The 71,432-nt window shown below is 40.0% G+C and overlaps 1 long non-coding RNA gene across 2 annotated transcripts; it reads left to right on the top strand.

The window, feature by feature from the left end:
• Positions 1–26,299: 26,299 nt before the first annotated feature.
• LOC105490790 (uncharacterized) lies at positions 26,300–61,538 on the top strand. 2 transcript variants are annotated; one of them, XR_011608336.1, is made up of 6 exons: positions 26,300–27,306; positions 31,959–32,066; positions 36,765–37,119; positions 38,423–38,490; positions 40,243–40,362; positions 60,026–61,538. It is a non-coding gene; the product is annotated as an uncharacterized lncRNA (long non-coding RNA). The 2 variants fall into 2 exon arrangements; XR_011608335.1 differs by lacking the exon at positions 26,300–27,306 and adding an exon at positions 28,619–28,764.
• The last annotated feature ends 9,894 nt before the right edge of the window (positions 61,539–71,432 follow it).

Genomic DNA, 71,432 nt, shown 5'->3' with positions numbered 1-71,432 from the left:
TCCAATTAGCATCCTGAGAGAAATTTAAGAAGGTAATTCTATAAAATAAGAGCAGACTACGACTAAACGGATTTTAAAAATTCTAAAATAATTCTGGAAAGATTTTAAAATGTGAAACTTCATATTTAAAACATTTTTAACTTACCATGATTCAGTGTTCTGATATTTGTTGTAATTAAAGCCTTTTTCTAAAGCAGTTTTAAATGTACATAAATACTGAGCAATAGTGTAGAGTATTTTTATATAAACTTTCATCCCAATAACAGAAAGCATATTTGAAAAAACCTCATATACCTGGAGATTAAAAACATGCTTCTATATAACACATACTCTGCAGCTCTTCTCCATCTTAGCTATAGGTGAAAGAAGTCTCTGGAGAACTAAGATAAAATGAAGATATAACTGCTCTCAATTTGTAAGATGCAGTAAAAGCAGTACTCAGGGATCAATCTGTAGCAGTAAATGCATATATTAAAAAGAAGATAAATCTAAAATCAATAATCAAATTTCTACTTTAGCAAATTAGAAAAGAAAACAAAAACAAATCCAAAGTAAGCTAAAGAAAAGAATTAATAAAATTAGAGCAGAAATCAATGAAACTGAAAGCATAAAATCATTAGAGAAAATCAATAAAATTAAAGCTGATTCTTTGAGAAGATAAATAAAATTGAGATGAGAAACTTCTAGCCAGGTTAACTGAGAGAAAAAGAGAAAAGATCCAAACTGCAAACATCAGAAATGAAAGAGGGGCCATCACTTTTTAAAAGGAGAATAAACAAGTGCTGTGAAAAATTCTTTCCCCACAAATGTAATAATATAGGTGAAATGGACCATTTCATTGACAGATACAATCATACAAGGAGAAATAGACAATCTGATTAGGCCTGTACATGTTTAAATAAATAAAATCAATAATTAATAAAATTGCAATCAGTAATTAATATCCTGGGCAGAAATAAAAGATTTTATTTTATCTCATTTATGCCTATCATGCTTTCCTTCCTTTTTCTTTTTTGTTTATTTTTCTTTTTCTTTTTTTTTGAGATAAGTTCTCACTCTATCACCCAGGCTGGAGTGCAGTGCTATGATCATAGCTCACTGCAGCCCTGAATTCCTGGGCTCAAGTGATCCTCCCACCTCAGCCTCCTGAGTAGCTGGGACCATAGACGTAAGCCACTTTGCCAGCTAATTTTTGTATTTTTTTGTAGAGAAAGGGTCTCACCAATTTACCCAGTCTGGTCTCGAACTTCTGAGCTCAAGCAATTGGCCTGCCTTGGCCTCCCAATCATACTTTCTTTATGTAGGTCCAAGTTCTGACCTGCATAATCTCCTTCTCTCTGAAGGACTTCTTTTAACGATTCTTACAAGGCAGCTCTACTAGCAATACATTTTCTCAGTTTTTGTTTGTCTGAGAAAGTCTTTATCCTTCACTCTTGAAGAATAATTTTAGTGAATGCAGAATTCTGAGCTAATGATTCTTTTAACACTTTAAATATTTTACTCCACTCTTTTCTTGCTTGCATGGTCTGAAGCGATGTCTGGTGTAATTCTTATCCTTGCTTCTTTATAGAAAAAGCGTTTTGTTTTTGTTTGCTTGTTTGTTTGTTTGTTTGTGGCTTCTGTCCAGATTTTCTGCAGTTTGTTTATAATGTACCTAAGAATAGACTTTTTGGTATATATCCTAATTAATACTCTTTGAGTTTCCTAGATCTGTGGTTTAGTGTCTATCATTAATTTTAGAAAATTCTCAGTTATTATTGCTTCAAATTTTTTTTCTGTTTCTTCCTCTCTTTCCTCTTCTTTGGAATTCCCATTATGTGTATATTATACATTTTTGTAACTGTTACACAGCTCTCGATTTTTCTGTTATATCTTTTCATTGCTTTTTTTCTTTTATATTTTAATTTTGGGCATTTTTATTGACATTTCTTTAAGCTCCCTGATTCTTTCCTCAGCTGTTTCCAATCTGTTGATGAGTCCATCAAAGGCACTCTTCATTTTTATTATTGTGTTTCTTATTTCTAGAGTTTTCTTTTATTTCTTTCTTACATCATCCATCTGTGTGCTTACATTATGCATCTCTTTTGGATTTGTACACTTTTTCAGTTAGATTTCTTAGCATATCAATCATAGTTATTAAACGTCTCCTCTGATAATTTTGACATCTCTGCCATATCTGAGTCTGGTTTTGCCTATTCTGTTTCTTAAAAGTGTCTTTTGTCTTTTAATATACCTTGTACATTTTTATTGTAAGTCAGTCATAATGAACTGGGTTTCATTTCCTGTTGTCCTTAGGTTTCCCGACAGACTTCTTAAACAATGTGTGATTCAATTCTTTTAGTTGTCTCCCTCTGTTTTCACACAAGAGTCCTATTTGGAGGCTCTTTTCTGGGGAAGAAGAAAGTGTTATACAGTCCTATAATTAGGCCTCAGTCTTTTAGCAAGTCTGTGTCCCTGGGCTGTGATCTTTACAAGAGCTCCTGTGTCCTCACCCCTTAGGTTAGACAGAAGGATTAAAGGGAGCTGGAGTTGGGTCTTCTTCTTTGCCCAAATAGGTTAGGCTTTGGTAAAATGGTTTATTCTGAAGGAAGCATTGTTAAGAAGAACTGGATATTCTGGCATATTTCAAAACGGCAATTTTACTTCCAGGATTCCTAAAAGTAAAATTTATGGAAGTGTGGGTGACCCTAGAAGACTGGGTCTCTGGAGAATTTTTCTTTCAGACTTGTCCCTGTTAGGTCTGCAACATTTCATGAAGGACAGGTCTGGCTTTCCTGACCTGCTGCTTATTCCCTTGGAGGTTTCTGCTCATGAGTTTTCACCATAGTGAGTTGTAACTCTCTATTCCCCCATCTGTCTCCCTCTCTACTTTTTGGGTTTCTAGTTTGTGCTGGGACCTCAGTTCTCTGATAAATCTAAGAATTGTTGATTTTGTCTGCTTTGTTTTTTGCTGTTGTGTGGATTGTGGAGACAACTTTGAAGCCCCTGTTACATGTCAGTATGGAGAGAGTTTCTGGGTGGACTTTTGGAATTTGTAATACAGTGCACTTCAGAAATAGAAAAAAATAAAATTTCATTGAAGAGATTGAAGACATTGTCAAATAAATCTCTCATGTTTTAGACAAAGAGATAAAGAAATGTGAAATAGAATAGAATCAGCCAATAAATGAGTCAATACTGATCTAGTTCAAGAAAGGAGAGAACTCGGGAAATGGAGGGAAAAAGCTAACAAAATAAGAACAGAGTTTTCTAGAGCTGCAGAAAGGCTTTGGTCCCTAAGCTGTGCTGATTTGACAATTAAAAAGGACTGACACAAAGAACAACTTATAAAGTTTTTAGCACACCAAGAATAAAGGACCTATCTTAGAAGTTTCCAGAAAGAGAAGGTTAAATTTCCATTACTTATAAAAGAAAACTCAGATTGATGTAGTTTCTGGTTTCTCATCAGCAACAGTGAAGGACTTTCTTCAGCAATCCTTTCTGGTAGAAGTCTGCAGAAACTCGTGTTGCAGTTCTGAGGGTAAACCACTGAGCCCAGGGTTCTAAAATCTCAATATGAATCAGTTGAGAGGGTAAAAAATGATTCATTTCATTTGGGATTATAAATGGACATGGCTATTGCAACAATATCAAAAAATAATTGTGGTCAGGCATAAAGCAATAAGAATCAGCAGCACCTGTAGGAAACTAAAGAATGTACAGGCTCCACTATAGAAAGTTAAGTTCTGGAAAACAACATGAAACCCAAATCAGAAGACCTAGATATATCTGTAGGTCACCAGCAGGACACCTCCTGTTTATACCACCCATGTGGTGGTGTAAAATAAAAAGAATCAACTGCAAAACAAACCAACTGAAACATCTGAAAATGAAGAGTAAGTATTCAAGATATCATGGATTTAATCAAAGAATGAAAGAAAATAAATTTTAGAATTCAACTGTATATCAGGCTTACAGAAAAACTGGGTCATACTAGGGTATAAAATAAAAAGGGCCCAAGGAAATATGTTGAAGTGAAACCCCTAAAATAAATAGTGCAAACTTACTGATAAAGTGAACAAATATATTGCTATCCTCAAAGAAGAAGAAAGAGAAGAAGAAAGAGAGAGAGGGAAACAGAGAGGAAAGGAAGGAAGGAAGGAAGGAGGGAAGGAAGGAGGAAGGAAGGAGAAAGAAAGAAAAAGAAAGAAAGAGAGAGAGAGAGAGAAAGAAAGGAAGGAAGGAAGGAAGGAAGGAAGGAAGGAAGGAAGGAAGAGAGGAAGGAAGGGAGGGAGGGAGGGAAAGAGGGAGGAAGGAAGGAAGGAGAAAGAGAGAGGAAGGAAGGAAGCAAGGAAGGAAGGAAGCAAGGAAGGAAAAAGGGAGGGAGGAAGACAAGGAGAAAGAAAGAAAGAAAGAAAGAAAGAAAGAAAGAAAGAAAGAAAGAAAGAAAGAAAGAAAGAAAGAAAGAAAGAAAGAAAGAAAGAAAGAAAGAAAGAAAGAAAGAAAGAAAGAAAGAAAGAAAGAAAGAAAGAAAGAAAAGAAGGAAGGAAGGAAGGAGAAAGAAAGAAAGAGAAAGAAAGAAAGAGGAAAGAAGGAAGGAAGCAAGCAAGGAAGGAAGGCAAGAGAGGAAGGAAGGAAGGTAGGAAGGAAGGAAAGAAGATAAAGAAAGAAAGAGGGAGGGAGGGAGGGATGAAGGAAGGAAAGAGGAAAGAAAGGAAGTTGAGAGAAAGAAAGAAAGAATGAAAAAAAGAAAGAAAGAAAGAAAAAAAGAAAGAGAGAGAGAGAAAGGAAGGAAGGAAGGAAGGAAGGAAGGGAAGGAGGGAGGGAGGGAGGGAGGAAAGGGAGGGAGAGAGGAAGGAAAAAGAAATTTACAACAAATTTCAGGCACGATAACATCTATACAAGGAAAATCAGAGTCTAAATATCAAACAAAGTTAACTGTCTGCATGGCCTTTGGGTAATTATGAAACTTTCTGATCTTGGTGCTTGAATGTTGTCTTTATAGTGTCACAGGTTCGATGGTTAACAAAACGGCACAATGCCTAAGTACCCAGTGTATGAGAGAGAATGGATTTGTGCTTGATGGTGCTTGTGCCTGGGGCAGGTGGGCCACCTGGGAGTGGGGAGAGGAGTTGAGTTTTACATCTGGGTTGACACAGGGTAAATTAGAGGCATTGGTGCGGGATCTAAAGGTAGGAAAGCTCATGAGGGGACTAGACCTCTGCGATGGTACTGAGGGGTTACCAAGGGACAGAGGCCCCCACAGACATAAATATATGCAGGTAAAATTTTTCTAGATAAATATGCTATTTGCTTTGCGAGGATTGTGGAACTCTGAAGTTTTCCCCTGTTTTCCTAGTTTTCTCTTCTGTGGCTATGTAACTTTATAAAAAAGGACTTTATCATTAAAAATGGAACAGATTATTCTAGACTTTAAAAAATAATTGACCAAAGGTAATTATTGTGTTTATAACAGCCACACCTGCTGTATCATGTGGTTGCCAAGAATGATCTTAAAAATATAAAAATGCGTCTGCTACCATGATTTGATAGAAGTGACTTGGAAGCCCGCAGGTTAGTGACCTCACTCCACTTCATGAGCCCTTCGATGAGAGACGGGTTGGCTGGAGGTGGGTTTATTCCCTGGGGGAACTGTCATGCTGAGATTATGACTAAACACCTTTTCTTGCCCCTTCTTGACCGCCAGATCTATCACAATAGTAGTTAGGCAAAGCACAAATCCTGTTTTTTTTCCCCACATTGAATATACATTGCCACATATATTTCAGATTAAAAATATCTTGGTCTTCAGAAAGATAAAGGAACATCGGCAAACAAATCGAATCTATAACTTTCTCTCGGTCTTAGGCAGAATTTTATAAGGAGGTTGATTAGACAGACAGACAAATAGATAGATAGATAGATAGATAGATAGATAGATAGATAGATAGATAGATAGATAGATAGGTTATATATGTATAGAGTGTGTGTGTGTGTGTGTGTGTGTGTGTGTGTGTGTGTGTGCTTTCACAGGAAAATAAAATAATACTTTCCCAGGGGAAAGGTGTTTTGAGACTTGCGGTCCAATTCTGTGTTTTCCTCATTACCTGTGCAAAACTGGGTGAGAGTCTTAAACAGTTTCCTCTTGGGGAAGAGATGAAGGGCTTGGGCAGCCTTCTAAGAAGACTCAGCAGTAACGTTCTGCAAGTCCCTAAGCCAGGTGACGATCTGGAGAAGGATGTGAGTTCCTCCTCCACCTCCCTCACATTGTCAGGTACAGGTTGCTGGGCTCCAGAAGGGTTCACCTGTGGGTACTGCCCCCCGTCCATCGCTTCCTCCTAAGGCCACCCTTGTAACCAGCAGGAGGCTGACGAGACAAAGCTCATGCCATCGTTGGGCCAGGCCAGAGTTACCGACTGCTCAGTTATTGACACCTCCTTATTTCTGTCCGTCCATGAGATGGATTGTTTTACATTTGGTGAAAAGTGTTCAGTGAAGAAAGTAAATCTAATTGCTTTAGTTTACATATGAGATAATGCACGTAAAAATGCCCTTAACTATGAAATTCTAGACAGATACAGGAAATTATGATTCTTCTGATTAAACACTAGCTTACTGCTGCTATAAGACACATATAGAGACAACTATAGACAGGAAGATAGTGCCTGTGTATATAGTCAGCACAACCCACTATGTAGGAGAATAAAAATATATTATACCATGTTATAATGAAATGCAAAAATACCTTAGCATTCAAGAATTGCATATTCATTTGATGACAGTTTCTTCTAGAAAACTGAAGTAGAATGGAATAATGTGACTTTTTATATGTTTTTCAGATTAAAAAGTTAAATGTTTACTCTCATTAACTGATTACTTGCTCTCCCACTCCTGCCTATCACTTTTTCTACCTAAAGAAGGGTTGGCTCTAGTAGCCAAGCAAATAAGCTAATGGCTCCCTCCGATGCCACACACTTCTGAAAGTAAGGCTCTTGGTATATGTTGATGAGGAGGTATGACTATTATACAACACGATTGAAAAGACTTCATTTCTGTTCACTCAAAGATGAAGTCTAGGCCTGGGCGCGGTGGCTCACGCCTCTAATCCCAGCACTTTGGGAGGCTGAGGCAGGTGAATCACCTGAGGTCAGGAGTTTGAGAGCAGCCTGGCCAACATGATGAAGACCCGTCTCTACTGAAACTACAAACAATTAGCTGGGCTTGGTGGTGGGCACCTGTAATTCCAGCTACTCAGGAGGCTGAGGCAGGAGAATTGATTGAACTCTGGAGGTGGGGGTTGCAGTGAGCCGAGATCGTGCTGGTGCACTCCAGCCTGGGTGACAGAGCAAGCTCCCATCTGAAAAAAAAAAAAAAAAAAAAAAAAAAAAGAAGTCTAATTTGTCTTCATATTAGTTTGACAAACTTCCTAACAAAAATGAAAACAAACTAGTAATATATTTAATAATTATGCTTTACGATTCAACAAAAAACAAATGTTGAGCTGTGCTTAGTTGTTTAATTTTATGCTTGGTGTAGTGCAGGTCTTGGGACAGGAGCCCGTCTCAGTATTAGAAGCAGCACATGTTGCTGAGGACATTCTGGCTGGGCAGTGCTGGCTCCAGCAGGGCTGGGTCCCGAGGAGCAGGGCATGTGGGGTGACACAAAAGCGGAAACCCCCATCAACCCTGCCACTTCCCATGCTGTGTGTGACGCTGGCAGATCACTTAGCCTTCTGGAGCCTCACATTCCGAATCTGTTTACTGTTCAAAGTAATTGAGATGATATATGCAAAGTTCTAGAGAGAGGTGTTCAAGAAATGTTTATTCTCTTTACCCTCATTACCCAAATAATTTTTTTTGCAGATAATTTAAAGAACAGAAATACACAGAAAGTGCTGAGAGTACACAAACTATTCCAAGCATCTTATTTCTAATATTTTCAAAACACCATTTACATTTGTTAATAATTTAAATATAGTCGCATATAAATACCCTACAGGGATTTTACTTGAAAAACATTATGAACTCTCTTTATATTTTTATATGTTGAAAATTGCAAAACAAAAAAAGCGCTTAAGCACACTTAATTTCAGAAGATTTCTTTAATCCATCTTTATTTTCCTAGATACACAATTGGTCTAAAATAAATATCATTATTATTATTTTTGAGATGGAGTCTCACTCTGTCACCCAGGCTGGAGTGCAGTGGCACGATCTCGGCTCACTGCAGCCTCCACCTCCCAGATCCAAGTGATTCTCCTGCCTCAGGCTCCCAAGTAGCTGGGATTATAGGCATGCGCCACCACACCTGGCTAATTTTTGTATTTTTAGTTGAAACGGGTTTTCACCATGTTGATCAGGCTGGTCACAAACTCCTGACCTCAGGTGATCCACCCTCCTCAACCTCCCAAAGTACTGGGATTACAGTTGTGAGCCACTGAGCCCAGCCAAGAATGACCTTTTTTAATGTTGAAATAGTAATAAAAGAACACGGAGAAGTAAATTTACAAGGCATGAAATGAACAGCGTTCAGTGCATGTCTGTATGTTGTGGCAGAGCTGTAGAAATAACAGGGTTGCGCTGGTCTTCCAGGTGGCGCCTATGGGCCTCCAGCTGCTTCCTTTGTGCCCTCACCTGGCCAATATCTCCTGCCGCAGTTGTGGTGTCAAGGTTCCTTTTGCTCCCTTTCCCCCACCGTCCCTTCCCATCATGCCTTTCTGTCCCTTCTTCTCCTATTTGCATGTAATGTTGCTGCTGCACTTGATTCCCATAACTGTAATGCTTATGAATCAGAAAGGAAGTAAATATTTGCATGCATATGGAAACTTTGCAGAAGAAATCTACACGGAAACCAGCTGACAGCACATTTGCTGACAGGGGACACTCTGGGCTCGGAGTGCTCCTGTGTTTAAAATGCATGAAGTGGGCACGTACAGTATTTCAAAAGAGATTACATTTTGTCATCCGTCATATGTTTAAGGTCACTGCAGACACAGACTGTTAAAAATAGATTTCAAGAACAATATCTTTCATCTCTTTAATAAGTCATTTGGATAAAAACCTACTTGCTGTGTGGCAGGGACATTTTGGCATTGCTATCTAAAGATGGAAGCCCAAGCCCCTCACCCTTTCCTAAGAAAACCTGTACACATACACAAGGGAGCTTTGACGGACCCACATTAACCTTGATGTTAGTGTCAAGTACTGGCACTCAAGAAAACTCCTTCATTCATTATCTCTGGATTACCATTTGAAAGATACGAATACCAAAGAACCCACTTCCTAAGAAACAAATCTTAAATGAGAGGTATGTCGAGGAATAACGGACCAAGTGCATAGATCCACAAACAAATGTTAGTTGCGCGTGACTCTAAAACTCCTGGAGAGATTAAACCAGAAGAAATAATATACGAATCGAGGTATGTCTCAAAGCAAGCAATATCCAAATTTCTGAAAGTGTGCGTTTGTTAAAATTGCAGTGATTTTGTTTGCTACGTACAGGCCCACCTTGCCTTATTACAGTCTGCTTTCTTGTGCTTCCCTGATAGCGGGTTTTTTACAATGTGAGGGTTTGTGGCAACCCGGAATGAAGCAAACCTATCAGCACCATTTGTCCAACAGCAGGTGCGCACTGCATGCCATCATGTCACGTTTTAGTTAATTCTCAAATATTTCAAACTCTTTCATTATTATATTTGCTACTGTGATCTGGGATCAGTGATCTCTGATGTTATTCTTATTGTTTGGAGGTGCCACGAATTGCACCCATATAAAACGGCACACTTAATCGATAAGTGTTGTATGTGTTCTGAGAGCTCCATCAACCAGCCGTTCCCCAGCTCTCTCCCTCTCCTGACGCTCCTCAAGCTTCCCTGTTTCCTGAGACACAATAATATTAAAATTAGGCCAATTAATAACCTATAGTCTCAAAGTGTTCAAGTGAAAGGAAGAATGCCCTGTCTCTCACTTCGAATCAAAAGCTAGAAATGATTAAGTTTAGTGAGGGAGGCATGTTGAAAGCTGAGAAAGGTCACAAGCTCGGCCTCTTGTGCCAAACATGTACCCAATTTGTGAATGTGCGGAAAACGTTACAAAAGGGAATTAAAAGTGCTACTCAAGTGAAAACACAAACGAAAAGAAAGTAAGATAGCTTTATTGCTGACAGGGAGAAAGTTTGAGTGGTCTGGATAGAAGATCGAGCTGGTCACTCATTCCCTTAAGCCAAAGCCTAATCCAGAGCAAGGCCTTCACTCTCTACAATTCTGTGAAGACTGACAGAAGCAGGGAAACTGCAGAAGAAAAGTTTAAAGCTAACAGAATGAATGAATGAGGAGTCATTTCTTATGGATGAGCAAAGAAAATGGCTTCTTGAGATAAAATCCATTCCTGGTGAAGATACCGTGAACATTGTTGAAATGACAATAAAGGAGTTTAGAATATTACATCAACAGTTGATAAAGCAGTGGCAGGAGATGAGAGGATTGATTCGAATTTTGAAAGAAGTTCGACTGTGGGTAAAATGCTATCCAACAGCACAGCATGCTATAGAGAAATCTTTTGTAAGAGGAAGAGTCAATCAATGTAGGAAACTTCATTGTCTTATTTTGAGAAATTGCCATGGCCACCCCAGCCTTCCCACCATCAAAAAGATTACAACTGGCTAAAGCCTTAGACAATTATTAGCATTTTTAACAATAAAGTATATTTAAATTAAGATATGTAAATCTTTTTAGACACAATTATATTGCATACTTAATAGACTACAGTATAGTGTAAACATAACATATATACTGTGGAAAACCAAAATATTTGTATGACTGGCTTTATTGAAATATTAACTTTATTGTAGTGTCTGGACCCAAACCTGCCATGTCTCTGAAGTATACCTGCATTAAAATTTTAAATGATCATTACCCTGTTTTTCACAACTCTTTATTTTATTTCACTTCAGTCACTCAAATCTTTTTAGTGCATAAATATTAATGTACACATTTATATAACATTGTAGCAGTAGTCCTCTCACCTCACATTGTGATCCAAAGTTGATTTTATTAAATATAAATGTGAAAATGACAGTTAAGTTATTTCTGCTTTCTGTAGAAATATTAGCATTTGTAAGCTACATTCACATCCCCAGAATGTCATCAACAGCTATAACATACTGGGCTGACTAAAATAGCAAATGTATCCTGTATTTTCCTTTGAAAATGGCTAGAGTAACCATGCTTGCTTTCTATATTACTTCCAGAGAAATAAATTTGCCGGCTCTTACGAAAGGAAGGTTCCAGTAAGTTTTTCCTGGTTAACAAATTCCCTTTGCAGCAGTCTGAGCAGGGCTTAGACTCGCATATATGTAAATATGTGAGTACACACATAAACACAACACAAATGAAACCATGCATGCTCACATATTTGTAGTCATAAAGTGACTGGTGTTGTTGAAAGGACACAAAGATAGATGTGTACCCGCCCCCCACCCGCTACACCCTTGTTCTGCTCTCTAATCTTTGCACATACCAGAGATTTTGTAAGTTCTGTGAGTACCTGGTTTTCTGCACGTACCAGAGATTTTGTTTTGCACATACCAGAGATTTTGTAAGTTCTGAGGCAAGGTCACAAGACGTGTTTAAGTAAGATAAACTCTTGCTGCCATAAATCTGCTCTCCCGCCTCAAAGTTTGAACCAAAATATCAGAAATGGCGGGAACCAATCATAGTTAGCCAAATCGCCTTGTTCAAACACTAGCCAATCATATATCTGATTTGTATAATAACTCTATGCCCACTTTTCTTAGACTATATAACACTGCTCGGAGCTCAGTGGGGGAGCTCTTCTGCCCGTCTCATTTCACGAGCGAGGGAAAGTTCCAGGTTCGAACCTGTAATAAAGATCCTTGCTGCTTAGCTTTGACTCTGGACTCTGGTGGTCTTCTTCGGGGAATAAACGGTCTGGGCATAACATTGTAACAACAAGGAGCTCGAGCAACTGGGGCCTGCTGGGTGGCTTAATCTCGGGTTCTCTCCATGTGGTCTCTGCACATGAGCTAGCTTGGGCTTCCTCACAACATGGAGGCCTCAGTAGAGTCAGACATCCTACATGGGGGTTCAGCATTCTAAAAATGAGAGTTCTGAAGGAGTTGGCTAGGAGTACTGTGCTCTCTTCTGCAGAGACACTACTGAGCCACACAGTTACGAAAGACCAGCAGGACTCAAGGGTAGAGAAAATATCACCCACCTCTCAACAGAAGGAATTTCAAAGCCACACACATAAGAACATATGGTAGGATATATGGTTGCAACCTTCTTTGGAAATAATTAATCTACTCTTTCAGAAAGAATCTTCTAGAAGAAATAATGAATTTCTCAGCAAACAATCAAACTACTTATCCATCTGATGTGCATTAAATTTTCATGTTTCCTCAGTAAAGTGCAATTGGTATGGTTTGGAAGAATGGTATTTTAAGTTAAAATACAACATAAGGGGATAAAGAAAGCAGTACATTTCAGGCTGGGAATGGTGGCTCATGCCTGTAATCCCAGCACTTTGGGAGGCCGAAGTGGGCAGATCACTTGAGGTCAGGAATTCGAGACCAGCCTGGCCAACATGGTGAAACCACCCCATCTCTACCAAAAATACAAAAATTAGCTGGGCGTGTTGGTGCATGCCTGTAGTCCCAGCTACTTGGGAGGCTGAGGCAGGAGAATGGCTTGAACCCGGGAGGTGGAGGTTGCAGTGAGCCGAGATCATACCATTGAACTGCAGCCTGGGTGACAGAGCAAGACTCCGGCTCAAAAAAAAAAAAAAAAAAAAAAGTAATACATATCAGAAATCTCCAAAGAATATAAAATTTCAAGTTATGGACTCCTAAAAAATTGTTGTAGACATCAATCGTCATCTAAAGCCTCACTAGTTCTGGAGAAGAACAGTCAGTGATTAATGGAAGACCATGTTTCTTGACCACTTCTTTTCTTTAATCAAAATTTTCAGTGAATGCTGCAAAGGATGCTGTTATTCTTTTAAGCACTAATGTGAATGAAACCACAGCCACAGCAATAATCTGAAACCCTGCCCAGCAGGTTGACAAGAATTGAATGCCGGGTTCTGGACAGAAATATGGTTATAATTAAGCATTCATCAGGCTGCATGCTGGCCCACTTCCATGTTTCTAAACATCACATAGCACTAGATACTGGCCATTTGCATTCCACTGTCCCTACAAACTGGATCTCTGACATTAGAATCATAAGGCTTCTTTTAAAGATTGCTTAAGGTGTTCTTCAGACCTGAATTTGGGCAATCAATTTGAAGGGCCAGAGAGGAATGGACTCAGCATGAGAATACAGCTTCTTCCTGCACTCATTGACCAATCAATGATCTTTGCACTTTGGCCCACTCCAAAACCGTTAAAAATCCTAACCCTAAATTCTTTGTGGAGATGGATTAGAGGTTTCCTCCTGTCTCCTCAGTTAGTGACTCTACAATTAAACCTCTTACTCTGGTACAAGCCCCTGTCTTGCTTGTGGACTTGGTGCACACATTGGGGGGTAAACCTCTTATGATTCCATCTCTCTCGGAGCTGCTGGTTCTTCATAAATTTGCATGGCACATACCACCTGGAATAAAGATCATATTTCTTGGCCTGCTGTGGTAAGCAGAATTCTAAGGTGCCTCCCAAAATTCCTCTCCCTGGTGTCCAAGTCCTGTATCATCTGGGGATGTGAAGAGGATGGGCTATCACTCCTCTGATTAGTTTTGATTAGAGGAAACATTTTATTTTAAAAAAGGGAGATTAACCTGGGTGGGTCTGACCTAATCAAGTTGTAACCACGGGTTTACCTCGCCCGCTGCCTAGACAGAACCAATTTCTCAAGATAGGGGAATTGCAATAGAGAAAGAATAGATCATGCAGAGCCAGCTGTGCCGGAGGCAGGATTTTTATTATCACTCAGATCAGTCTCCCTGAGAATTCAGGGATCAGAGTTTTTAAGGACAACTTAGTGGGTGGGGGGAAGCCAGTGAGCCTGGAGTGCTGACTGGTCAGAGACGGAATCATAGGCAGTTGGAGCTGTCTTCTTGTGCTGAGTCAGTTCCCAGGTGGGGGTCACAAGATCAGATGAGACAGTTTATCGAGCTGGCGATGCCAGCCGATCCATCAATGCAGGGTCTGCAAAATATCTCAAGCACTGATCTTAGGAGCAGTTTAGAGAGGGTCAGAATCTTGTAGCCTCCAACTGCATAACTCCTAAATCATGATTTCCAATCTTGTATGTAATTTCTTAGTTCTACAAAGGCAGTCTAGAATCCAGGCAAGAAGGTGGTTTGTTTTGGGAAAGGGCTGTTATAGTCTTTGTTCTGAAGTATAAACTATCAACTGGATGGGCATGGTGGTTCACCTCTGTAGTCCCAGCACTTTGGGAGGCCAAGGCAGGTAGACTATTTGAGGTCAGGAGTTCAAGACTAGCCTGGTCAACGTGGTGAAACCCTGTCTCTACTAAAAATACAAGAATTAACTGGGCATGGTGGTGGGTGCCAGTAGTCCTGGCTACTCAAGAGGCTGAGGCGGGAAAATTGCTTGAGCCCGGGAGGTGAAGGTTGCAGTGAGCCAAGATGGAGCCACTGCACTCCAGTCTGGGCGACAGAGCAAGACTCTGCCTGGAAAAACAAACAACAAACAAACAAACAACAAAAAACACTATAAACCAAGTTCCCCCAAAAGTTACTTCAGCCTACGCCCAGGAATGAACAAGGACAGCTTGGAGGTTAGAAGCAAGATGGGGTCAGTTAGGTTAGATCTCTCACTGTCTCACTCATCATTTTGCAAAGGCCATTTCAAAGTGACTACTAAAAGGAACTGGGATTGCAGGGTGCAGAGATTCAAACACAGTGCTGGGACCACTCTCTTCTGGATTTGACTCATGCGTGAGAGGGATAAACCTCTATATTTTACTTAGCCAATTGCTTTTTGGAATTTGTTGGCAAGCCAGATTTTACCTAAGGCAGACTAACCTGCTCCAACTCAATCAAAGAACCAGCTTTTACAATTGTGGTTTATTGTATAGGTTGTAATGTTTTGTCTTCTAGAATCTGCAGACAAAAACAACCCATACACTTCATTCCACAATTCACAGACCATGGTCTTTAGCAAAAAAGGTCAGAGGGAAAATTCATGGGCCTTATCAGAAAATTATTAGCCTGATAGATCAATGCTGTGTTTGAAGTATTCTAATGTAATTAACTGCCTCTGCAAAGTGAACAAAAGGAGGCCATTATGCAAATAAGAACCATTCATTTTAGAGGAAGGAGCTTTGGTTTCCTGGTACAGATTCAACAAAATGAGGAAGCTGCGAAAGCCTGGGATCGTGTAGTTAACCTTGGGTCACTATATCCTCCAGCCTTAGCACAGTTAATCCATGCATACTTGTAGTAAACAGCCTCTAAAGGTCACCAGATTCCGACGTCCAGTTACTATTTGCTACCAAGTTTACAATTCGGAATTTTTAGTAAATAAATATGTAGCCTGCATCACTAATGTGCCAAACTTTGGGATAGGTTTCTTTCTAATTAGATCTCTGAAGGATTTTCCTGACGGAGCTCCTCACGCTCCTGATTTCATCAACAGACGCGGTGCAGAAACCCCTCCATCATGATTGTTTTGCTCAAGAAATTCTTCATTTTGCAAAAGACAAAACGACAACAAATTCCGTTCCAAGACGCCAATTGGCTTTATTGAGATCCTCGAATCAGGCAGCACTTTATTCTCTAAATAGAATACGAGCTCCAATGAACTGAACACAGGCGATTGGCGTGGCTTTATAGTTAGAAAAAGTACTGAAGAGAAACAAAGAATAAAAAGTGTATTGGGTGCTTCCAAGTTACTTTCCTTTTAAGCCACTGTGTCAGAGGTGTTGGAACCAGAGCGACTCCATCTTGAGTGAGGACTAGGAAAATGAGGCTGGGACTTGCTGGGCTGCATTTACAGAAAGTCAGGCATCCTTAGCTTCTAGATGTTTATTAAGCAGACCCAGACTTGGGAGTGTCCAGATATCCCGGTATCTGGAGAACAAAAGCCTTCCTCATTTTACTTTAAAGATAATAATATCGATTCTTGAAAAATATAGTAATTAAGAAAATTAATTCTTTATCACAAACCCTTGTAGTAGAGCATATCTCCTCATGATCTTTTTTATCCTATATATACGAGTATTGTACCTAGGGTGAACGTGTTCCTCCTCCTACTTTTGGGACCGTCCTACTCTGTCTATGTAGTAGCTGTACTTTCACCACTTTACTTTCTTAATAAACTTGCTTTTACTTTGCATTGCAGACTCGCCCTGAATTCTTCCTTATGCGAGATTCAGGAATCCTCTCTTGGGGCCTGGATCAGGACCCTGTCATGTGACAACTGGGGCCAGAAAGAAGAAACAATAGAAAAACTGATGCGTTCACATGACGTGACTTCAGATTAAGGATTTAAACACAGGAAACTTCATTATACTGCCCGTCGATGACTAAACCTGTTCTGTTCGGGAAGTTAGGCTATTTCTCTCCTGGGTCCTCAGAGGGCAGATAACTGCTCAGTCTGGGTTTGGTGAAGCTGGGTGACCCCATTATGATTTGTCTAGTCAGTTGCGACTGCAGGAGTTTAGTCCAAAATAATGGCCTCTTGTAAATTTTGTTGAACAATGTATACGGAAAGCAATATCCATCTCTGAAGAATTCATAAAATACGTCAGCATAAAGTGTTGAGAAATCTGTTTAACTTTAAAAAAAAAAAAAACCACAAAGTCTCAAGATTTCACAATGCTTTTTGATTCTGGTATCTCTCCCTCTCCCACCTCCATCCCCTTCACTCAAGGTGCACCTATCAATAGCTTGAAAAACACAAGTGTGGGATACGCTGTTTTGGATCATAAAGTTCTACTCAAAGGGTGAATCCATTAGCCACACGTCACTAGAGCAACTGTCTGCAAAGGCAAATTTGTTTCCACTAATTGAGAAGCCAGTAAAGACATCAACTACAGTTGTAAAATTTTCTTCATGTACAGGAAGGGGGAAAAAACAGTAACCCCACTGTGGCGCTACCACTTTGCACTTGATATTTATGGGATGGTTTTCTTCACAAGGAAAAAATAAAAAGTACAAGTGGGAGCATGGGCAACTGTTAATTACAATGAGATAACGATCATTGGATAAGGAAAGAATTGGATTATGAGTCAGAAAACTGTGGGACCTGCATGTAACACAATGTTTATCGTGGCACTTTGACTCTCACACTAAATGATCTACAGGCAAAATTCAGTTGCAGACCTGCGATCAGAGGCTCCATGCCCCTGTGATTTGTGCTCTCTAGATGGTGACAGATGCTGAGAAGCGACCCCAGGAATCCCGACTCAGAGTGGTGGCCTCCTCTAGTGTGGTGAGACCCATGACTGACTTATTTTAACCAACACAGCGGCGACGATGGCAGGTTCTTGTCTTGATAAAACAGCTGCTTCTGTGGCAGGGATGCAGTCCAGCTGCCACAATATCATGGTGTCTGTGATATGAGAGAGCGAAATAGACACCCCTATATAGACTAACATGGACCCTAAGGTAAAGGGAACGGAGTCACTTACGTCTCAGAGGTTTAGAGCCTGGCTGGTGTGGCAAATTTCCAAACTTACACAGGTACAAGACAAACCACACTTACTAAGCTCCCTCACAATGAGTGCTATCAGACGCCTCAAAGCTCTGATTTACAACCCAGACCACAACCCTTCTGGTGGCTTTACAAACATTCTTTTCTGATAAACAATGGCAGACTTGAAGGCAGTTTCAGCAGCTTGTAGAGGCTGTGCACAAACTGTTTTTGTTCCCTGCAGCATCTTTTGACATAAAGGGCTAATCCCACCTCATTTTAATGCTGAAACCCTGCCCCCAAATGAACACAGGATGTTTGTTCCATACACGTTCACCCATTGCACATGTGTTCCGCTCTCCTCTTAAATATGTAGAGCGTTTCCCCCAAACTTGCTGACCATGTGTGAGTCTATTGTGCAACAAGACCCCCTGAGGCATAAAACCAACCCCTTCCTTCCTTCCTCAAAGACAGAGCACCTTTGCCTGGTTCTACGTACTTGCTGCTGGAGTCTCCCGTGGTTGAGGTTGGGTCATCTAAATTACTTCAAAGAGCATTACTTCTGACATAAAAATGGTCTCTTAGTTTCTTAATCTTTGTGTTTCTCAGGTACACTGTTGTGAAGAGACCTCAGAATAAGTGTCAAGAACAGTTAGTAAACATTTAGTGAAAATCCATAAGGAATTTGTAAATGCTCTCTCTGTAAATCCATACAGACTCATTTTTTCCCCCCAGTTTCCAGTAAGAGTACAAAGTTATGATTTTTACACAAAGACTTGTTTTTTATCCCCTATTATTGTGCCCTATAACATCCTGTTATGCCTATAATATCCTATAATGTTATTGCCTATAACATCCTGGCAAATAATAACAATAAGAAATGAGAACGATAACAGTAATTCTACTTTTGAAACACCTTTTGTCTGTAAATACATATACACTTTCTGTAAGTGTCAAGGGATATATTTAATCATGACATTCATCCCCAAGAACGTCGTGTTTTGTCTCAAAATTCAAATAGACACAGGGCCCTTTGTTTGGACTTAGGTGGTTGCACAACACTTCCCAAGTTAGCATGTTCTGTGAACTCAACTTGGATTTTCACGACTTTATTTTCTGTACATTAAATATGTCTTAACATGATCTTAATGAAAGATGTAATAATTGTCTGGCAGATGGAAGAGGCAGCAAGAAAATTGTAGTTTAGTAAAATACAGTTTCACATTACTATATCAATATTAGGTTTTACACTAAAAGGAAAGCTAAATTTAGGAGCTTTATTACATACTAGCATTGACATGAGTCATTTCCTCTCCATTAAAGCAACCAAAACCCCAACTTCCTATCTTAGGCTATAATCTGCACCAGCCAGCAGATTTCAGATCACAATTCTGTATGTTCGAGTTCCTCAAAAAAAAAAAAAAAAAAAAAAAATCTCAGTTTAAGTTTGTACTTTCAGTGGAATTTTAAATAATTCCAAGAATGAGAATAGCTAACATCAAGCATCAGATATTAGTCAGAACGGTTTCACTTTGAGCAATAAAATCAGATCTCAGTTGAAATTTGCAGATACTGTGAAAGGAAAAGTGAAGGACTTGCATCTTCACAAAATAAAATGACTTGTATTGAACTGAGCACACCCACTAAGACAGACACTCACAGACATACACAGTGATACAACACAGAGACACAGATGACACACACACAGACACACTTGCAGACACACATGGAGATAGAGGCACAGGCGCACACACACACAGACACACACCAACACAGACACATGCAGATTCACAGAGACACAGACACACACACACACAAGACACACACCAACACAGACACAAGTAGACACACAAAGACACAGGCACACGCACACAGACACACAAAAACACAGACACAAGCTGATATACAGAGACACAGACACACACACACAGACACACACCAACACAGACATAAACAGATAAACAGAGACACAGACACACACACACAGACACACACCAACACAGACACATGCAGATTCACAGAGACACAGACACACACACACAAGACACACACTAACACAGACACAAGCAGATACACAAAGACAGACACACGTGCACACACACATTCACCAACATGCACACACCCAATGATAAATGCTTCTCCACTTCTGTGTTTTGGTGACACTAATAATCTTGTACTTTCTTCAACACAGTAGCCCATTTTATGTTCAAAAGCAAAAGAAAAATATGTCATCTAGTTTATTGTTTTTAAAATTCTAGGATATTTTTGTTTCAGCCTCAATAAAATTACTTGTTCTACCATTCTTCTAAGTCCTTCTAAGTTTTGAGTATCTTCTAATTTCTTCATTCCTCTAATGAAGGGTCCGGTCATGTGTAGATATCACCCCGGTGGGGATCCCCTCACATTGCACCTGACCTTGGCTGTGCTGCTGTCTGCCTGTGGATGAAGTGGATTGACAATGGTGGCATTCAGGTGATGAGAAAAATGCCCCTGGGGCCGCGCTCCTGGCGAATGGCTTTGGAAATCAACAAAACATGGCCACACTTTTGTCTGTGGACCAGTCTTCACGGCATATCAGTGACAGTGGTGTGCTAAATTTTGAGGCCAGATGGACAGAGGTGAGTTAAATGTTTTCAATTGATCAATAAAGACACATACCTTTATTGGGTACTTATCACAAGCTCTAGGAATGGAAAAATACAAAGATGCGTAGTCTGTATTACTCCTTTAAGGAGTTTAATAATTAATTGAACATAAAATTCTTATATACGTGTATAAATACATATATTTTAATACCTACACAATGAAAACATCATGTAAAAAAATGAGAGGTGAGTAACAAGGACTCGAGGACCAGAAGGTCACAAAAAAAGAATGCATTACTGAAGAAATAAAAAACTAAATAAGTGACTGCAACTTTTTCTCACAAAGCTAGTCAATAATTTCAATGTGTTAAATGTGACCTGTGGACAGCATTTAGACAGGTTTAGAAATATTGTATGTTGTTGAATCTGTCTGAAAGGATTCAATGACCTTGTGAAGGAAAAAATGACCCTTATTTTGTCTAGTGAAACATGTAGCATTTACAAGCAGAACCTACTCCAACTAAAATAGGAATAAAATTAAATTATTTAAGCATCCGGCATACTAAAAAAACTAACATCATCATTTTACTCATGAGGTAGAATCAACCTAAGTTATTTATCTCTGTATCAAATCCTTAAATACTTTGTTAAACTTGGGACATTTTAAAGTTGAGTAAAATCATCCACATTTATCTGGGTGTGTTTCTGCTGTGTGCACATATAATTTAATACAATACAATATTTATTGGATTTTGACATTAATTTTCATCTTAAATGAAAGCTGCTGATACTTCTTAAATTAGGTTGACAACAGAGCAGTCTCCTTTATGGTACAGTTCAGATGCTCCTCTGTGAGCCTGTCTTCTGTCCTGGAATATATATTCATTCACTAAAAGTGAGCACCTACCGGTCCACCAACTGTGTTAAATCAATTTTTAAAAATTCCTGCCCTCATGGAGCATACTTTTTACATCATGAATTATAAATATGACATGTAAGTAAATTATATGGTATGCCAGAAAATGATAAGTGCTAAGAAAAAAATAGGGTAAAAGATATCTTAAATGTTGGGTTTTGGAATTTTGAGGGGTTGGGTTGGAATTTTGAGAAGAAAAAAAAAGCTGCTTAGTGTAGACCTCCAGTTGAGGAGATAACTTTGGTAAAATCTCCTAATTAAGAAGGCCCTAGACCCTGGACTTCTCAGCCTCCATATTATAAAAAAAAAATTCCTTTTCTTTATAACTTCCTCAATTTCAGGTATTCTGTCATAAACAACAGGAAATGGACTAAGACACTGGAGCCCAGGTAACATGACGCAGGGGGAGATGGTGATGTCTTGAGTGAGAGCAAAGACCTTCAGATGAGATCTGGTGCGTTCAGGGTGGTATGGTCACAGACAGAGCAGAGACCTTCAGGTTGTAAGTGCTCTCATTCTACATCTTGAAGGAAAAGACAACAGAGTCCTTCAATAATTTGGATTACAAGAGGTGAGAAAAACAAGATAAAGATAAAAACAAGGTTTTAACCTTCCTACAGGACGAATTGAACAGAATTTTGATCAATGGAGAGTGTGTGATGAGTACCACAGTGGGATCAGATAGAAGGGAGAGGACAACACCTCCATTTTAGGTGTAATAAGCTGGGTGTTTATCAGAAAACCAGGCAGGAAAACCGACTAGAGTTGATGAGCAAGTCCAGCCCCAGGAAAGAAATCTGAGCTGGGGATGAAATCTGAGCACCATTTGCGTGTGGATGTTCTTAAAGAATGCATGAGGCTAGATGTGATCTTGAGGAGTGAGAGTGTAGATGGGAAAGGGCTGAAGAAGGCTTACACGTTGAGGCACCAGCAAGCAAGAGGCTGGGAACAAGAGCAGGAACAAGAAGAGAAGCCCAAAGAGATGGGATCAATGAGTTCAGGGTAAAAGGGTCAGACCTGGGCAGTGTCCTAGAAACTAAATGAGAGCAGTGCTTCAGGTAAGAATGCATAGCAACTCTTCTATATGAGGAGTGAGAATTAGGCATGAAACTTCACAGGCAGGTCATCGCTGGTGCACTGGACAAGAGCAGTTTGGGTGGAGTATGGAGGTAGGGTGAGATGAAAGCCTCATTGGAGAAGGTTCAACAAGAATAGTGAGAGGAACTTCACATAAAAGGTATGGGTGATTACGTGAATGAATTATATTGCAAAAGGGAGCATAATCTCTGGGCAGTAGCTGGTAGAAAAAGTAAATCAGAGGAGCTATGTTTGCCAAGATGGTAAGATAGCATGTTTGCATGCTGGAGGGAATGACAGGGGAGAGAGAGAAAATGAAACAATGTGGGAATAAAAAAGAAGGGTTCCAGGAGCTGTGTCTTTGAAAAGGTAAGAGAAGATGACCTCTATGAACAAGTGATTGGTTTTGAACAGGAGGAGAGAGAATGTACCTACAGGAATAGATGGGAACTTAGAAGGGATGGTTACTGGTGGTGCTAGGTGGGAAACTACGAAGACACAGAAGTTCTCTTCTGATTTCTTCAATTTCCTCAGTAAACAGAAGGCACAGTCATCATCTGAAAGTGAGGATGAGGCCGTGGGAGGTAGTGAAGATTCCTGTAGAGGAGAGCTATTAAGTGAGAGTCTAGAGAACAGATAAGGGAAGTAGAGTATAGAATGATAATGTTATCACAATGATTGCCAGGTCACCATTGGGACGCTGTTGTGTTGTGATTGTCAGTATTTGAAATGACACCACTCAGGTTGGTTGTGGGATTTCCTGTCAGTGTCAAAGGCACAACTGCCGTTGCTTCACATAAAGATTGTGGCTTAACCAGGTATCCCAAAACGAGACAGGAACAAAGGAACGGAGGGTTTAGCCAGCCAGAGATCACTGGGTATTGTGTAAATTCTTTTACTATGGAAGATAGTTGCTGAAACAAATGGAAAAAGACAATGTGGGGGACACAGATATCATGAAGGTAGAAGAAAACTTAACAAACCCATCTTCTTCTAGGCTGTCGAATTCACACACACCTACTCAGTCTGTAAGCATGAATGAAGGAGATTATATGGTGACCTGAAGAAGGGAACACTGGAAATAGAATATTAAACATCACTGCTCTTCCCACTGCAGGGGATTTGTCAGGGCCATCCTTCTTAGGCCTGTGACTGCAGAAACCATTGCTGATGAAACACCCTTATGCTACTATTTTAGAACAAACCATCCTCTGGTTTTACTTCTCTCAGGGGAAGACCGAACACCCGTGTTAATTATTATGCAGAGCAGTTTGGCTCTGGTTTCTCTAAAGAAGTCTAAATCACCTATGTCAGGAAACCCTGCCTGCCATTATGAGACCAACCGATTAAGGCATTTTCTTTAGGCCTATAAATGCAAACTCAAAGAGTAGTTTTTAAAATAACCATTTCCTTTTCTTATTATAGTATCGCTTAGGATTATCTACTCTATTGTAATTAATTGATCGATTGTCGGCCTCTCTCATTAGAAATCAAGGTCTTTGAAATCAGGTACTGTGGTTTATTCACTATTGTTTGCCTAATATGAAACTATTTGGACTCTATCAAACATCGTTCATAAAAAGTAATGCCAGGTGGGTTACAGATCTAAATGTGAAAGGAATACAAAACACTTTCAAAGAAAAATACAAGGGTATCTCCGTGCCCTTGGGATGAGTAAAGAATTCTTTAAAGGGACTCCGAAAGCACTGAGTATGAGAGAAAAATTCACAAATTGGACTTTATTGCAATTAAGAACTTTCATCAAAATATACCATCAAGAGACTGAAAAAGCAAGCTACAGACTAGGTAGAGATATTTGTAATCCATACGGCACAAAAGAATTACATCCAGAATATGTAAAGCAGTTCTTAAAACTATTTATTTATTTATTTTTGAAACAAAGTCTCACTCTATCGCCCATGCCAGAGTGCAGTGGTATGTGATCATGGCCCACTGCGGCCTTGAACTTTCAGGCTTAGGTGATCCTCTTGCCTCAGACTCCTGAGCAGCTGGGACTGCAGGTAGATGCCACCACATCTGGTTAATTTAAACTTTTGTTGTTGCTGTTTTGATGGGGTCGGTCTCACTCTGTTGCCCAGGCTGGTCTCCACCTTCTGGCCTCAAGCGATCCACCCACCTCAGCTCCCGAAGCACTATGATGACAGGTGTAAGCCACTGTCTCCAGCCAAAGCTCTAAAAATTATTAAACATGACAGTCAATCCTATAGAAATAAAACCTAGAGAATTGAACAGGTGCTTTACAAAAAAGGCTACATGAGTCACCAATAAGCATATAAAAAATGTCCCACATCACTAGTCATGGGGAAATGCAGTTTACAATCAAATGAGACCTCATTGCTCCCCAACCAGAACTGCTGAGTCAACACTGATGAGCAATGGCAGCCCGTCGCAATGATGGGGGCTGCCTGAATGCTCAACCCTTGTTGGTGGAAACCTTGGCATGTGCAGCCCATGTGTGGTGGTTTCTCCTAAAATGGGACATACACATTCAGTATCACCCACAGTTCCACTCCTAGGAATCTATCCAACCAAAATGAGGACAAATGTTCATAAAAAGATGTGTACAAGAATGTTTATGGTGACACTCTTCATAACAACTCCAAAGGCAAAACAACCAATGCATATGAAGAGCAGAACGAGGACACTGTGGTACATTCAAAAAACAAGATTGTTTCTTTGCGATTTTCAAATGCAAACCTCATCTCAAGTGTGAAAGACAGAAGAGTGGATGCTTTTGGGGAGGATAGTGACTTCTGGGGCATGGGAGTATCTGAGCTGCTAGCGATGTTTTATTTCCTGGTCATGGCAGTGGTGACACAGAGCTGACTGCTTTGTGAAAATTATTCACTTTTTGCATTTCAATTGTGCATATTCTTATGATGAGTGTGCTTTTCAGTGTGTAAGCTACACCAATAAAATTCCCTCAAATTATGTGTTCAATGGTAATGAAAATTCTGCAATTATTTTTTAAATAAAGAAATGACAATACTATGAGCAATCAGTTGAGTTGGATGTTGTCATGAACAAGAAATACGAGAAGCTTCACCCCGAACAAGAGTTTCCAACATTCTCTATTGCTCTGGAGCCACAGAGTGGGAGTTTCAGTGCGGATTAAATCCCACAGTCTGAATTTTTTTTTTTTTTTTTTTGCATTGTCATAGCTTTGTTATTTAATGAGGTATTGTGAGAATTCCTGCTATTCCTTCCATGGTTGTTATAAATGTTGACATTAAAAGACCTTATTGCAATAGTAAAATGAGCTCTACAACCAATGGCTGCCTGTGAGAGATAATGGGGCCATGACCTTATAGGATTTACCAGTCACTGCACACCTAAGTCATTAATTTGCTAAGCACTTTGTGCAATCCCAAATATGAAAAGTACTATATGAGCCAAAATTCTATCCTCTCCTATATGATGATTAATTGGCTCATAAAAGTACTATACAAGCCAAAATTCTATTCTCTCCTATATGATGATTAATCATGTTTGATTAATATGATGTAAAATATCATTAAATAATTTAAATGCAGGTGTGTGGATTAAAGTTACTCTAGAGCTTCCATGACATCAACAGTGACAAATTATGTGCAAGTTTAAGTTTGCACAAGTGATTAATCTGCTATTCTGCAGTTAAAATTAATTATTATTAATTATTATGCTCATATTTACATGACTGGTTCAAAATATGGCCAACCATTAATGCACTGCGTTTGCACAAAGTTATTTTTAAACATAATCTTACATTCTTAATGTACAGCAAGTACAAAGAGTGAGAGAGAATTGGCTCAAAATTGTAATTTTAGCTGTTTTAGCTTCAGGTTTAGTTGGCTAATTTTTACAAACCAGCTGAGGTTATTAAAATATTTTATTTGTTCTGTCTGCACAGAGGCTAAATAGGATTGTATTATTCTTATAGTTAAGTGGACTAGTATATATGTTTCCAAATTTTATCTGTAATTATTGGCACAACTTTCTTTTGAACAATATATTCGGATGTTCCCATCCTGTTTCAGGAGTACACTTACCCAGGAAGTGAATGAAGAGGAGGCTTTTAGATGTCACAGAAGCAGAGTAGGAAGATTCTAGAATGAGAGAGCTGACAGCCACCTTAGAAATGAGGTGTTGCCTCTGTTGCCCTGCTGGGAGGGTTCACTTGAACCACTTCAGACCGATGGATATTTATCTTACTCTCCAGAGACAGAGATTTTATAGCTTGTGTACAATATGTGATGGTTAGCCACTCTTTGTTGTTTGAGAGTATGAGTGCATAATAAAAATAACTTTTAGATAATAGCTATAGCACCCACAACTTCCATTTATTAGGTACCTATTTGGTTCTAGACCTTGTTTTTGGCTCTTTACATTTATTGTCTTGTTGAGATTTTAAAAAATTTTCTTTATTACAGTTGACAATACAGAAGCTTGTTTGTCTAAGGCCGTTATTGACATAGGTCTGACTCCTGGTGAAGGACTTTTGGAAAATCAAATCTACACAGGGAAGAGCTAAGTGATGGGTATAAGACACAATCTATTCATGTAAATGCCCCCTCACTTTTCTTTCTGGGGGTCAAACTATCATATGTTTGTTGCTTACCTTGACAGGCCTAGTGACCAGGGTATACATTAAATGTCTTTTAGCCATTTTTGTTAAAGGTGATGCTTCAACTGCTTCCCATTCATACTTGTTAGTACTTATCCCTGCAGTGATACTCAGATATGAATGGAAGGTGAAGAGGAATGAAATGGAATATATAGTGTGATGGTTAATAAGGAGTGTCAACTTGATTGGATTGAAGGATGCAAAGTATTAATCCTGGGTGTGTCTGTGAGGATTTTGCCAAAGAATATTAACATTTGAGTCAGTGGGCTGGGGAAGGCAGGTCCACCCTTAGTGTGGTAGGCACAATCTAATCAGCTTCCAGTGAATGTAAAGCAGGCAGAAAAATGTGAAAAGGCGAGACTGGCCCAGCCTCCAGCCTACATCTTTCTCCCATGCTGGATGCTTCCTTCCCTCTAACATCGGACTCCAAGTTCTTCAGTTTTGGAACTCAGACTGGCTCTCCTTGCTCCTCAGCTTGCAGACAGCCTATTGTGAGATCTTGTGATCATGTAAGTTAATACTTAATAAACTCCCCTTTATATAAAATAGAATATATATATATATATATATGTATGCTATTAGTTCTGTCCCTCTAGAGAACCCTGACTAATGCATACAGTGTGACATTTATTAAAACTGAGGTCCAGAGAGGCAGATAAAACCGAGATTCAGAGAGCCTACAGGCATGTAGGGGAATAACTAATAAATGAGAAAAATTACATTTTCCCTCTTTATTCTCTTTGTGTTTCAGCTTGGTTAATTTTCATTGACTTATCACACAATTTCACCAATTTTTTCCCTTGGCTGTATTGAGTTTATGATGGGTTTGTTAAATGCATTCTTCATCTATTATACCATTGGATTTTTATCTGTATATTTATTGTTCTATTTGACTCTTTCTTAGAAATTTTCATCTCTCTACTGAAATTCCTCATCTTTTCACATGTTGTCCACCTTTTCTATTACAGCCTTTAACAAATCTCTGTCTCACAGTTACATTTGGGCCACCTATGAGTCTGGTTCTATTGATCATTTTGTCTCTTGAACATGCTTTGTTTTCCCTCACTTGCTTTTTTTGCTCATCACTTTTAATTAATGTCAGATACTATGTGTAGAAGAGTAATATGAAGATGATTATTATTTATTCTTTGACAAGGGTGTCAGGGAGGAAATACACTTTCTGCTCAACCCTCATAAATTCATAGCTGGGACCCTTGTAATAAAACAAAGTTTAACAAAATAAAGATAAGCAGGTTTATTAATGTATACAGCACACATGACACTGGAGAAACCCCAGTGAAAGGTAACTTAAGGCAATGGCTTAGAAGTCTGACTCATATAACATCTTCAACCAAGAATAATAAATTTCTAGATAAATGAAAGGACAAAGAAAAACAGCCTTAGGCTTCCAAAGGCAGAAAATTGTGGGAAGGTGAATAGATGGGAAGAAACCCTTGGGGTAAGGTTTATCTGCAGATTCTCTGGTGCCATCTCTGGTTAATAATAGTTGTCTCCAGTAAAGGGGAATTTACATCCTGTCTTTAGGTAGAAAGCAAAGGACAGAGAGAGCTTTTCCTTCGTCTGCTGCTTCTTAATTGCCTTTAGCTCAAAAATACGTTTTATGTCAAAAGGCATATTTTGGAATGACATACTCTGGTTTCCTTCATGGGCACAGCCTTTCAGCTAGGCTGTTAATGTGGGAGTTGCATCAATCTAGTCTGCAGTTGAGCTGTGTTTGGGTCTTTTGTTGTTTCTATGGTTACCCTCCTTTTAGCACTGGCTTTGATTTCTACCGGAATCATCTTGGGTTTACGGTGAGACTAGAGTGATGGGGTGTTTGTTTCCAGGTCCTGCTGCACCCTCAGCTTCCAGCCTTCCATGGGTGAACCTTCTTTGCCACTCTGGGCCTCCCCCTCCTGGCCCACAGCTCTACTTCTTGCTCCAAGTTTGCTGGTCAAGACGTGGGGGTGAGCAGAGAAGGGACCTCTCCATGGTTCTGCTTCAGCCTCAGTCCTAGGCAGGCCCTAAGTGTGCCTGGGTCTCAGTGATTCTACCCAAGTCCTCTGACCTCTTCATGGCAGCCAAACACCACTTTGCATCTTTGGTGCCCCTCGTCCAAGAGGGAAGTTCCCGTGCCTCTCGGTGCAACGTCTTGGTAAAGCGGATTTGCCTGGGATGGCTTCCTCCCTCTCCCCTGGGGCTAGTGTCTTGTTTCTGTATCCTTCCTCCACCCTCTCTGGGTCTACACCTGTGCCATGGGGTGCCAGGTCTTGCCTCCCATCCCCCAGCAGCTTTAGGCACTGCACCTTGTGCCTTCCCCACAAGCACACCTCTGTCCCTCTGTCTTGCCAGCAACCCCAAAGGAGGGCCATGGAGAAGCACCTGCACGGGGTTTGGAACTCCTCTTGTGTCTGTGGCTCTGAGGAGTTCTGTGCTCTCACACGGACCCACATTGAAGCGTTAACACTGTGTTGAGGATTTTACTGTTCTGCTTATCTCCTTCTATGTCCCAGCCTTCCCCTCCTGTGCCCAGGCACCGTGCTGCATCCCTGTTCTCTATGGGCTGCCCATCCTTCCTTAGATTTCAGGTTTCTTGATTTTCTTGCCATCTCAGCTCTCAGATGGGCTCAAGAAAAATCATGATTTTATAGGTTACTTGTTATTTTTTTCTTATTTTAAGGTGGGAGCAATGTTTTTGCATCTTTGTATATCCTAGATAGAAGTGGAATTTATGATAAACAGCATTTTGACTTGGACTTCTCATCCAAAAGAATCTGCTATTTCCTCTCTTCCTTGCCTAGTTCCTAAAGGTGTTCTAACTGAACACAGTCAACTGCTAGAAAAGTTTCCACCTTATCCACCCTGTGCAGTCTGGAGCAGGTCTTTCTACCCTAGGACTAGAAATCTGTAGTGTGACCCTTGAATTCCTGATCACTCATCATCCTGCAGCCTTCATCTCTTTTAAGTTTTTTTTTAGCACACACATACAGTTTTACATAAATCTATAAATGTGATCAAAATATGTAATGAATTTTTTCTAAAAGCTATAATAATTTACATTTCAATGGCCAATGTATGAGAATATCCACTTCCTGTATCTTGGCTAGAAATAGCAGTTACTTTTTTTCCTGTGTATAAAATGATAGCCTATTGTTACCATAATCTGCTTGTCTTTATTGTAAGCTTGAACATAATGTCATAAATGTGCTCCTCTTTAGCTATGCACTTCTGTGAATTGCCTTTTCACACTGTTTGCCCATTTTTCTACTGGACTATTTGTCCCCTTCAAGTGAATCTGTCAGATCGTCTTATGATTATATATTAACAATTTCCCCTCAAATAATTGTTGCTCTATTTACTTTTTTTGTGATACATTTTATCACACAATGATTTTATTTTTGTGAGCTGGGGAATGCGCATCATTTTTTTTATACAGCTTCTGAGATTCCAACCTTAGTTAAATGGTATTCTTAAGTCTGTAGCTTAAACGTGTCATTACCTAGAGTTGCACAAAGTGCACAAAAATACAGGCAGCTTTAAAGATCCAGTGCACAAAAGTCAATGGAATGAAGGTAACTCACAGGTGGAGTACGGGACCCTTGCCATCCTGCAGAGTTGTGGTTGGGCTGAGTGTACATGGATTCCCTTGTCACCTACATATGTACAGGGAATGGGTGCAGCAAATGCCTATTGTCAGAATCCAGGGAGCTCCAACATAGATCTAATGAAGCAGTTTCTTAATCAACTGCCAAAAGCAGAGAGGAGAGCTTTCAGGGCTATCTGAATTTGTCTCTCCTCACTTAGACTTTATTCCAAAACTGTGTTATTTTATTTTATTTTCTTGAGATGGAGTCTCTGTCTCCTAGGCTGGAGTGCAGTGGCGTGATCTCAGCTCACTGCAACCTCTGCTTCCTGGGCTCAAGAGATTCTCCTGCCTCAGCAGTCAGCAGGAGATTACAGGCGCTGGCCGCCACGCCCAGCTAATTTTTGTATTTTTAGTAGAGATGGGGTTCCACCACACTGGCCAGGCTGGTCTCAGGCGATCCCCCCGCCTCGGCCTCCCAAAGTGTTGGGATTTCAGGCGTGAGCAACCGCGCCTGGCCTATTTTATTTTATTAATTCAAGTGTTTAATCACTTGGAATTTATTTTTATAGGAAGTGAAATAGTGTTCAAATTGTATATTTTTCCAGATGTGCAGCTATTTTTGCCAATTCTACTTATTAAAAGGTCTATCCATTTCTCACTAAATAGAAATGCTATCTTTGTTATATATTCATGTCTCATATCATCTATTTAAATATCTCCCAGCTAACACCACATTGATTTTATTGTAATGGCTCTATAGTTTTTCTTATATCTGGTAAGTCAAATCTCTTCCTTCCTAGGCTTCTATTTAAAAATTTCCTGGTTATTCTTTGACATTTATTTTCTCATATAAATTTTATGGTCATATAATTCAAGTGAAACTTAATACAATAATTATCATGGTATATTACATTTGAAAAGTTTCACACTTTTATATCAAAGACTTCTCATTCTAGAATATTCTCTGTCTTTCCATTTACTCATATAATATGTTATATTCTTCAATAAGATATTCTATCATTTTTAATAAGGGTTCTGTTTCTTTCTTCTGAATTTCATTCCTTAAAATCTTATGCTTGTCTCACTATTATGGGAATTTTTTCTTATTTTTCTTTGTTTATATTATTATTCTAGAAAAAACCCTAATGCCTTTTATATATTTATCTTATATCTGTCTGCCTTACCTAGCTCTTCTGTTAATTCTAATTGTTTATATCATTTTATGGGTTTTTCTAGTTATAAAATAATGTCATAAAAAGAGACAATTTTATCTTTTGCAAACATTGTCCCACTTATGAAACTCTGTGTCTAATTACAATAAATAGATCTTTGAAGAAAATAATGTTATAATGGTAATAGTAGTAATCCATGTCTAATTTATGATTTTAATCAAACTAGAGTTCGCACTTCATCATTTAGAAGAATAATTCCACTTGTTTTATAGAGATAGTCATTATTTTGCCCAAGCAATTCAAATCTACTTCTTCTATGTACACTTAAAATTTTACATAAGAATGGCTAACAAGGATTTTATTAAATATCTTTTTAACACTTTGTGTTAATTTTCTTTTTTAGGCTTGGATAATGGATCCAACGTGACCAAGGAGTGACTCATCCTTCTGCCTACTCCATGCCCACACCCATCCAGCTGAATGCGGCTGGGGGAAAATAAATAGACCTTAGGTAGCTCTGAAAGCTGTCCACCAATCAAAGTATACTTCCATAGCCTTTTCCTCTCCCACTCCTCTTTCCAGAAACTTCCTACGCTTTTCCCCATTCCTACCCTTGGTCGATGATGTCACCTTCTGTTCCACAGTCTGAAGAAACTGCAGGCTGATCACCTGTGTTCGTCTCCACCCTCTGCGGCCACTGTCAGCAAGGCTGCCTCCCCTGCGACCTGTGCGTCCCCCTCCTCCCACTTGCTCAGGGACTGTGCTCCCAGCATGCCTTTCTCTTGCCCTGAGTAATCAATCTTCCCCACGAATATACAAATGTGCTGCTGTTTCTCCAAGGGCTGAAAAATAAAACCCCCTCTTTATCTTACTTTTCTGCCCCATTTTTCTGCCTTTCTTACAGAAGAAACCCTCCAAGCTGTCAGCGTTTACTTTCTCCATTTCCTGCCTTCCCATTCTCTCTCTCTCTTCTTCTTCTTTTTTTTTTTTTGAGACAGAGTCTCCCTCTGTTGCCCAGGCTGGAGTGCAGTGGTCTGATCTCAACTCACTGCAACCTCCACCTCCGGGTTCAAGCAATTATCCTGCCTCAACTTCCCGAGTAGCTGGGGTTACAGGCATGTACCACCACGCCCGGCTAATTTTTTGTATTTTTAGCAAAAACAGGGTTTCACCATATTGACCAGGCTGGTCTGGAACTCCTGACCTCAAGTGATCCACCTGGCTCAGCCTCCCAAAGTGCTGGGATGAGAAGTGTGCTCCACCATGACCAGCCCCATTCTCTATTGAGCTCCCTCTGATTAGGATTCTGGCCTCTAGAGTTGCACTAAAACAATTCTTAATTTTGGAATTCCTCCTTGGGCATCTTCCTTTTCTATTCAAACTCCCTTAGAAATCTCATGTAATTTTACAGTTTTAAGTAATAACTCTATATTAGAGACTCCCAAATGTTTATTTCCAGACAAGACCTCTCCCCATCAACTCAAGTCCCATACATCTAATGCTCTATGTGATGCCATTTGGATGTCTAGTAGGTATGAGAATCTTGATGTCTTCAAATCAGTTTCTGATCTCTCCCCATCCTTACCCATACTTGTTCATCCGTCAGTCTTCCAGTCTCTCTTTATCATTCTTCCTTATGTAGACTTCTTCTCAAGCCCAAGTTCTTGAAGTCATTCTTACCATTTTTTCTCTCCCCACATCACAAATTCATCCATTAAGATATCCTCTTGATTTTGTCTTAAAAAGATACCACATCATTTCTCACTATCTTTACCGTCACCACCCTAATCCAAGGTGCCAGGAACCTTGTCTGGATAATTGCAAAATTATCCTGATTTTTTCCCCCTCCAATACAGCAGCAAGAGTAATTCTGTTGAAAGGGAGGCCAGGGAATGGCTGCTATGGCTTCCTAAAAGGCAGGCTTACTACTGCCCAGGTGTACCGCATGATCTGGTTCCCCAGCCTCTCTGGTGAGCTCTCTTGTGCTTTCTCCTGGGTTTGTTTTGATCCAGCACACGGTCTTTCTCCCCTAGAGTCTGCTGTGTCTTCTCCCTCTGCCCCCAGCCATGCATTTCCACATAGCCAATGCTCTTTCATCTGTTTCAAGTTTTCAGTCATCACCTGAGTGATCTCAATTTCCCAACACACTCTCTGCCTACATTTTTGTTATTATTATTATTTTATTTCTAGAGACAGTTTCTCACTCTGTAGCCCAGGCTGGAGTGCAGTGGAGCGATCTCGACTCACTGCAACCTCTGCTTCCTGAGTTCAAGTAATTCTCCTACCTCAGCCTTCTGAGAAGCTGGGATTACAGGTGCCCGCCACCACTCCTGGCTAATTTTTTGTATTTTCAGTAGAGACGGGGTTTCACCATGTTGGCCAGGCTGATCTCAAACTCCTGACCTCAGGTCATCTGCCCACCTTGGCCTCCCAAAGTGCTGGGATTACAGGCATGAGCCACCATGCTCGGCCTCTGCCTATGTTCTTTATTTCAGCTTTCATCCATTTCACTTATCACCACTTAACGTATTAGGTATGTGTTTTCTTCTTAGTTTGTTTCTGGTCTCTGGCTTCACACTAGAGTGGAAGCACCATGAAGGGTGGTGGAGACTTTTCTTTTTACTCTACTTCTGCATTTCTGATACAGAGAAAAGTACACAGAACATTTTAGGTGCTCAGCAACACCAACACAAACTAATAAAATCAGATAAATAAAGGAAAATACTGCTGAAATAAAATTCCTCTTACTTAATAATTTTTTCATCTGTATTCATAAACCAGATCTAGGTACAATTTTTCTTTATTGTTCCATCTTTATCAGATTTTTTAAAGAGCTATATTGCCTTTGTCAAATGAATTGGGGAGGCCTTTCATCTTTTTTTTCTAAGGCCTGGAATAATTTAACTTTGAAAAGCTCTCTTTCTTAAAGGTTATATAAAATTCATGTTACATAAACCTCAGCTGGGAACCCATCTGTTCTCAGTGCCTTTTTCAATGGTAGATTTTTAAGTGTCTTTTTCTAAACTCTCTTATGGTAACTGATGTATTTAAGTTTCCCCTTTCTTCTTGGGTGAATTTTGGCAACACATAGTTTGCTGGGAAATCATCCATTTCCTCTAAACTTTCAAATGTCTTGTCAGAAAGTTTCATATATATTTTTATGACTGCTTTAATCACTTCTGTATGTATGGTTCTTCCTTGTTTCTCTCTCATAATTTGGTTTATTTTTGCCTTCTCTCTTTTTCCTTTAAAGAAGTTCATGAGGCATTAATATAATTAAATTAACTTTTATTAGGATGGCCATTATGAACAAATAAGTATAACTGGGATGTTTTGGGTACATACCCGAAAGAAGTGAAAGCAGCGTCTTCAAGGGAAATTTGTACCTGGTGTTGACGGCAGCAATATTCACATTAGCTAAAATGTGGAGTATCTGTCAACCAATGAATGGATAAGGAAAATGCAGTCAATATATACAATGGAATATTATTCAGCCTGAAAAAGGAAGGAAATTCTGACACAAGCTACAATATGGATGAGCCTTGAGGAGGTTATGCTGAGTGAAATAAGCATAAAGTATAAGTATAAACACTATATGACTTCACTTACATGAGGTTCCTAGAGTACTCAGATTTATAGAGACAGAAAGAAGAATGGTGTTTCCCAGGGCCTGAGAGTGGAGGGGATGGGGAGTTGTGTGATGAGGTTTAGAGGTTCGGTTTTACAAGATGAATCTCTGAGAGAAATGGTGGTGATGGCTTCAGAATAGTGTGAATGTACTTAGCGCGACTTGCAGGCTGATGGTGCACTTGAAAATGGTTAGGATGTTTTATGTCATTTGTACTGTCCACAATAAAATATTGAAAAAAATCATCACTTTGATATAAGAATTATAGTTGAATTTTTAAATTTTTGGTACCTTTTTGTTTTTAATTTTAGTTTTTAATATCAATTTACATTTCTTATTCACTTTTTGTTGGAATTTTTTAGATTCTTACGATGAGGACAAACTCCCTTTGATTTTTTAGTTTTGTTGAAAATAAAGACGATATTTTATGTGACTTTTTCCCCCTCTCGGGGGACTGCTTTCACTTTGTTCTACAGTTTTAGATAGAAAGAGTATTCTTCATTACTAAAAGTTGTAATTTTTCTTTTGATTATATCTTCGAATTGAGTCATTTATTTGGGAATATGCTTCTTAGTTCCCAAGAGATTTTACTTTTCAGTCCCTTTATATTATTTTATCAGTTTATGTTCACAGAATAAGCTCAACAAAATTTTTATCCACACCTAGACACTGCTGTGGGCCCGGCGCCCCACACCCTGACCCCATCTGTATATTCCCCTAGAGGTCTGAGCAGAGGGGGCCTGAAGCAGCAAGCCACTCCCCCCATCACACGCCCTGTGAGGGGGCACAAGGGAACCTCTTCCGTTTCACTCTCACTACGTAGACACACATACAAGGTAACTACCAAAGATAATACATAGAATAATTCGCTTCACTGTAGTAATCACTTGTTTTCATGTATATATACACACATATACACATATATACACATATACACATATATACACATATATACACATATACACATATATACACATATATACACATATACACATATATACACATATATACACATATATACATATATACACATATATACATATATATACACATATATGTGTGTGTGTGTGTATATATACGAAAACATTATGTTGTGTACCTTAAATATATACACTGAAAGTACATAGTCTTGGCTGCCGGGGTCTCCAGGGTTGGTGGTATCTAGATTATTGTCCAGCCTATGGAGGGGAGAGTTCATGCCCTTTCTCTGCAAGTCTTTTCAGAGAAACTAAAACCTCACCAAATCTCATTCAGGGGCCAGGCCACGTCTGCCATTTGACACAGGAGACGATCCTGATTGTGTCCCATGGATAAAGCTTTGTGGGTGCTGTTTAAAGCTATGGGTCTCTTTTGTCTTCAGCAGAAACGGTTTTTCATTGTTTTCATATACTTCTAAGATGTTAAAAATACTTGAATATTTACACTAATTTTCAAACTTCTTTATGTTTTATATTAACACTCTCCACAAAAATAACACATGTACGTAATATATAAACATTATATATCTTAGATGAAACCATTTAGATAGAACAAAAAATGTGTTCTAGACTAAATTTGTCCTCTGAACAAATTTTCCACCAGCTCTAGTCATTGCTGCATTTGGGATTCTCGTCATCCAAGGACTGGGTTTTACTACATGAAGATGTTCCTGTTGATATAAACTACTCAATGCAAACGTTTACCTGCGTGTCAGCACGCAGCCTCCCCAACTCGAACAACTCTTCACGGCCACGCGGTTACAACACACACTTTGGCCGAGGACCCACTTATTTTCTGAGGTTGTTTCACCATGATCCTGGGGCAGCGAGTTCGCGTGAGGTGAGAGGCGCCCTCTGCGGTACCAGATGCGCAGCGGCTCAGAAGGACTGTGCAGGGGAGCGCTGGGTGATTGATCACAGCCAGTTTTCTTTATCAATGCTGGGAACGCGGGGGTGAGGTGAGTCAGTCCCAGCTTGTACTCTGGTTTCTGAGCTGTGGAATCCAACAGGAAGATCCCTTTCCCACCAGCTAAGCATAGACCTGAGATTTCCCCCTGCTTGACTTCCAGTGGGGACTTTGCTGTGCTGAGCCAGCTGCCTCAGGCTGTGTGGTCCTTGTTATTTATTTATTTATTTATTTATTTGTCATCAGCTTGGTACTTTTCGATGAAATGGTTTTGCTCGTTGTTGAAAACTTAAATGCAAAAACCAAATCCATTTTCCAATCGTGGGAAATCTTCATCATCTGATGCCATTATTTCTCAAGTGTGCTAGGCAGCTGTGTTCTTGTTAGCTTTTACTTTTCTATGAGCATCATACTTAAACCGCGCACATTTACCTGCCTATGTTTCCATGTTGAATTTGTATATTTTGGATTCCAGGGTGACAAATGAATCACTTATTCCCAGAAATGAAGCAAGCCTTTTTTTTTTTTTTTTTTTTTTTCTTTTTTTTTTGAGACAGAGTCTCCCTCTGTCGCCCAGGCTGGAGTGAGTGGCGCGATCTCGGCTCACTGCAAGCTCCGCCTCCCGGGTTCAGCCATTCTCCTGCCTCAGCCTCCCGAGTAGATGGGACTACGGGCGCCCACCACCGCGCCCGGCTAGTTTTTTTTTTTTGTATTTATAGTAGAGACGGGGTTTCACCGTGTTAGCCAGGATGGTCTTGATCTCCTGACCTCGTGATCCGCCCGCCTCGGCCTCCCAAAGTGCTGGGATTACAGGCGTGAACCACCTCGCCCGGCCGAAGCAGGCTTTTTGACTTCCCTGTAAGAACAGCATGGCGCACGGGCGTCGCATGTGAAGGCCCCGCATAGCCCTGCTTTGTTGATCTATTTCTTTTCAGCTTCAGCAGGGCTCCGTGAAGTGACAACCACGTCCCTCAAATTCTCTCCTGACTGTGTTTTTATTTTCATATGTCATACTTCTTACCTAGGCCTTCATATCGCAGTCATCTAAACTGAGAACAGATCAAGGCAGTGGCTCACCAAAGGTAAAAACTAACTAGGCAAAGCCAAGAAAGAGAAGCAATTTGAAAACTCAGAGAATTCAAATTGTTACTCCTTCTTCACTTTGTCCACCTTTGCTTTTCTTGACCATTCTTTGGTTTGTGCCTTAATATCTCATGCTTCCCGGTTGTAAGATGTAATTAAACAAAATTTTAAAAATATAGTGTGCTGAGACATTCCCTTTAAAGTGATTAAATCTGAGCAACATTAACTAAATGCTTTAATAGTTATAATTTTATAAATTTACTTTGTCTTAGAAAATCCATGTGGCTTCCTGCTGGACAGAGCGTGGCCCCTGGAATAGCAAGAGGAGGACCCATGTTGTGTAATTATGAACAGGGCAGAGCCCCTTCCCTATTTCCTCTGTGAACCAGTCTAAACATATTTTTATAAATATTTTAAAAATATTTTAATAATTTAATTTTTAGTTTTTACTTTTTTGATACAGGGTCTCACTCTGACGCCCAGGTAGGAGTGCAGTGGTGTGGCCTCAGCTCACTGGAACTTCTGCTTCCTGAGTTCAAAAGATTCTCCTGCCTCAGCCTCTCGAGTAGCTGGGACTACAGGCATGAGCCACCACACCTGGCTACTTTTTGTATTTTTAGCAGAGAGAGGGTTTCACCATGTTGGCTGGGCTGGTTTTGAACCCCTCACCTCAAGTGATCCCTCTGCCTCGGACTCTCTAAGTGCTGGGATTACATGCATGAGCCCCCATGCCCGGCCAAAAAGGACTGCTGCTGAAAATACAGGATTATAGTTGCCAAACGGTTGAAAGAGGGTTCAATGAACCAAAAATTTAGTCGGAAAGGTCGGAAACCTCAGAATGCACAGATTTGCGGTCCCTCAGGTCAAGAGCAAGTGGAGCCTGGGCACAGAGGCTCATGCCTGTAATCCCAGCACTCAGGGAGGCTGAGGCAGGTGGATCACGAGGTCAGGAGTTCAAGAGCAGCCTGGCCTACATGGTGAAGCCCCGTCGCTAGTAAAAATACAAAAATTAGCCGGGTGTGGTGGCGCACACCTGCAGTTCCAGCTACTCAGCTTCTGAGGCAGGAGAATTGCTTGAACTTATGAGGCAGAGATTGCAGTGAGCCGAGATTGCGCCACTGCACTCCATCTTGGGCGACAGAGCGAGACTCTGTCTCAAACAAACAAACAAACAAACAAAACCAAAAAGCAAGTGGATGCCCCCTTGAGTGTATCCCCATTTCTTCGTGAGGGCAAGGGGCCCAGGGCGGCCTCCCCCGCGGGGCTAGAGATACATCTGCTGGGCCTTTCCACCCACTCCAGAGAACGTCCTGGCTACCTGGCAGCTTCACTTCCCTCCTTAAAGCCTCCACAGTCCACCCTACTCGTTTTAAAGGCCTTACCCTGTGAAGAAAGGTCTTTTGGGTCCCGAAGGAGCACTGCTTTCTTTTTTGTCTGAGAAACATCTGTCATGTGGGAAGCCTCAGGTGGCACCTCAGGCCTGGAAGGAGGCAGCCTCCCCAGTAGCCAGGGGCACAGGACCATTTTAGGAGGATTTCTCTGCAGCAAAAGGGGAATGTAAGGAAGCTTATTTTCGGTTGAAGTTTGATTTGGTTTTACCATCTGAATGTTATTATTTGGAAATGTCATTTAATGGCAGGAGCCTATTTTCTGAATACACTGGTCAGCTCGGACTTCACTCGCTTGCAACTGATTTGCATTTCTATCCTCCTGGACCACAGTCTACAGATGGATTAACCGAGAATAGCCAGTTTGGGATGATTTTAGGGCTTCTTGGGTGCCAGCCCACTGGTGCTAGGACTTTTCCCAAAAAAAGAGATAACAAAGAGGGCTGGATGATATGGTTCTTATCTGAGAAAAAGGATATCCATCTTTAAATGAAATATGGCACAAGACAAGTTCTATGGAGAAACTCAAACGTGGCTTAAAATTATCTGCTGGGAAGACCATGAGCTCATGAGATGACAGGAAGGATTGAGGGTAAAAAATAACTCATTTTTAAAGTCCTTATGTAGGTCATAGCATACTTTGATGTGGGAGGGACAGAAATGAAATAGTGCAGATAAACCTTATGTGAGTTCACCCTTGGCAGGAACAGGATCATGTTCTAACGATGAGAAGCCACGCTATTACCAGCGGGTTGGAAGATGAATAAAGGCACCGTCGAGGCCTCTGATGGACTAAACCTGCATGTTCAGCACCCGAATACAAAGTAAGAAAAAGGAAGCATATTCTACTAAGTTCTTGTATGTTTCCCTTTGTTTTATTTTACATACAATTCTCCTATAAAACATCAGTGTAATTTATTTTTGTGTTAATTTAATAATAACATTTTTAAACCTAATATTTTAATTGCAAAAGACAGATGTAGAAATACTGATAAACATAATAATACTTTTAAAAATCCTATTTGCCATCTTTCCATCCAAAAACATTTACCTTGACCACTTATTAGTACATCTCCCCAGACAACTTTCTATATATTATGCACATACATAAAATGGTAGCAAATCCTTGAATAACAGCTTTTTTATTGTATACCATAAATATATGTATATTGCCTGTGTGATTCTATGTTTGGGCTCTCTATTCTATTCCATTGATCTATTCATTTATTCTTTCACCAATACCACAGTCTTCATTACTGTAGCTTTATAATAAGTCTTGAAGTCAAACAGCAAGTGCTTTTGACTTTGTTCTTCTTCAACACTCTTTTGGCGATGCTGGGTGTTTTATCCTTCCATATAACCTTTAGAATGAATTTGTTGATATCTAAAAATTAACTTGCTGGCATTTTGACTGGGAACATATTGAATCTATAGATCAAGTTGAGAACAGCTGACATCTTAACAACATTGAGTCTTCTTATCCACACATGTGGAATATTTCTCCAATTATTTACATCTTCTTTGATGTCTTTTATCTGAGTTTTCTACTTATAGCTCTTGTACATATTTTCATTAGATTTATACTTGTCATTTTTGGGTGCTAATATAAGTGATGTTGTGTTTCTAATTTTAAATTTTAATTGTTCATTACTGTTATATGGCAAGCAATTGACTTTTGTATATTTCCTTTGTACCTTACAACCTTGGTACAATCACTGATTCATTTCAGTTTTCTGTAGTTGCTGATTTTTTTTTTTTTAAACAGGGATAACCATGTCATCTATGAACAAAGAGAGGCTTATTTGTTCCTTTCCAATCTGTATAACTTTTTATTTTTATTTTTTGTTAGTTTTATTAGCTAGAACTTTCATTTTGATGTTAAATAGAAATTTCGAGAGCCGATGATACCCTTGCCTTGTTTCTGATCTTAGCAGGAAAGCATTCAATTCTTCATTATTTATTAAGAGGAGAGCTGTAGGTTTTAGTAGATGTTCTATGTCAGCTTGAGGAAGTTCTTCTTTACAGCTAGTTTGCTGAGGTGTTTTATCATGAATGGGTATTGGAATTTTTCAAATTCTTTTTCACTTGATTATATGATTTTTCTTTTTTAGACTGTTGAAGTGGTAGATTATGTTAATTGCTTTTTGAATGTTGAGCCAACCTTTCATACCTGAGAAAAATATTATTTGTTTATTTGAAATGATAATAGCTGAGAATTTTTCTTTGTCTTTTTTTTTCTTTTTTCTTTTTTTTTTTTTTTTTTTTTGAGACCGAGTCTCGCTCTGTCACCCAGGCTGGAGTGCAGTGGCCGGAACTCAGCTCACTGCAAGCTCCGCCTCCTGGTTTCAAGCGATTTTCCTGCCTTAGCCTCCCGAGCAGCTGGGGCTACAGGCACCTGCCACCATGCCCGGCTACTTTTTTGTATTTTTTAGTAGAGACGGGGTTTCACCGTGTTAGCCAGGATGGTCTCCATCTCCTAACCTCGTGATCGCCCGTCTTGGCCTCCCAAAGTGCTGGGATTACAGGCTTAAGCCACCGCACCCAGCCAAGAATTTTTCAAAATTAATGACTGACACTGGCAGGGCACAGTGGCTCATGTCTGTAGTCCCAGCGCTTTGGGAGGTTGAGGTGGGATGCTTCAGGCCAAGAGTTCAAGACCAGCCTGGGCAACATAGCAAGACCTCATCTCAATAAGAAATAAAACAAAAAGGCTGGGCATGGTGGCTCATGCCTGTAATCCCAGCACTTTGGGAGGCCGAGGAGCGGATCATGAGGTCATGAGATCGAGATCATCCTGGCCAACATGGTGAAACCCTGTCTCTACTAAAAGTACAAAAATTAGCTGGGCATGATGGTGCGCACCTGTAGTCCCAGCTACTCGGGAGGCTGAGGCAGGAGAATCACTTGAACCCGGGAGATGAAGGTAGCAGTGAGCTGAGATCATGCTGCTGCACTCCAACCTGGGTGACAGAGTGAGACTCCGTCTCAAAATAGCTAAATAAATAAAATAAAAGGAATAAAGCAAAAAATTAGCCAGGTGCCAGAGGGCACTCCTGGCCTTTAATTTTAATTACTATGGAAACAGAGGTGGGTGAACAAAGATTGAGGTAAATAGTGAGCCATGTTGGCACGACTGTGCTCCAGCCTGCACGACAGAGCGAAACCCTGTCTTTAAAAACAAACAAACAAACAAACAAAAAATGATTGACTCTAAACCACAAACTCAAACAGTCCTGGCTCCAATGTGTCAGCTTCTTCTCCTGGGTTTCTGCCACGAGTGAACTGTTACTCTCTCTGAGTATCTACCCCTCTTTCCAGTTTGGGGCGCAGCAGTCCGCGCTGTGACTGCAATTCTCTGATGGATAGAAGCAGAGTTGTTGATTTTCAGTTTGATCCGTTTTTTCTTGGTCTGAAGGTGGAAGTGAGATCTTTTAAGGTCTTTACATGTCAGACCATGTTGTTATTTTTCAAAAAATAAATCCAAAATTAATAATTTTTTTTTTTTTTTTGAGATGGAGTCTCGCTCTGTTGACCAGGCTGGAGTGCAGCGGCACGATCTCAGCTCACTACAACCTCTACCTACTGGGTTCAAGCAATTCTCCTGCCTCAGTTTCTGTAGTAGCTAAGACTAAAGGCACATGCCGGCATGCCCAGCTAATTTTTTGTATTTTAGTAGAGATGCGGTTTCACTGTGTTGCCCAGGCCAGTCTTGAACTCCTGAGCTCAGGCAATCCGCCCACCTCAGCCTCCCAAAGTGCTGGGATCACAGGCGTGAACCACCACGCCCAGTCAAATATTTTTAAGTATGTCAAATATGAATTATACATAGACTTAATATTCAGTGTAGTAGCATCATTTTTAATTCTATTTGCTGCTAAAGTCAACTGCAATAAAACCGTATAAGCAAAGTCCTTGAGGTTTTTGGCTCACTAAAGTGAAGACTGAAGACCCATATCACTATGTATGACAAAAGACCAAAATAAAACAAAAAGCTTATTAGGTATAATCACCAAGTTTTGTTTTTTTGAGCTTTCCTAGAAAAAATGTCTTTTTTTTTTTGAGGTTTTTGAATAATTGCTGAACAAAGAACTATAAAGGAGTGATGCTTTTTGTTTTGCCTTTTATTTCACTCGTTTCATGAAGTTGAAGAGCTTTAGCCTATGAATAATGAAAATGCACCTGAATTCTTATTATGACATCAATTGTCTCCTACTCTGCTCCTATACAGTGTAGATGAATACTGTGCAAAGAGCTACTTCCTTATCCTATACAATTATAAATTTTAAATTGCTACGGTATAGAAATTCTGTTACATTGTACTCTTAGCATTTGCTAATTTTTTTTTCTTTTCTTCAGAGCTTTTCTCCCATGATGGAAAAACTAATTTATTTTACTTAATTCTTAACACATACACACACACATATATACACACATATATATGTGCATCTGTGTGTATATGTGTGTGTCTGTGTGTGTGTCTGTGTGTGTGTCTGTATGTGTGTATATGTATACTATATATGTGCATATATATATGTGTGTGCATCTATATGCATGTGTATGTCTGTATGTTTTAAGAATTAAATAAGCTAGTTTTTTCCATTGTGTGTGTGTATGTGTGTGTGTAAAACACATCATTTGATCTAGAAAATTGTTTGGCTAAAATCTTCTATGTGAAATAGTGACTTTCATACTTGCAAGAAACAGTCATACTTTCTGCTACTGCTGTTTTGGGGAGCTTAGGAAAAATGACATATTTATGGGTCAAAGATTTAAAAACGCAAGTCTTCCCAATGTACAGCCTACAGACTTTTCCATTAACAATGAAAGTAAGGACTGCTACCATTTATTAAATTTCTGCCATATGTGGGGACGATACACACATGACATTCTTATTCCCACAACGTTCACCTTGTGGCAGGAATCTATATGCTTCTTAAATAAAGAAGAAAGCATCCTGAGAGAAAACTCCCCAAGTCAGTAAATAACAAAGCTGGAACTAAGACCTTGGACTGTTTTGGTTTTTTTAATAAAACGTTTTCAAAGTGGAGGTGAGATTTGCATATCATAAAATTAATCATTGTAAAGTGTACAATTCCGTGCATATAGTATGTCCACAACTTTGTGCAATAACCACTTTCAATGAAGTTCCAAAACATTTAATTACTCCAAAAGGTAACACATATCCATGAAGCAGTCACTCCCCATTCTCGTCTTCGTTCAACCCCTGGCAACCACAAATCTGCTGTGTATCTGTGTGGATTTACCTGCCGCGACATTTCATATAAATAGATTCATACGATCCATGACCTTCATGCCTGACTGACCCTTTTCTGACCAATCACAAATTCCATGTTGTTTATTTGGTAATATTCTGCCCTGGGCATTTTCTTGCTCACAAACTTTAAAAACAAAATGTTGGGCTGGGTGCACAGGTTCACGCCTATAATCCCAGCACTTTAGGAGGCCGAGATGGGCGGATCATTTGAGGTCAGGAGTGCAAGACCAACTGGACAACATGGTGAAACCCCGTCTCTAGTGAAAAATACAAAAATTAGCCAGGCATGGTGGCATGTACCTGTAATCCCAGCTACTCAGGAGGCTGAGGCAGGAGAATCGCTTGAACCCAGGAGGTGGAGGTTGCAGTGAACCAAGATTGTGCCACTGCACTCCAGCCTGGGTGACAGAGCAAGACTCCGTCTCAAAAAACAAAACAAGCAAACAAAAATGTTGCTTTTAAAAATAATGAATAGCTTTCAAATGATACTTATAAAATGCATGTTAAGCAATAAGAATAATGGTACAAGAAATACCTGTGTACCTGAGTCAGTTTAAGAACATGCCAGTGTGCATATGTGCCCAGACATACGTCACTGTTGAAGGCCCTGCAGGCACCTCCTCTAACCTGCCCCACCCCGCCCGTGCGACCATTCTCCTGAATGCTTATCTATAATTCCCTCCCTTTCTTCAGGTTTCTGTGCATATTTCTGTGTTTTTTATTGAGTTCTGCATATTTTGAAATTTATATAAATGGAATCCTACCGGGTGAGATGCATCTGCATTGTTGTGTGTCTCTCTGATTCTCTTCTTTTCACTGATGACTAATATTCTATGAAATGATTGCACTAAAGGCCGGGCATGGTAATCCCGGCACTTTGGGAGGCCGAGATGGGCAGATCACCTGAGGTCAGGAGTTTGAGACCAGCCTGGCCAACATGGTGAAAACCTGTCTCTACTAAAACTACAAAAATTAGCTGGACGTGGTGGCACATGCCTGTAGTCCCAGCTACTCAGAGGCTGAGACATGAGAATCGCTTGAACCCAGGAGGCGGAGGTTGCAGTGAGCAGAGGTCGCACCACTGTACTCCAACCTGGGCTCAAAAGGGAAAAAAAAAAAAAAGGATTCTACTGAGCTGTCTCAATCCATTTTTGTGTTGACAGGCATTTGAGTTATTTCCAGCTATGTCCTTATTATGAACGTTGGTATGAATATGCATATGTACATATATATGTATATTCTGGGAGATGAGGTGGAAGGTAGAGTTTTTTTCTGGAGTTTATACATAAAAATGAAATTTCTGGGTGACAGAGAATGCACAATTTCAGCTTTACTGGATAATGCTGATTTTCCAAAATAGTCGTAGAAATTTATACTCTTACCAGTTTTAGAAAAATGTTCCAATCACTACATATCCTCATCAGTACTAGATATTTTCAGACTTAAAAAAATGGTTGCCAATCCACTGGATTAGAACATGCATCTCATCTAGTTTTTAATTTGCTTTTCCCAGGTTACTACTGGTGGTAGGATTTTTTTTCATGTGTTCATTGGTTATTTGCATTTCCTCTTCTGTGAAATTACTCTTTATTGCTATTTTTCTATTGGGTACTTGAATTTCTCCTGTTGATCTATGTATTGAAAATAATCATGTCTTGCTTTGTGCTTGTGTTTTCATTGTTTTTATGATATCTTGATTAGCCTCATTTTCAAATGCACTGTAACCTAAATTATTTTAGCATAATAGGATGTGGTTTAATTTATCTTCTTTATAATTTGCAATTTTCCATCTCCTATTAAAACGTGTTTTCCTACCCTGTGAGCATAGACCTATTTTTACATTATTTTCTGAAATTTCTAAATTTGTCTTTAACATTTACGTCTTTAGGGGTTTGATGCAGTAATCTCATTTCATTTATTGAAAAGTCCATTCTTCCTTTACTGACCTACAAAGTGAGCTCTACTGTATGTTTTATTCAGCTCTCTATTTACCTGGTTAGATATAAATATGTAAATTTCTCAGCTCTGTATTGTGCTCCATTTATAAATTTATTTGTTCCTCTGTCATATACATTATGGCATTTTCCTTTTTTATTTATTTTTTTCTTTCTGAGTTTTTTCACTTTTCTTTTTTTGAAAAACTTCCTTTTTAACACCTTCTTCACCTCATTCTACTCCACCCTTGGGAAAAATATTGTAAAGTAGTTAATCCACATAATATTGCTGGTATGTGCTTTTGCATAATGTGTATTTTGCTTTATGCAAATCCATTTTAAATTTAAGTGAACGGTATCATGTTTTATACCTCGTTCTGTTTCTTATCCTTTTTTTCTTCACTAAGCATGGTGTTTTTAAAACTCATCTATTTAATAATGTGCAGAGAGGATCTGCTGGTCCCAACATAAATAATATTCCACAGGGCACTGCCCCATGTTTCACCTGTCTGCCTGACCCACAGGCAATGCTGGAGCAAGCACCCATGAACACGTTCCCTTACTGACCTGCATCAGAATTTCCATAGCGTAAATGCGTACAAGGGTAACTGCACATACTTGGGTAAGGTTTGCACATGCTTAGCCTGACTAGGGTGTGCCAGGTTGTTCTTTAGCATGGCTGTTCCAGTCTACAAGCGCACCCACAGTGAATGGGGCCTTCATCTCCCCTACATCTGTGATACTTGGCATTGCCTAGCTTTTTAAGCTTAGCCAGTCCATATGCAGAATGTGATATTATATTATTTAAATTAGCATCGTTCTGTTTTCTAAATAAAGCTTTTGAACATTGATTCATTGTCTTTCAGTTTCCTTTTCTACAAATAGTCACTTCATATCCTTTGCATATAGTATTAGTTTGTTCTTACATCACTACAAAGAACTACCTGGGACTGAGTAATTTATAAAGAAAAGAGGTTTAATTGACTCACAGTTCCTCATGGCTGGAGGGTCCCAGGAAACATAATAATCATGGTGGAAGGCGAAAGGGAAGCGAGCACATCTTACCATGGTGGAACAGGAGAGAGAGAGAAAAGGGAGAAGAATTACACACTTTTAAACAACTAAATCTCATCGGAGCTCATTCAATATCATAAGAACAGCAAAGGGGAAGTCCACCACCATGATTCAGTCACCTCCCACCAGGCCTCTCTTCCAACACATGGGAATTACAATTTGACATGAGATTTGGGTGGGGACACAGAACCAAGTCGTATATATATATATATATATAAATAAAATGTACATGTTGTATATGTACAACCAAACCATATATATAATGTACGTGTTATATATGCATATGTATATATAAAGCCTGTATTTTCCCTACTAGAGGTTGCTGTCTTTTTCTTCTTTATTTACAGAAAATTCTTCTAAACACTAGAATGTAAATATTATTTTTATTTATTTGACCGATGAAAATATATTCTCTTATTTTTGTAGCTACTAGATTTCTTTACAGTGTTCTTCATTTTGAGGAATGCAATTCATCAGAATCATGCTTTTCCAAGATACTTTGTTTGCTTTGTTTTTGTTTATAAAACAATCCTTTCCTGACCCTAAATCACATGATATTCTGCTACTTTTATTTTCTGCTTTTATGGTATTCTCGGTAATTTCTCCAGATCTGCTGTCTAGTTCACTCTTTAGCTTTTTCCCAATACAATGATAAGCCTGTTCATTGAATTTCTCATTTCAATTAGCATGGGAAAGTTTAATTTTTAAAAACCTCCTGATTATTTTCAGGTCACTTTTTATGCGTCCCTATTTAATTAAACATAGTGAAATGCCTGTTTGTATTCAGTGTGTAATATTTCCATATCGAAATATTTTTGCTGGTTAGTTTCTGCAGTTGTTGTTGTTGTTGTTGTTTTCCTTGCTGGCACTTGTTTGTGGATCTAGAACTTGTTTCCTTGTGTGATAAGAGACCTTTGCAACTTTATCCGTAGCTGTCCTTTGAGTCTCTGGTTCAGGGTATGGAGGACTCACATTTCTGCCAAGTGCCTGGGTTCACTGCCAGCCCTGGACAAGTTTGACCAAATGACTAGCCTCATGTTTAGTGGAGTTCCCAAGCTGTATAAACTCAGACTACACGTTTCCACGAGGATCAGCTTGTGGTCTGAATTTCTCAGAAGACATCATTTTTCTTCCCCCACTCGGAATCAGGGTTCCTTGGCCTTCCTAGGTTTGGAGAAAATTTATCAACAGTTCATCTTTGTGCAGAGAGCCCTATTTTCATGAAAAAGTTGTCTTAGCAGACACTCTCTAGGGGGTGAGGGAGGGGTGCTGTCACCAGCCAGAGGACACCAGAGCCCAGGCTGACTGCGTTCAATAAGGCCTCAGCTCTGCTTCTGGCCCTGAAATCCTGCTCACATGTCCCGCTCAGTCTCCCATTGTCTCCCTAACTTGCTATTTTTTTTTTTAAATGAATTGATGATGTAAAATATCTGATTCAGAATTTGACTTCTATTTCATGGTCGAATTAGTTAGGGGCCCAACATGTCTTCACTTCAGTTTACCTACTTCACACAGTTTACCTACCTATAGAAAAGGTATAAATCCTTTGTTTTTTGGTATAAAATCTCAGGGTCTCCATGGCGTGGCAGTGCTGTGGCACTCTGAACTTGCGGTTATTAACATTCCACCCGCACTGTCGTGTCAAACTGCCTGGCCTCGCCTTTCTCTCTTCGATGTTTTAAATTCGTCACTCGCAGGGTGCTTTTCCCTTCATGCTGTCATTGTGATTTTGATTTCACTCAACTCAGCAGGCGTGCACAATCACCAGGTGGTGGCTCCCCGTTCCAGCACAACTGTATCCATCATCTTCCTCATCCTCTGGGTACCAGAACAAGCCCTTCTTATTCCACAAAGCCTTCTCTGCCAACTTGGAGCCACTTCGGACTCACAGCTTTGAACTCTTCTGGAGTGGACTGAGTTACTGACATCCCTGATTCAGATGATGAAACTCTTTATCCGGTTTTCTTACCAGATTGTTACCTACTCGAGAGCAGCAATCATTATCTGCTTTTTTGGTGGCTTCACTTCAGCATCCTATACACTGTTGGTTCAATAAGTATTTGATATCTGTGGAACACATTTCTAATGTTAAATGATCTTGTTTTAGACTCGAGATAACACCATCTCTTTTGTTTTATTGCATGACAATATCACATACATTTTAAGAGCTCTAAACAGAGTTGCGGATATCCTATTCATCTTTGATTTGCACCCCTCTTTTGGAGATCACCACTTAGACTCTTGGCTCATGAATCTGTTCAATGAGTATAAATGATTGAGTCTCTTAACTCCCAGAAGGGTTAACTAGAAAATTAGTCCTCAACTTGAAACTTCAATTATGTACATAAAATCTATGCACCCTCCTCATTAAGCACTTTTGTCAGCTGAAGCTAGTCTTCAATTTAATAATTTTATTAGTATTCTAAAATTGTAGCAGGAAAGATTAACTTTAGTAATAATTAGAAAATTGAGCATTAAGTTATTTTTTTCCAACAGAGTTGTCTTCATACCGTTATATTTCACTGTGTTTTAGCAAGGCAGTACATGTGCAAACGGAAAAGAATTTATTTGTGTGTGACCTAACTAATGCATTTTTAAACAGAATGTAAAGTTTTGTTAAAACACTAGAATTCCTGTTTTATTAACTAAGCTCCAAATAATGCTAGCCTCACCAAAAAAAAAAAAAAAAAAAAAAAAAGAAAAAATCATGTCTATTCTGTTAGAGCTACCATCTTCTAACCTTCTCATCAGCTTATATGAAACATATACAGCAGCAGGAATTGAACAGAAACAATTAAGGATATGGAAAGTATATCTTTCCAGTGAGATTTGCTCTGCACACAATATACATGTCAGGCCCTGCATGATGTATGCTTTCTGTCTGGCCTTCCCCCAACCCCCACCCTTTTCTTCCTTGTCACCCCAGCAGCTGAGCAGCCGTGTCTTCTGAGCTGGTGCATAGGTCGGCTTTGGTGTGAACTCCATCTACCTGCATCATCCCTGCACATAGCAGGATGCCTTCCTCATGCCATTCTGATCACACTATTGGCTCATTCCTCTTTGTTCAAATTGCAAATGTGAGGCAATTGGGGTGCTAGAATCCTGAAGGTCAGATGCTACATAGGTCTCATCGTTGGATGTGGTCCTGCCTCATTTATGGGGTCAAAGTGTCAACATTTTAGGTATGTATACCTCAAAGCGGAAGGAGACTGGAACTCTAGGTTAAGCTGCATGTCAGCTGTGTAGTGTCATTCAGGATTCTTCATGAGGTGAGTCATTGGAGGAAGCAGCGAAACCATGGGGGCAAGGAATATTTCAAAGGCCCAAGGACAATTTAAACATCAACAAACATTGTGTCTGGACCCAATGGGATATGGAGCTTGTTGTCAGGTGACATGGAGCTTGTCAGGTGACATGAGGAATCTTGTGTCTATGATGGAATCTGCCACTAGGTAGTGGAGAGAGAGAGCCACCTTCCAAAAGGCCAAAAATGGTACAAGAAAAAGAAGAGGTGTGGTTGAGTAGTTAAAGAAAGTTGTGAAGATTTTTCTAAGGAGGTAGTGAAAGTTTGACTTCTCTGCTGCCATTATTAACAACACCTTTTCCATGGAAGTTTCTGTGCTCTGGTCTTCTAGAGGAACAAGAATCCAAGCTGAATATATATATATTTTTGAGACAGGGTCTCACTGTGTTGTCCAGGCTGGAGTGCAGTGGCGTGATCTTGGCTCACTGCAACCTCCACCTCCTGGGTTCAAGCTATTCTTATACTTCAGCCTCTGGAGTAACTAGGACTACAGGCGCCCGCCACCACTCCTGGCTAATTTTTGTAGTTTTAGTAGAGACAGGTTTTTGCACGTTGGCTAGGCTGGTTTCAAACTCTTGGCCTCAGTTGATCCATCCGCCTTGGCCTCCCAAAGTGGTGGGATTACAGGCATGAGCCACCATGCCCTGCCCAAGCTGAATTTTTGTATGTTTTATTGGAAATGTAGAAACATTCCATTCACACTTAATTAGTCCATTTGGAAAATATTGATTAGAATTTCCCATTTTCTAAAAAGTATTTTTCAACTAGTACTCCAATCACTGTTATTAACATCATCTCTACAAAATCAGTCAGTCTCCTTTAAGCTTTATGTTATGAGCGATGTCAGTTTGATTACTTAAAAAACAATTAAAATGAGTTGTAATTTTATATCAGACTTTGAGCCATATATGGATTGATGAATGTTCTTAAGTCATCATACTTTAAAATTCAACCAAACAGGTAATTATCATATACCATCAAATATAATTATAGGTGCTCATCTCCATAAAACCCTACAACTTAATATCATATATTAGCAGTTAATCATATAGCTTAAATGGGTCTATGATGCATTTTTTGAACTCTCTAATCTGCATCAGTGAAGAATACACACAGCACATGACAAAAAGGTTAAATGAATGCTCAAGGAAAAAAGGATATATTTTTAAATATTTACACTTCTGAAAGGAAGCGTGTTCTAATTCAGGAGCCTTGACTAAGAGTTAAGAATCAGATCAACGCAGCCCATTCTGGGAGGTGACACCCAGAAAAACCACTCCCATTATTACACTTGCCTCCAAGGACAGCCAGACCAATGGACTATGTCCCCACCCCAAGTTCTCATTATTTCCCCTGCCAATGAACAATCCATTTAACAGCAAATACACTATGAGGATTTTTTGGGTTGGTTTCCATTGACTTAGCCCTGACAACTCACTAATACCAAGCTTCATGACACAACCCTTTTATTCCCAGGAATTGTAAGTGGTTCCATCTGCAAATTCTTCAGAAGAATTCTTGTGCATTGATATTACCTCCTGTGATCTTGTATCACCTCTATTGAACTGTGAAATGCTGATGGTAGCTTGTCAAAGTGACTATACTTCTTCACCTATCCTTCTATTCAGTGTGAAGGCTATTCCTGTCTTACAATTTTTAATTGTTTAAAAGAAAGTTTGATATATAAAAACAAGAAAAGGAGCCGCTTTGATAGTTTAAAAAGCCCAGGCTGAAATGATGCATTACAAAGTATATAGATTCTGTACTCCAGATAAGATGGGGTTTAGAGGCAGTGGTAGAAGCGGTTGCTCCTTGATGGGGAAGGTAATCAACTTCTGCTCTCACTGGAGAATTGACCGTGAGGCGGGGTCAGGAATCTTCAGGGGAGAGGAGAGCGGTGTGGCCCTTGTCTAGGTTTCCATTTATACCTGAAGATGGAGCAGAATACACACTCCAGGTGCCTGGAACACCATTGTGTGGGCGTGTGGGTCACGGCTCTGAGGGATACACACTCCAGATGACTGGAAGCCCATAGCCTGGGAAGCGCAGGTCACACCCCGAGGGAAAAGGCTTAAGGATGAACATCTGCAGAAGGGGGGGACAAGGATGGGAGGCAGCAGGGTCATTGGGCTTTCCAGGACTCAATCAAAAGGTTTCCAGGTCATTTCTGGCACAGCTGTCGGTGGTTACAGGAAGCAATTTGGATCCCAGGCTCCTGGAGATGAACAGCTTTATGGTGAGCTCAGCTCTGAGTGTGGACGCGTTGCCATCCCAGGGGTTTCTGTCTCAGAAGAAACGGAAATCTGGTGAAAGGATGGCCAGGCTGGCAAGAAACCAGTGGTTTAGCTAGAAAAGGAATTTGCTACTGTTGCCAGCCAAGGCTTTATTTGTTTTGGGGAACAAATATTGCTCTGAGTGAAATATCCATTTCTGGCGTCTACGAAAAATTGGTTATGGTTCCTTGTTTTATTTATGTCATTACATTTTTAAAATGAAGGATTTAATTTGCTTTTGCTCGTATTTGTTGCTGACATTGCTCAGTTCTCCAAATGGCTGCTGTCTTTTCTCTAGTACTTAGTCTGCCATCCAGAAGCAATTCAACAACACCCAAGAAACTTCAGTTATTGTGTTGGTAACTATAACACAAAGATTAACAAACAGGACAGGAAAGGGGAGAAGGCAGTCAGGTAGGAAGTAGACAATCTAACACTGAGAGAGCACTCCCCAACATAGGCACTGTGTGGAGGTTTTACCCAAATGACGCTTCATTTAACTTTCACCAAAAGAGAGCAAGGTCCTTCCCCATCTGAGGGACAGGCCTCTGACACCCATGTCCATAGCTGTAATCCCACAGGTTGGCCATGGCTGAGTTGGTTAGGGACAGACACCTCCTGGAAGCTGGGCTATCGTCTTCTCAGTCTTTGATTTGGAATTCAGTCTTTATCATTGAAGGGTTAGAACTGTAATAGACAAACAATTGGGAACTAAGAGGCTGCTGAATCCTGTTATATGAATTAGCAAAATAGGACATCAGATGGATGGATGGAGAGAGACGGAAAGAGAGATGGATAGATGGATGGATTGAGAGATGAGAGATGACAGCTAGAGGAAGGGAAAGAGGAGAGAAGGAAGGAAGAAAGGACACGAGAGAAAGAAAAAGAGAGAGAGAGAGCAACTTACAGAAAGAAATGTGCATGGGAAGCAGAGCCCTGGTTCCAGTGTCTTCCTGTAGCTCCCCTGAATTCCTATTCCTTGGTTCCACGAGACACCCCTAAGTCCTTAGAACAAACTCTCATTCTAAGCTAAAAGTTTGTTTTTGTTGCCTGCACACAAAGACTCCTAACTAATGATACAGTGAACAGAATGACTGAACTCTGTGTAATATGATAACCTAATAACACTTTTAAGATCGATTAGAATGGGACCAAACTAAAGGCAAAACACCTGAGCACAGTGAAGTCCTATACAGTCATTAACATTCTCCTGACTTAGAGCCCGTGATAATTAGGGAGTGACCTGCAGCAGTTTCCTTCACTCTGTGAGCCATGCATGCAAATGAGGGTTACAGGAGAGGAATGCAGACCTGGGGCCCACCCGCATTCATGAACAATTGATGGGGCCATGACAGGTCACTCTGATCTGCCCAGTGCCCCTTGCTGCTGCTGGTAGACTTGTAGGATCCTATAATTTAGGCTTCTCCTTAATTCAAATGAACTGTGACTTTTTTGTGCCCTTCTCTGTTCCTGTTATGTGGAAGAAATTTCATCTCTTGGTCATTTATGCATTTTAAGATTTGATAGCCACCCTGGTGGCTCACGCCTGTAATCTCAACACTTTGGGAAGCTGAAGTGGCTGGATCACAAGGTCAGGAGATCGAGACCATCCTGGCCAACATGGTGAAACCCTGTCTGTACTAAAAATACAAAAAAAAAAAAAAATAGCTGGCATGGTGGCACATACCTGTAATCCCAGCTACTCAGGAGACTGAGGCAGGAGAATCGCTTGAACCAGGGAGTCGGAGGTTGCAGTGAGCTGAGATTGCACCACTGCATTGCAGCCTGGTGACAGAGTGAGACTCCATCTCAAAAAAAAAAAAAAAAAAAAAAAAAAAAAAGATTTGATAGCAACCCTTTAGAGGTCGACATGAGAAATAAGTGAATTAGTATTTAAAAGACCATAGAATGCCTGGTGCATGGTAAGCAAGTAAAAGTCTATTCACTGCCTATACAATAGCCACGTGTTTCTCTCCATTTCCCAGGCCACTGAGCCTTAGGTGGGGACATATGACAATTTCTGGCCAATGTGCTGTGAATGCAAGTGACATGTGCTACTTGTGGGCTGAACCCAATGGGAATTTTAACATGAGCCTGGGTTTACTCTGCACGTTTGGCCCCTGTTTGACCAGTGTCTTCATGGCCTCCTGCTCTGGAGGGTAGAACAAAACACTTGAGGGATAGAGCTGAGCCTTCCTCTACATGTTGCAAAGGTAGAATGTGTGAAACAAAGTCTTGATCCTGTTGAGCCCCTAGGGTTTAAGGATCATGTGATAGCACAGAATCATCTCTCAAATCAAGAAATAAACATACTGTCTCATGAGCTTGCAGTCTATTTACAAGACTGAGACAGGGCAAACATTTTCTTAAGAAACAAAAAGGTAAAATCTCATCTACAAACCTTGCAGCTTTCTACAAATTCTCCTCCCCTGGAATTCTCTGCCTTCCTCCTTTCTTGATGTCCTTACACAACATGAAGGAGTGAATTGTCCTGTAACACACATTCATGATGAAGGCATGGGATCCTACAGATCGGGGTTTCTTCCTGCCTTGGCCCATCCTGTTTGACCTGGGACAGTCTATGCAAATTATCTGCACTTCCAGATTCTCACCTGGGCATAGAGAGGAAGAAAGCTACTGTCTCAGTGTTGGAAAATTAAGCAGAGGAACACAGGGGCACCACGGTGCCTGAAATGTGCCATCGGTGTTAGCTATGATGACGAGATGATGAGTAAGCAGATCCACTAACACGAAATTGGCAAGCATGAGCCCGAGGCAATGGTGCAGGTGTTGAGTCAAATTTGCCTCCTAGGACATTCCTGTTACTGTTACTCGGGGACATTCCTGGATGGACAGAGCTCAAACTTGGGCTTTAGTTGTAGAATGTTTTGTATCTGCCAGTGTGTATGCTTCTGACTCTTATTAGGGAAAGCTAGTGAAAGCAAGGGACTGTTTAATTATCTACTTTGTAATTCACTGTGGTACTAGCAGTGTCTTGCCTAAGGAAGGCTTTACATTTTCTTTAGGCAGCAAATGCAGAATTAATTTATACACAAAAGATGTTTTTTTAAAATATTCTGTACAGGATTTGTGATTTTCCTTCGTGACTTGATATAATCCACCTGCTTGTCCCTTAAGAAGGGAGAGTTGAGAGAGGCAGCAGGTCTAACTGGCTTTGCCTGCCTCTCAATGAATATCATTTCTGGCTGTGCACAGAGAGGAATTTCAAGATTTATGGGTGTGCTGAGAAAAAATGGTAGAAATCTGCCTGCTGGGAAGCAAGAACTCAGCAAAGTCCCAGATGTCCTAGGGCAGGCAGTGAAGCCCAAGTCCGGGGGCGGGGAAAGGCTTGAGTCTTGCTGATAAACCAGCTCCTCGTGTTTTAGTGGGCGAGGTCTGCTCATTTGTAAGAAGAGAGTGGCTGGACTTGTTGCTAAAATAAAGGCTATCACTATCCAACAAAACCTTCTTTTTTTTCTCTCCTGAAACTAGAAGAGTGATGGGGCATGACATTGCTTCAACTGGTCAACGGGTTATGTGGGTGAGTTACAAAGTCAAAGTGTATGCCAAACAGGTGTCAACATGAAGTAAGCCAGAAGTTCAGGCCCTTACTTCCAATTAGTTTATAATTGCAGAACAATTTAAAGCAGTGTGTTCCTTAAGTTCCAAAAGCCACTGAAATCAGTGGTGAAAATGTGTGTTCATCACTGAGTTGGTAGCAGAGAAACTGAGGCAAAGCAAACCAGGACGGAGGCTGTCCTTCTCCTCTTTGGTGCCCAGAAACAGAACTCTCCATTATCTGAAGCTGGCTTCATTTGCTGAGGAAACCACTACTCCATTTCTAGATAATCCTAGAGGTCTTTTATTTTTTATTTATTTCAATTATTAATTATGATTATTATTGATGAAAGACAGATTATGCTTCTCTTTTCAATTTTGCACTCTAGATTTCTTTTTTTTCTTTTTTTTTTTTTTTTTTTGAGACAGAGTCTTGCTCTGTGCCCCAGGCTGGAGTGCAGTGGCGCGATCTCGGCTCACTGCAAGCTCCGCCCCCCCGGGTTCACGCCATTCTCCTGCCTTAGTCTCTTGAGTAGCTGGGATAGCTGGGACTACAGGCGCCCGCCACGGTGCCCGGCTAATTTTCTTGTATTTTTAGTAGAGACGGGGTTTCACCGTGTTAGCCAAGATGGTCTCGATGTCCTGACCTCGTGATCCGCCCGTCTCGGCCTCCCAAAGTGCTGGGATTACAGGCTTGAGCCACCGCGCCCGGCTGCACTCTAGATTTCTATATGTTTTTTCTTTTTAAATCTTTTTTCTCTTCTTGGACCTTTTTTTCTTCTGTATAGCTGTTCTTCCTGGTGGATTTCCTCAACATAAGTTCCAAACATTCTCTTGATTATTTTTTATATCATGCTTTTAATTTCTAAGTGCTATTTTTTGGTCTCCAGATATTTCATTTGTATATAATATAATGCTCATATTCTTGCTTCACAGATACAATATTTTTTTATCCCCAAGTATATTAATAATTTTTCTTTGCTTGTATGCTTGGAAATTTTCTTCTCCTTGCATAATCGTATTTCTTTCAAGTGATTTTCCTTTGTTATTGTTTGCAATTTTGTTTTTGTTTTGGATTCAATTGATTTCATGTTAGAGGCTTTTCTCAAATATTAAGTGGTTCCTTGTTTTATGACCATAATTAAATAAATAATTAGCTAAATATTTCCTCACATCCAGGTTTGGATTCTATTTCTCTGGGTCAGTAGTTACTGTCATACATCTGCTTTGTAGCTTTTAAAAGTGTACTGACAGAATTAGAAAAAAAATCTTAAAATTCACATGGACTCAAAAAAGAGCCTGAATAGCCAAAGCAACCCCAAGCAAAAAGACCAAAGCTGGAGACATTACATGACCTGACTTTAAATTATACTACAAGGCTATAGCAACTAAAACAGTGTGGTGCTGTTATAAAAACAGACACACGGATCAGTGAAACAGAATAGAGAAGCAAGAATAAAGTCACATACCCAACTGATCTTCAACAAAGTCAACAAAAATGTACATTGGGGAAATGGCATCCTATTCAATAAATGGTGCTTGGAAACTTAGATAGCCACATGCAGATGAATGAAAGTAGACTCAGACCTCCTATCACGTACATAAATTAACTAAAGATAAATTAAAGACTTAAATATCAGACTTCCAGGAGACAACCTAGAAAAAACTATTGTGAACATTGGCCTAGACAAAGAATTTATGACCATGTCTTCAAAAGCAAATGCAACAAAACAAAAATAGACAAATGGGACTTAATTAAAGTAAACACAGCAAAAAAAAAAAAAAAAAATCAATAGATAAACATAAACCTGCAAAATGAGGAAACATATTTGCAAATTATACATCCAACAAAGGTCTAATCTAATCTCCAGAATTTACAAGGAACTCAACTCCACAAGAAAAAAAGCAAACAACCTGATTAAAAATTGGGCAAAGGATATGAACAGACATTTTTCAAAAGAAGACATTCATGTAGTCAACAAACTTATGAAGAAAAGCTCAACATCACTAATCATTAGATAAATGCATATTAAAGCCACAATTGTGACACCTTTTTACACCAGTCATAAGGGCTATTCTTAAAAATTTCTAAAACCAATGTTAGCAAAATGTGGAGCAAAACAAACCCTTATACACCATTAGTGGGAATGTAAATTAGAATAACCTCTATGGGAAACAGCCAGGAGATTTCTCAAAGAATTAAAAGTAGAACTACATTCATTTCAGTGACTTTACTCCTGGGTATCTACCCAAAGGGAAAGAAGTAACTATATAAAAAAGAGAGCTGCCATCATGTGCTCACTGCAGCACTATTCACAATAGCAAAGATAGGAAATTGACCTACATGTCCACTATTGGAGAATTGGATAAAGAAAATGTGGTGTATATATACCACGGAATACTACTGAGCCATGAAAAGAATGAAATTGTCTTTTATAGCAACAGGGATGGAACTGGAGGCCATTGTCCTAGGTGAAATAACTCAGAAATAAAGTCAAATACTACATGTTCTCACACTTAAGTGGTAGCTAAACAGTGGGTACACATGCACCTACAGGGTGGAATAATAGACACTGGAGACTCTAAAATGTAGAAGGCTTTGGGGAGTGTGAGTTTAAAAATTAACTACCGAGTACAGCATTAACTACTTGGGTAACGGGTACAATGAAAGCCCAGGCTTCATTGCTGCACAGTGAAAAATGTCTGTTCATGTCCTTGCCCAATTTTAAATCAGGTTGTTTGCTTTTTTCTTGTGGAGTTGAGTTCCTTGTAGATTCTAGAGATTAGATTGGACCTTTGTTGGATGCATAGTTTCCGAATACGTTTCTCTATTCTTCAGATTTATGTTTTCTCTAAACCTGCGGGTTCATGTTTTCTCTGCGGGTTTATGTTGTGCATAACCACCGTGTTTTCTTTTTAAGTTTTTTTTTGGAAGAAATCTGCACTTGTACCCCCTAAATCTATACAAATTTACCAATGTTTTTTAAGTGTGCCAATGTTTTTACTTTTCGAATTTTTTTTTTAAGTGTGATGATGTTTTTACCTGTTGCATTATCCCTTTCATTACAGATTTGTGTCTTTAACACAATCCCTTTGGAATTATTTTGCTTCAGAAGAGAGAAAAAGTCGACACCTGCTTTCCTTCTGCCATCATCGTCAGGAAGTGTCCTCTTGCTCATCTCCTGTCCAGTGATGCCTTCCTGCTGTGCCCCCCGGAATGGCTCTTACCGATTTTACCAGCCCTTTCCATATCACTGCACCCAGTGGAAACGTCTTCTCACCAGCCTCCTCAAGTGTGGCCATGCTATCTCCTTCCTGAGACACTTTCCTCTGGGGATTGCCCTGCTGTGATAGCCTAGTCATCATCATCCCAGACACTCACAGTACCCTGTCCCCGAACCAAATCAGAGCACTTTGACACAAGGCAGCCTCCAGGCAGGGGTCACCTTGGGATTGTCAGATCCATGTCACTCCAACAGAGCCTCTTCCTTCCCTCTCACTGGTTTCTGCCAACGGAGGGGGGCCAGGTGCCACACTCACACTCCTTGAATCTGAGTCAACCACCACACAGGATTTAAGAAAAATATGCTTACCAGATGATGCTGGCCAGGCGCGGTGGCTCACACCTGTAGTCCCAGTAATTTGGGAGGCCAAGGCGGGTGGATCACTTGAGGTCAGGAGTTGGAGACCTGCCTGGCCAACATGGTGAAACTCTCCCTCTACTAAAAAACAAACTGCCTCTTCAGAAAAAAAAAAAAAAAAAAAAAGCCAGACATGGTGGTGTGCTCCTGTAATCCCAGTTGCTGGGGAGGCTGAGGTGGGAGAGTGGCTGGAACCTGGGAGGTGGAGGTTGCGGTGAGCCAAGATCGCACCACTGCAGTCCAGCCTGGTGACACAGCGAGACCATCTCAAAACAAAACAAAACAAACAAAGAAACAACAACAAAAAAAAATGGAGAGATGATGCTGCACGCCTGGCATTGCTATTTCAAAAGAGTGATCATTCTACATCTGTTCTTAGCAAAACCTGCTATTTTTTGCAAACCCCTATAAATTATTGTATGTGCCTCATAAACTGCTGTAGAATTTTTTCCAGGCTCAACAGCAGAATTTCTCCTTGAAAATCAGGAAAACAGCCAGTCTGTGGCACGTCTTCCTTTCATGAAGAATCGTCAGTTTCCTGCACACGTGGAGGTTCCTGAGGCAGCACAGGGCCTTGTGTTCGTGGAAACATTGAAGCGCACGCCCTGATCCAGCCCATCTGAACAGGTTAACCTCACCTCTCCAAACTGGGGAGGTTATTCTCTCTGATGAAGAAGATTTAAAAACTGTGGAACAGAGCAATTTTGTTTTCTGTCTGCCCCATGTCACCTTCACGCCTTGCCCAAAATGATTTTGTCAAACACCCAGTGAAAACAAGAAGTTTGTTTTTCTGTTTGTGCGTGTGCCGTTAAACTTTATGACAGGCTTCGCATATTCTGCACTTAAACTTTCTAGAAAATGTTCCTACAAGTCCATGTGCCTTTGAATATGTCCATGGTTAGATTAAATTTATGGAAACCCCGCTTATATACACTGGTATTTTAAAATATATCTCCCCATCCATTCTCTCTCATTTTTGGTTTTTTATATTTTGGGTTGTTTTAAGCCTTGTTATTTATAATCTCGTGAGTTAATCTTTCCATTTTTAAGGTGGTAGAACCACTTTCATAGAGAATAATTGCATCATGACAAAAGTTGCTGCTTGCTCAGAAGTGACAGAGCATGAATTTAAAGTTAGGCCTGTCTGACTCCAGAGCTGGCGTGTGTAGACACTGATGGCAAAACGCAGACACATGTGTCCTCTCCCTGCCTTGATGTGGCTTGGACATTGGGATTATAGCAGGCTGTCAAGGTTGAGAACCACTGGCCTGGAGCAGCTCAGGCCACCTGACAGCTGAGGGTTGGAGGAGAGGACAACCAACATTACTCCACAGACCTCCACGTGGGCCTGAGTTGCAACCTTACACCCATAGAAGGTAAGACAGGGAGATGAGGGACCCCAGCCTTGAGAGGAATGAGTGACAGCAGCTTCAGCTGACCCCTGCTCAGCTTCTTCTGTTACCATAGACATGACTTGGGTTTAGAAATAAGTGTCCCCTCAGACTTGAGTTCAGCAGGTGGTGTGAGGGAGACAGAGAAATATGGAATAAGAAGGGGAACAGACAGCAGCCAGGACTGCAGGCTGCTGCTGGGCCCTAGAACACCAAGTTCGGGTTGTTTTTTTGGTGATCCAGGAGCAGAAGTCTCAAAGTAGAAGGAAAGTTAAACCAATGTGCAGCCAATCACGATGCTATTCAAAGAAGACTTGCTAAACAGTAGTGTCTAGGTTTTCATTGTTCTTCCTCCCACTTGTTTTTAGAAGCTGCAAGACCACACAAATTCTGGGTGGACCAAAGAATTCTTATCCTCAAAGGGAGAGAGAACATTATTGGCTTTGCCTGTTCTTTAGTGCACAGATCAAAGACTCCAAGGACAGCCGGGTGTGGTGGCTCATGCCTGTAATCCCAGCACTTTGGAAGGTCCAAGTGGGCAGATCACTTAGGGTCAGGGGTTCGAGACCAGCCTGGCCAACATGGTGAAACCCTATCTCTACTAAAAATACAAAAATTACTCAGGTATTGTGGTGTGTGCCTGTAATCACAGCTACTCGGGAGGTTGAGGCGGGAGAATCGCTTGAACCCAGGAAGCAGAGGTTGCAGTGAGCTGAGATTATGCCATTGTACTCTAGCCTGGCAGACAAAGTAAGACTCCATCTCAAAAAAAAAAAAAAAAAAAGACTCCAAGGACAATTGGCATAAGAGGAGAAGCAGTGTGGCTAGTTCATTTGTTTCTGAAAAATCACTGGATTAAAGTGAATGGGGAACTGAAATTGTTTTAAAAAAAGAAACTTAAAAAAGATGCATCATGAATTTTTTGTTAAAAATATTTTGATGAAGAAGCCAAACTGGATGAAAAAAAAAAAAAACTGTGTCCTTGACAGTCTAGAAGGAGGTGGCATGAAATGGCCTGCCTGTCTTTGACTGTGTGCATGTGTGTATGTGCACATAATTGTGTGTATATGTGTGTTTATGTGTGCATGTGGCTATGTGCAATACTTGTGTGTATATGTGTGCATGTGGCTTTGGGCAATACTTGTGTATATATGTGTGCATGAGTGTGTGCATGTGCATATGTGCACATACTTGTGAGTGTATGTGTGTACACATGTGTATGTGCACATATTTGTGAGTATATGTGTGGATGTGTATGTGCACATATTTGTGTGTATATGTGTGGATGTGTGTGCATGTGCATATGTGCACATACTTGTGTGTATATGGGTGCACACAAGTGTATGTGCATACGTCTGTGTGTATATGTGCACACATGTATGTGTACCTGTGTATGTGCATGCACATGTATGTGTATACCTGGAACCAACTAAGCCTGCTGTGACATGTCATCTCTCCAAGAACCACACGGCCAGTGTTCAAAGTCACCCCCACTTAGTCTGGGACAGGGCGACGCAGATCTACTGTGCTTGTCTAAGATGAAGCGTTGACCAGATTGCAGAGAAAGCAAGCCAGAGTCAAGATGTTGGGGGCACCTTTCATTACTGTTGGCCAAATGCAATTAATCCCCTTTCTAAACCTTCAGAATGATTACATATTAATTGTATGGTCATACCTGTCTCTGTAAGTATGTTGTTTTTTTGGGGGGAGAACAGACCCTGAATCTGTGGATCTATGGCCATATTATTTGACATTTTGTCATTTAGAACTGTCTCCAGGTTTACGGTACAAACATTGTCCTGAGCAGTGAGACAGAGCTGGCTTCCAACAAGATAACTTTTTAAAGTATCACCAGGACCCCCGCATTTTCCTTGGAAGACTCCATCCTGGAAGCCGCTCTCTTTAAATATTGTCTGATCTTACTCCTCCCTTTCATGTGATAGAATGGATACAATATTTTATCCATGACAAGCCCAGAAGAGAAATTCCATTATCATTCTCTCCAGTAACACAGTATAACAGAAACTAATCTCAGTGGAGAAATATTCCTCCATTTCATGTGGACGGCTGAAACATTTGTTGCCAAAATTCCATGACAGCCATTTGTTACTGACATGGAGAACATTTTCTTACAACAGTCATAAAAGCACCTTCCAAAAAAACCACAGGGCTTATGAATTGCTTTCAAATATGCAACTGATTTTTATAAAAATGAAAGAAAAATTAAAAATCTCTATGCACTGCTGATTTTGAAGTAAAGCATGCTTTTTCTTAGGTTTTAAAAACATTAGAATAATATTTATTTGATGATTATAATTAAAGTTGGATTTCCTAGAAGATGAGTACTACTTCACTAATGAAAATATGTGTAGATATGTGTAGTTTGTTTTGAAAACAGGATTATGTGTTAAAGCTTAGAAAGAAAAGCTGAAATGTGGTATTCAGCAATATCTTACACAAATATAATATAAATGCCAGAAATCTTTAAAACACATTGCCAGTTTTAGCATTTTTATATGAAAGATGCTACTTGGGATGACATTACTTATGTTATAAAAATATTTTTGTATTATATGGAAGATAACACTCTATCATTGACTCATGTTTTCTGTGAAATGCACCCAGTGTCTTCTACATTGTACAATTTGAAGTGGAAATGCAGCCAATCTTGATTCAGAATCATTCAGTGCCTTGTGTAAATTAGAAAACAATTTAGAAGAAAAAGAAAGAAAGAAAAAGTAGAAAATCAAAGTGTGATGCAGAATAGATTGAATTTTCTTAAAACTATATTCACAAACATCTGTAGGTATTTAGAAATAGATATAAAAATGAGAAGAAATATATGTGAATATTATTAGTATCCTGGTAAAAATAATTATGGTGACGTTTATTTTTAATCCTTATATTAGTTTCTTTTTCCTGCATTTTTAGAAATGAATCTATTATTTTAAGATCGGAAAGATATTAGAATATTATTTTAAATGACAGTAGAACTCAACATGCCGGTCCTGGGGGAGAGAGACTAGCACTGGGTCTATTTTTGCCCTACAATGTTGGGGTTTTCATGCACATGGTTCTGTTCTGGACCCTCTAACCCACCAGCAGCATCTGGCATTTGAACTTTTACTCAGTAATGAGCCCTGTTAGAACTGAACTTTCCCAACACCATTGTGTGTGAAATGATGTGGTGAAAGTTGATTATACGAACTGGGTCATTCATATCATTCCAAACTAAATCAGAGTCGTGGGCTGAGGGGGAAAGCACTCAGGGTAAATAGCACCTGCTCCTAGAATTGCATTTTCCACAAGCCTGGCTGGGACCAGCTTTACCTGGTAGCTGCCAAGATGACCTGTGACCTGTTGCTCACCTATCAGAACTTGCCAGCTCCCCAAAGCATCTCTAGTGCCAATGAACTTTGTTTCAAAGCAGTCGGTAACACTTCTCTTTCTAATAAATCCCCAGCCTCCCCTTTGATCTTTGGGCATCCTGAAGACCACCCAGTCTACCTTGATGCCCTGACTTGCAGTTTGGTCATTGCCAAATAAAACATTCGATTCAGAGACTTGTCTCTATATTTTACTTTGACTTCAACTATATCAATTGGACTTCAGCCCTGCAAAAGCCAGTCTATATTGTGTTTTATTTATAAAACCTAGCCCGTTCATATGCATTTAAGCTCTTCAGGGATATTGTCTAAATATTCATTTTTTCAATTATAATTTAAAATATAATTTACTCTTTAATTCACTGAAGAACCCAAGGTTCATTATAACACTCAAACCTCTTTCTTTTCATTTAGATACAAAATCTTTAAAAATTCAATAGTGCTGTGCTACTGAAACTGAAGTGGTTTATGTTTGTAAGTTTGTTTGATTTTGCCTTTCTCTTTTGCTTGCATATTTAAATCTTGACTGTTTTCTCCATTTCTACAATTAGTATTCATTTATATATAAATCTATATTATGCATAGATAATAGATAGAACCTATGTGTCATGTTGGGAACCTCATCGCCATGCTAATACGCCAGTCTTTGGAAATCCCATGTTTCTACGAAGACACTTAAGTATTAAGTTAGGCTGAAAAAAGCTACAAGCTGTAGTGAAGAAATACATCTTTCTCTTTGCTCTGTACATGGTGGAATATTGCATATAACTGGATTTTCAAAAGATCACAGCAAAGCATCGGCAACCAAAGAAACCTTCATTTTCTGTTGCGTGTCTGAGTTACTCTTGTTCCCCACATTCTCCCACCCCACAGCAAAATTAGGAAACAACTCTAGCACAAGGGCAGCCCAGAGACAGAGCCCAGACAGATGGTCAGCAACAGGCCTGAACGCAGAGCCATGAGGGCAGACCCACAAACAGAGCATTCAGTGAGTGCCTCTCAAAAACCGGGAATCAGGAGACGCTGAAAATACCCATGAAACAAAAAATTCCAAATGGGATGCCTACAAACAAGGTTCTTTATTCCAGGTTAGATATAATTTTAACAAGCAATTAGGAAAGACACATTTCTCAGACAAACTGCATGTTTAATTTAAAAACAGTCTCCGGACCTCCCCACATCAGCCAGACACACGGCAATGGGATCTCCAGTAACGACGAGAAAGTGGCGTTCTAAAAGAAAGGAGACTTCATCTTTCAGAGTATCTTTCCATTTGCTCCCTCAAATTAGCAACGTTTTAATTTGGCTTTCTTTTTTTGGAGCTGGTGCACAAGAGTTTATTGGGAATTTTGAATTAGAAGCAGATGGGTTTTTCAGCTCAACTTTCCTCCCTTTTCCTGTTATTCTGAAAACAATTCCAGATCATGAGAGCGTCTCAGAAGAGACCGTTTTGGTGCTCAGCCAAGATCACATTGTCTAATTTTAATACTGTGCAACAAAGTTACTAGGATATCATTTTTCTGGTTAAGTAACTCAGAAGTACTTTTGTTTTAAGTAATGCTACCTTAAAAAAAGTAGTTTGCTTTCACTTTTTCTTTCAATTCTTGTTTTGAATTTGCCAGACTTTTAAAACACTACCATGTAATCTTCTGGACATGTGAATATATCATTTACTAAGTTAGATATGTGAGGTTTTTAATCAAGCTAACAAGCTTTTGCAGGCTATTGGTTAATGAAAATATTGCTTAATTACCATGGGCATTTTACAATAATTTTACTTGGAGAATATTTACCATTTGAGCCATTTGTGTTTTGCCTCAGACATAATAATTAACCATTCAAATCCACCATGCTGTTTCCATTCCAGTTCAGTGACATTTTAATGATGCAAATAGTTTCCAATACACATTATTAAAAGGGGGCAACTGAAAGTAATGAGTTTTTATAATGGTGGTGTTCATTCCTAGGCATATAGGTTTATTTTTTTCCTAACTAATTAATATATGTGTTTGCCCTCTTTTTCTGTATTAGCATTCTGTTACTCACTAAGTAAATGAATCATGTCCTCTCTGGATACATAAATATGTAGAAAGACAATACTCCTCTGCCCAAGTTGACAGAGGGTGACCAGAAAATGACACAGCATCCAAGATGGCTGCCCTGTCATCTCCAGGGTATCAGTCAGGGTTCCCTAGAGGGACAGGACTAATATGATAGACGTATATATTAAAGGGAGTTTATTAAAGAGAATTGACTCACATGATCACAAGGTGAATTCCCACAATAGGCCATCTGCAAGCTGAGGAGTAAGGAAGCCAGTTTGAGTCCCAAGACCTCTAAAGTAGGGAAGCCGACAGTGCAGCCTTTGGTCGGTGGCCGAAGGCCTGAGAGCTCCTGGCAAACACTGGTGTAAGTTCAACAGTCCAAAGCTGAAGAACCTGGAATCTGACGTTCAAGGGGAGGAAGCATCCAGCACAGGAGAAAGATGGAGGCCAGAAGAATCAGGCAATCTATTCCTTCTACATGCTTCTGCCTGATTAGATGGTGCTCACCCAGACTAACGGTGGGTCTGCCTCTCTCAGTCCACTGACTCAAATGTTAATCTCCTTTGGCAACACCCTCACAGACACACCCGGGAACAATACTTTATATCCTTCCGTCAAGTTGACACTCAATATTAACCATCACATCTGCCATCCCACCAGATTGCGTGTTCTAAAATCACATGGTCAAGGAATTACAGAATGGCTGTAAACTCCTGATTGTACCATAAGGATTTCCAAATCAAATTCCACTGAAAGTTTATAATGATATTGGCTGTGGCCACAGAATTAAGCCTGGATTTGAAACCAGAAGCTTTGCAAATGAAACTATTTCTCTCGTATATTATCTGAGTCTATACCATGTGTACTTGAAGTGATATCTATTGATTGAATGAAGTTGTCCACTGTTGTCAATCAGCCTGGAATGTTGTTTTTATGCATTTTTTAAAAAATGCAGTGGGCCTCTAGAAATCGCTATGCTATCTTCATAGCGGAAGAGGGCACTATATGTCCCACAGGAGCAATGAGGCTTCCTGTGCACAGTTTCCTGCAGTGGTAGTGGTGGTTTCTCCTCCATTGGTGTAGGTGGCCCTGGCATGAAGCAAGCAGTCTCTGACTCTCAACCTGATGTTCTTTCCAAGGTGACCCTTGGCCTCCTGAGGGCACCACATTTAATCTCTTTGCAAACGTCCATGTACATGCTCCAAAGTAAATCCCAGGCATAGCTTCTCTTGTTGGGAACAGACCACCCAAAATCTGGCCATAAACTGGCCCCAAAACTGGCCATAAACAAAATCTCTGCAGCACTGTGACATGTTCATAATGGTCATAATGCCCACGCTGGAAGGTTATGGGCTTACTGGAATGAGGGCAAGGAACACGAGACCCACTCAGGGTGGAAAACCGCTTACAGGCATTCTTAAGCCACAAACAACCGCATGAGCGATCTGTGCCTTAAGGACATGCTCCTGCTGCAGATAACTAGCCCAACTCATCCCTTTATTTCGGCCCATCCCTTCGTTTCCCATAAGGGATACTTTTAGTTAATCTAATATCTACAGAAACAATGCTAATGACTAGCTTGCTGTTAATAAATACGTGGGTAAATCTCTGTTCGAGGCTCTCAGCTCTGAAGGCTGTGAGACCCCTGATTTCCCACTTCACACCTCTGTATTCCTGTGTGTGTGTCTTTAATTCCTCTAGCACCACTGGGTTAGGGTCTCCCCAGCCGAGCTGGTCTTGGCATTCTCTGATGCACAGAATGATTTGATTCTTTTGAAAACAGAGGAACGTGGACATTTTGCTTTGTTTTGTTTGGCAGTGTATTTTGTTAACAGACTAGAACCTTCCATCTCATACCTGAAGCTACAATCAATAGATGATACTTATACCAACCTCTTAAAAAAAAATGAAGTAATGTATTGACTCCAGCCTAGCAAAGAAACTGTGTGTTATTACATTTGGACTGCATCCTCTGGCAAAAAGCCATACCACATTCCTGCTGTGTATTTAGGAGGCCTAAACATTGGTGAGGCCAAATACCACACAGAGTAAGCAAAAATAGGACTTCTTTATTTATATTTCCTAATAGTTATTGACTTCTCAATTCAATACTTCTGAAAAGCAGTCATAAATCTGTGTCCAAAACACTCTGTTTCCCAAACTCTTGTTCCTCCCCTGTGGTGGAAGATAAACCTTCCCTCATTGCCTGTTTGGTCTAAGATACTTAAGGAGGGTGTGCAACTCTGTCCATTAATGGCTACATTCTAGGGACTCCCTAGGAGAGGACGTGGCCACAAGTCCGAATTGATGGAAAATGTGATTCTTGAAGTCATTATATGAAAAAGATACTTGCACATGCATGTTTATAGCAGCACAATTTGCAAGCGCAAAAATGTAAAACCAGCCCGAATGCCCATCAATCAACGAGTAGATAAAGAAATTGTGGTATGTGTATATGATGGAATACTACTCAGCTGTAAAAAGAAATAAATTAATGGCATTCACAGCAACCTGGATGAGATTGGAAACCATTATTCTAAGCAAAGTAACTCAGGAATGGAAAACCAAACATTGTTTGTTCTCACTCATAAGTGGGAACTAAGTTATGAGAATGCAAAGGCATAAAAATGACACAATGGACTTTCGGGCCCAAGGGGAAAGAGAGAAAAAGGGGTGAGGAATAAAAGACTACAAATTGGGTGAAGTGTATACTGCTCACGCGATGGGTGCACTGAAATCTCACAAATCACCACTAAAGAACTTACTCATGTAAGCAAACACCACCTGTTCCCCAATAACCTATGAAAACAAAACAAAAACCAGGATTGAATTTCTTAGTAGTTTTTCTTGCTTAATTTCTGTCAGCCTTTGGGCAAAGAAAAAAAAATCTGAAGTTGGTTTAATTCTCAGCATCTGACTATCTCCCCAAACAGAAGGAAATCTGCTGGAGTCACCATGCATCCCGATACTGATCTGCCCATTTGGCTTGGCTGTCAACATTTCCTTTTAGAATACACCTTGTATTTTAGTTTTTTAAGAATTTTATTATTATTATCTTAATGGAGGGAAGAGAACGTCCTCTTTCACGGTGACACCACAGCACTCTCTAACTCTACACAGCTGCAAAAATAAACTTAGAAGGTCTCTCCGTGATGAACACACACAGCTCCCGTCCATCTCCACCATGTTCCCTGGCCCTCAGCGCCATGCGCCTCTGTCAGTTTTAGAGACACACCTTGTGACTAGAGATGAAAACTCAACTCCACTGGTGGGAGGGAGCTGAACAGGCCTGGGCACGGAGGCATGCTTTCAGCATTTGCTCTTTGGAATCCTCTGATTCCATTTAACGAAGCAGCGATTAGCAGATGTGACGGACCATCCCCTCAAGAGCAACCATGACAGTGAAAGAACCAAATGAAAGATTAAAGCGGAGCAAGTGTGAGATATTCTCCTGGATTTCAGAAGCAAAGTGAGGCACTTGTGAGTCACTAGATCTTCAACTATTAGCTGATTCGAATAGGGAGATATCACCACACAGATGGGAACTTATTTAAGGAAACCGTTTGTGCAGTTTGCAGTTTAAAACTAGATTATAATTGATTTTTTTTTACCTGAACAACCATAAGACACAAAAGGGAGGATCATGTTTAATTAGTATGATTCCTCAATTCTAGATCACACCTTCTATATTATTTCGGTTATGCTAGAAGTGGCCTTTTACAAAACATGTTAATTCAGTTATATCTCGAGATGGTAGGTCTTCTTATTTCCTATTTTATTTATTTTAATGCTCTAGAAAGTGTTTGTTTGCTTTTGTTTTGTTTTTTGAGACAGGCTCTCACTCAGGTCACCCAGACTAGAGTGCAGTGGTGCCATCACGGCTCACTACAGCCTTGAACTCCCCAGTTCAAGCAATCCTCCCACCTCAGCATTCTAAGTAGCTGGAACTACAAGTGTGCATCACCACTTTTTTTTTTTTTTTCTAATTTTTAGTACAGATGGGGTTTCGCCAT

This window comes from Macaca nemestrina, chromosome 9 (genome assembly GCF_043159975.1).
Source record: "Macaca nemestrina isolate mMacNem1 chromosome 9, mMacNem.hap1, whole genome shotgun sequence".
Taxonomy (NCBI): Eukaryota; Metazoa; Chordata; class Mammalia; order Primates; family Cercopithecidae; genus Macaca; species Macaca nemestrina.
The sequence above is the reverse complement of the archived record's forward strand: the minus strand, read 5'-3'. Positions and strand labels throughout refer to the sequence as shown.